The sequence below is a fragment of the Harpegnathos saltator genome, unplaced genomic scaffold (assembly GCF_003227715.2).
Source record: "Harpegnathos saltator strain DR-91 unplaced genomic scaffold, Hsal_v8.6 scaffold498, whole genome shotgun sequence".
Taxonomy (NCBI): domain Eukaryota; kingdom Metazoa; phylum Arthropoda; class Insecta; order Hymenoptera; family Formicidae; genus Harpegnathos; species Harpegnathos saltator.
This window is the reverse complement of record NW_020230313.1, coordinates 738611-809552: the sequence shown is the minus strand read 5'-3', so window position 1 is coordinate 809552 and position 70942 is coordinate 738611. Positions and strand designations below refer to the sequence as shown.

At 34.3% G+C, this 70942-nt stretch overlaps 7 protein-coding genes, 1 long non-coding RNA gene and 5 other non-coding genes across 17 annotated transcripts in view; 9 read left to right on the top strand and 4 right to left on the bottom strand.

The window, feature by feature from the left end:
- The window catches only part of LOC112589392 (uncharacterized), a 3052-nt gene extending 603 nt beyond the window's left edge, over positions 1-2449 (bottom strand). Inside the window, exons 1-2 of the long non-coding RNA XR_003113518.1 lie at positions 2130-2449; positions 1595-1814 (exon numbers count right to left, since the gene is read on the bottom strand). This is a non-coding gene — a long non-coding RNA (uncharacterized LOC112589392). The remainder of the gene's footprint in view (positions 1-1594; positions 1815-2129) is intronic.
- TRNAW-CCA (transfer RNA tryptophan (anticodon CCA)) lies at positions 768-839 on the top strand. The gene has a single exon. It is a non-coding gene; the product is annotated as a tRNA-Trp (tRNA).
- A 2710-nt stretch (positions 2450-5159) lies between the features above and the next one.
- On the top strand, positions 5160-5231 carry TRNAW-CCA (transfer RNA tryptophan (anticodon CCA)). The gene has a single exon. It is a non-coding gene; the product is annotated as a tRNA-Trp (tRNA).
- Positions 5232-5529: 298 nt separating this feature from the next.
- TRNAS-AGA (transfer RNA serine (anticodon AGA)) lies at positions 5530-5611 on the top strand. Its single transcript has one exon. It is a non-coding gene; the product is annotated as a tRNA-Ser (tRNA).
- Positions 5612-5846: 235 nt separating this feature from the next.
- On the top strand, positions 5847-5918 carry TRNAD-GUC (transfer RNA aspartic acid (anticodon GUC)). Its single transcript has one exon. It is a non-coding gene; the product is annotated as a tRNA-Asp (tRNA).
- Positions 5919-6368: 450 nt separating this feature from the next.
- Positions 6369-6442, top strand: TRNAT-AGU (transfer RNA threonine (anticodon AGU)). The gene has a single exon. It is a non-coding gene; the product is annotated as a tRNA-Thr (tRNA).
- Positions 6443-6736: 294 nt separating this feature from the next.
- On the bottom strand, positions 6737-8539 carry LOC105181809 (cAMP-dependent protein kinase catalytic subunit). Its single transcript, XM_011138816.3, has 4 exons — positions 8375-8539; positions 7750-8014; positions 7202-7470; positions 6737-7020 (listed from the first exon to the last, which is right to left on the bottom strand). The coding sequence occupies exons 1-4, from the start codon at positions 8378-8380 to the stop codon at positions 6877-6879; spliced, it is 684 nt and encodes a 227-aa protein (XP_011137118.1). The 5' UTR covers positions 8381-8539; the 3' UTR covers positions 6737-6876.
- emei (transmembrane protein 161-like emei) lies at positions 8114-12553 on the bottom strand. Its single transcript, XM_025302520.1, has 12 exons — positions 12407-12553; positions 12210-12295; positions 11835-11938; positions 11484-11739; positions 11241-11320; positions 10921-11136; positions 10668-10784; positions 10449-10589; positions 10166-10340; positions 9933-10029; positions 9682-9848; positions 8114-9576 (listed from the first exon to the last, which is right to left on the bottom strand). Exons 2-12 carry the CDS (start codon positions 12210-12212, stop codon positions 9457-9459), a joined length of 1476 nt encoding a protein of 491 aa, XP_025158305.1. The 5' UTR covers positions 12213-12295; positions 12407-12553; the 3' UTR covers positions 8114-9456.
- Positions 12554-15001: 2448 nt separating this feature from the next.
- On the top strand, positions 15002-16599 carry LOC105181808 (astakine). Its single transcript, XM_011138815.3, has 3 exons — positions 15002-15116; positions 16099-16229; positions 16304-16599. The coding sequence occupies exons 2-3, from the start codon at positions 16118-16120 to the stop codon at positions 16498-16500; spliced, it is 309 nt and encodes a 102-aa protein (XP_011137117.1). The 5' UTR covers positions 15002-15116; positions 16099-16117; the 3' UTR covers positions 16501-16599.
- An 843-nt stretch (positions 16600-17442) lies between these two features.
- LOC105181807 (WD repeat-containing protein 34) lies at positions 17443-21053 on the top strand. The gene is made up of 9 exons (XM_011138811.3): positions 17443-17657; positions 17722-17806; positions 17939-18154; positions 18221-18455; positions 18542-18743; positions 18821-19020; positions 19178-19320; positions 19935-20137; positions 20703-21053. The coding sequence occupies exons 1-9, from the start codon at positions 17599-17601 to the stop codon at positions 20770-20772; spliced, it is 1413 nt and encodes a 470-aa protein (XP_011137113.1). The 5' UTR covers positions 17443-17598; the 3' UTR covers positions 20773-21053.
- A 12304-nt stretch (positions 21054-33357) lies between these two features.
- Positions 33358-39912, bottom strand: LOC105181805 (proline-rich nuclear receptor coactivator 2). Its single transcript, XM_011138809.3, has 2 exons — positions 38862-39912; positions 33358-37194 (listed from the first exon to the last, which is right to left on the bottom strand). Exon 2 carries the CDS (start codon positions 37124-37126, stop codon positions 36710-36712), a length of 417 nt encoding a protein of 138 aa, XP_011137111.1. The 5' UTR covers positions 37127-37194; positions 38862-39912; the 3' UTR covers positions 33358-36709.
- A 2892-nt stretch (positions 39913-42804) lies between these two features.
- On the top strand, positions 42805-48572 carry LOC105181804 (uncharacterized). Of its 2 annotated transcripts, none has more exons than XM_019840751.2 (9): positions 42805-42875; positions 43184-44989; positions 45066-45279; positions 45564-46192; positions 46272-46502; positions 46639-47015; positions 47155-47406; positions 47480-47666; positions 47857-48042. In XM_019840751.2, the coding sequence occupies exons 2-9, from the start codon at positions 43223-43225 to the stop codon at positions 47890-47892; spliced, it is 3693 nt and encodes a 1230-aa protein (XP_019696310.1). In that variant the 5' UTR covers positions 42805-42875; positions 43184-43222; the 3' UTR covers positions 47893-48042. The 2 variants fall into 2 exon arrangements, with proteins under 2 accessions (XP_019696310.1, XP_011137110.1); XM_011138808.3 differs by lacking the exon at positions 42805-42875 and adding an exon at positions 42895-43121 and having other exon boundaries at positions 47857-48572.
- Positions 48573-49791: 1219 nt separating this feature from the next.
- On the top strand, positions 49792-70668 carry LOC105181803 (ATP-binding cassette sub-family G member 4). 4 transcript variants are annotated; one of them, XM_025302487.1, is made up of 11 exons: positions 49792-50181; positions 50290-50525; positions 58791-59051; positions 62357-62474; positions 63171-63366; positions 63638-63785; positions 64791-65030; positions 65437-65553; positions 67641-67904; positions 69624-69880; positions 70330-70668. In XM_025302487.1, the coding sequence occupies exons 3-11, from the start codon at positions 58829-58831 to the stop codon at positions 70666-70668; spliced, it is 1902 nt and encodes a 633-aa protein (XP_025158272.1). In that variant the 5' UTR covers positions 49792-50181; positions 50290-50525; positions 58791-58828. The 4 variants fall into 4 exon arrangements, with proteins under 4 accessions (XP_025158272.1, XP_025158273.1, XP_025158274.1 ...); XM_025302488.1 differs by having other exon boundaries at positions 49793-50181; positions 50290-50521; positions 58897-59051; XM_025302489.1 differs by lacking the exon at positions 58791-59051 and having other exon boundaries at positions 49795-50181.
- Positions 70669-70942: the final 274 nt, after the last annotated feature.

Genomic DNA, 70942 nt, shown 5'->3' with positions numbered 1-70942 from the left:
GGATCGTTATTGAACGCTTATGAAACGGCGAAGGGGAGAACGAAACGACCGCTATAATAATAATCATAACATCGGAAAAAGGAGAACGGAAGTGTGCTCCGGAGCGACGTGGTATCCTGATACAAGTTTCATTCAAAAGATGCTACCACGGACCACGCCCAAGCTCGACGCGCAGCTCGCACGAGAGAAATCGGCAAGTTATCGCGATGTATCGCAAATGGGCCGGTCAAGTTATCATTTACGTTATCATTTACTTCCTGAATATATGTAAATTCTTTTACCGTTACATCGTATTCTGCAATTAGCAACGTAATTAGCGTCATACACACGCGTGCGCGTTTAATATCACACGGTACATGAAAACGAATCGCTGAAACGAGAAACAAAACGGCGTTAAAAGCGACGAGTATCGTCTGCATCCACATTTCTTAGTCCTTTTTATTCGCATTCTCGTGGCGTCTTTATCAGCATTTCTATGTCGCTATATACCGGATAAATTATAACGACATGTGACTTTTTGCGTAACGACTCGTCTGGCCGTATCTGTACAGACACATTGATTAACTCGATAAATCCCCGAAGAAGTGTTACATTTTCGCGTTGCATTATGCGTTTTAAAACACGACGAGATATGCAGCGAATGCGTCGAATTTAGCGACTCTCCTCGTGCGATAATTAAATTCAGATCGCTATCAGATGTCGCATGAGATCACATTGTCTTCCGGATGGAAGGTTTAAGTATCGATTTAACAGCGTCGATATAACACGACTCCGTGGCGCAACGGTAGCGCGTCTGACTCCAGATCAGAAGGTTGCGTGTTCAAATCACGTCGGGGTCACAGGCTGTAACTTTTGCCACGCGAGATAACTCACGAGATGCATCCGTTCCTCCTCACGTGACGAATTAAAAAGCTTTTTTTTTTCTAAATCGTCAAATATATCGCGAACGCAAACATTCGAGAGTCAACGAAAGTCGAGTCTGCTTAACGATAATTAGTCCGCTCCTCATCGCTGGTTCTCCTCTCTTTCCCACCGAGTCCCAGCTATTCGCGTTTGTTTTTTTTTCCCGAAAGCGCACCTAATTCAGCGATGAAGATCCGACCTAATACCGCAAGCGGGACAAATTCGGCCGCCCGAGTCCTCGGTTATTCAAGAATCCGAGACTGTGCGTAGCTCCAGTTGCAAATTTATCGCGTCCGGTCTCGGCCGGTCGGAATCAGGTCGAGGCATTCGCAGACGCAACGCGTCGCTTCCTAAACGGCCGACTCGCCGCGGGAACGACGGGCGATCTCGACCTTCGAGCGAAATGAATTGCGCATTATTCCGCACGTGTTCGCACGCACACGAGCGAGCAGTGGCGAGTAAGCGAGGCGAAGCCGACGCACATGTCGGCGGCTGCGTCCCTTCGCAATAAGGCACGGTGCGTGCTCACATCCCGCACACAGTCCGTGCTTTACCAGGGCAGCATGAACGGCGTGTCTCTCTCCTCTCTCGTACAGTTGAGCGTCATTCGCGCGGGTTGTCTCATTTAGCCCCTCCTCGTACTAGGCGAACACGCGACGCGAGGAGCTCGCCGTCCGGGCTCTTGTATTACCTAGGGCACGTACTTTCGTCCGAAGCGGTTTCCGCTCAACAGGATTGCATGGTCGCGCTGGCGAGATAACAACGATGTCGCCGGCTTGTCAATGCCGACGTGGCGGAAACGTGAACGCGCGGATGTGAATGGAAATGGATCCGCGCGTGACAACAGCCGGCCTCTCAACGCGATCTCTTGACGCCTCGCCCTCGCTCCTCCGAGGTCCTGAGATTCCCGACTGGAACGAGTACATTGCTAATTAACGCGGCAGCGTCACGCTTGACAGACGATGCGAGGATAACGTGTGGGAGAGAAATTGACTTTAGCGTATTTCCGACAAAAAACATTCCCCCCACGCTGTCTTAACACGCTGGAATCTGACGAACTCTTGCTTAAAGTTTAAAGGTTATATAATTCAGGCAGCCGCGGGAAATGCTTTTAGCCCGAAAATTAAGTCACGGTTTTGGGCTTATTATTAGGACGACAAGCTAAAGGTTCACTGAATAATTGAGAGACCTGATCGGTGAAACTGATTGATTTTCTTATTGCTTACGTTCATCCGCGTTTCCAGCCTTACGACACCTTGAGACGCGGCCGTTTGAAGGTTACACGAGGATTCGATCGGAGTATTTTTTCCGCATGATGCGGCGTATGATATTCTATTGCGCAGTCTCCTTAAAACCAGATAAAAAATGAGCTCATAGCCTCGCCTCTGTCCACGTGCATATGTATGCAGATCTCGACGAGCGCGTTCCTCGTCGGACACGAGCCAGGCGACCCTGAGAAGCGGCGTCGCTTTTCTTACGCAACTCGCGTCGATAACCACGACGCATGTTCCTCCGAACATGCGCGATGTCGAAATAGCAAGGCGCTCCCGTCGAAGCGATCGTGCTCGCCGAAGGAGAGTTCACGAAGGACGTGGGGCGCCGAGAAGGAAATGCGCGTCGTGCGCATTCCCTTCTTACCAACCAACCAGCCAACCAACCTACGTCCCCCGCTCGTTCTCGTCACCGCTAATTTACACGCGGCCATGCGGTAATCTGCAGTCAACGGGCAGAATGGACATAATCAACAATTTAACCGACTGGAGAGCAGGAGCGCAGCATCGTGCAGTTGGCGAGCGGCCGCGAGGTGGCGGCGGCGGTCGCGCTTGCGCGATACCTCCCACCGTCGGCTGTTCGCCGTGGATCGGAAAGACACAATTTTGAGGAAGAGCCGCGCGGGCCCTAAGCACCGTCGCCACTCGCCATAGCCCATTGGTCCACGGCGATCTCTTTCCACTGCTTATTGGTTCATTAACTCCGGCGTGGACGGAAATTTCGGCAGGGCTACAGGCCCGCGGAACGGCGCGCGGTCTCGCCCGGGTCGTGTCCGTGCGCTCGGGAATTCCCGCGCACCACGGGTCGCCGTCGCGCCCAACGACCGTGCTCCGGACACGCTCCGGACGACGGGAGCCCGCCGTCGCGCGAGGACAGTGACACCGTTTTTCCCCAAAACCGGCATTAATAATACCGTAATCTCTCAAGTGTGCGCGCGCGCGCTTCGCTCTGCCGCCGCCATCGCTGTCGCCGCCATCGATAAGGCGACGTGCCGACGTCGACTTCGACCGTGCGAGTTTCTGTGTATCGTTCGATGTTCGAGTTTAATCGAACGACGTCGCGTGCACGCATCGCGCACCGCGCAATGCGACATATGGATCGAACGTTACTGCGTTTTCCCCTAAAATTTTAGACATCGGAGTGGGGCTCCGCGAGGGAACGATGCGTGTACGAAGGCGTATATGAATGTGTGTGTGTGTGTGTCGCGTGCGTATATATGTGTGATTGGTATACAGGGTGACTCGCAGGACGCTTGAGCGAGAGTCAACATCTCACCGACACGTGTCCTGTGCGATAACGGAGAATGGAATTATGATTTACGAACGATGAATAATAAACTATATCGATATGTTCATTATATCATACACGTATATTCACGCATATGTAAATTTGAGGGAATTGTCAAAGGAATTGTGCGTTCGTGAGGCATCGAAATTTTAACTTCGTCTTCCTAGTCGTACGCACAAATATTCGACTGTGTGTGTTCTCTTCTGTTGTATAAAATCCTGTATCTTTCTCTAAGTAAACCATTTTACAGAAAAGTGTATAATATTGTGCAAAACTCTGTCATGTTGTGATACTTTTATACATAGATATTAGAAAACAGAAAAAGAAAGGACAGAGAGAGAGAGAGAGAGAGAGAGAGAGAGAGAGAGAGAGAGAGAGAGAGAGAGAGAGAGAGAGAGAGAGAGAGAGAGAGAGAGAGAGAGAGAGATTGCGCTTTGCATTCCTGTGCATCCGAGACATTCCCAATAACGCGAATTCAATTACATACAACCTTGTCTATCGTCTTTCCTACGAATATAATGTCCTCGCCTAATTCCACGACACACCCTGTACATGCTCATGCGTGCGCGCGCGTAGTGGCTTGTGTTGACACTAGCGCTTCTATCGGTGGCGTCACGAAATTACAGGCGGCCGCATGCGTTCCTGTTGAAAAAATTCCTCACGGGCGAAAGTCAAGGTATGACGGAATATCGCAATAACCGCGGCCGCAGCCGGAGCCGGCGGCTTGCTCGTATCGCATGCTCCCCTGGTGCTAGGAGGGGCTCGGTGAGACAACCCGCGCGAAACTTTGTTCAACGTAGGGAGAGCGATCGCCTCCCGTAAGCTCCTGCCGCCTCGTGTTATCCGGATATGATGGTGCTCGCATGCGGGATGTGAGCACGCACCACGTGCTCGTCACCGAGCACATTGGGGTGACGGCCGACGGACGATCGGCGATCGACGGCCACCACCGCCGCCGCCACCGCCACCGCCACCGCCACCGCCTCCACCACCAGACCGCTGCCGACGATTCGTGGTTGTATTCATCAGCGCAATCCCGAGAACTCGACTCTCCTATATCTAGTCAGAGACTGCAGTCGACCGCGATGCCGCGGAGTCAAGTGTGTTGGCCATGAACATAAAAACATGAGCGTTGAAACTTGAGTAATAAGCAAGTCGGCCAATCGCGACTGAGCAACGCGTTTTCGAGCATTCTCCACTGTGATTGGTCGACATGAGTTTGATTTTCATTTTAACTAATTCGAGCGATTAAAAACTGACTGATAAAACAGGATGTATACGTTACATGGAAATGCGAGAATATTGCACGTTATGCGTAAAGCAATGTAAATTATTTGGTAAAAATAAAATCTTTACTATAAGCAAATTTAAATAAACGTAATGGGTTAAAGAACTATAAAAAAGTATTCGATAACGTATTATAATTATTTATGTAAATAATTATTAATGTAAATTATTAACGTAAAAATTAACGAGTATTAATTGACACGAAGAAAATATATTTGATAACCTATATCGAAAAATCCTTTGCTTCATTTAAGAGAACTTCATTTAACAATTTTAATATAATAGTATTTTATTTTGTTTATTACTCTGTATCTCCTTATAATTTATTGTGTAGATTTTCGTAAAAAGTATACTTGTTCACACACAGAGCCATTGTAAGTATTCTGCACGCAAAAGCGAATTAGCAAGAAGACTCCGTGGCGCAACGGTAGCGCGTCTGACTCCAGATCAGAAGGTTGCGTGTTCAAATCACGTCGGGGTCAATCCATCATTTTTGCTGCTTTTTTTCATTATTTTTGGACAAGCATAACTGCCATTTTTATTGCTTTCTCAACGGCAGTGTTCAATAACGCGGATAATACTTCCTTAAACCCTTATAAATAAAAAATAATATCAACTGGTGTTAAATAAACTTCCAACCTAGAGACAAAATAGTCGACGTTAGACTAATAATTACATCTAACGTCTTTTATACAGTTGTAATTAAAATATTGTTTTAATAAAATATATCGTAGGCTTATTATACTTGTTCTTGATATTAATAGCAAAATACTTCAAGCAGCAGTCGTGGCCGAGTGGTTAAGGCGTCTGACTAGAAATCAGATTCCCTCTGGGAGCGTAGGTTCGAGTCCTACCGGCTGCGTGACTGGGTGGTTATTTTTTGTCGTTTAATAGATTGTTATTATCTTTTATAATATAAAAATATCTCCTAGTTGGTCATGTTGCACGTGAAAGGAAAGTGTCTGTTTTGCTGATTGTTTAAATTCTCGATCATAATTAACGTATAAAATCTAAAAATTATTTATTATAATTTTTATGAATATACCGATTATGAATATAGATATAATACCGTCATTTTGAGGGACCGCTATAACTTCTCCTCGATAGTATAGTGGTTAGTATCCCCGCCTGTCACGCGGGAGACCGGGGTTCGATTCCCCGTCGGGGAGTTCTTATTTTTCTTTTTCTTAGTTCTTATTATTGTTAACATGCATTTAGAATTAAATTTTTGCTTTATATATTAGTATAATGTATAATTCTACTTATGTTATATTTGTGTTATTTTTTAAAAATATATAACATTCATAATTAATATGTATTTATATAGAAAAAAAATGTAAGACCAAGATATAATTTCATATTTCCATTTTTGTATCAATATCATTAGTATTGTAAAAAATATATAATGAAAAGATAAAAGTTTCAACTATATTATAATTGTGATGTTATATATGTACTATTTTTGAATCACATAATTAATAATGGTCAATTTAGTTACGTTAGTACAAATCATTAATATTACTAATATGACATAAATATAATACAATATAAAAATTAATGATTTTAATATTAATATATGAAACTACTGATCAAACTAATAATTAGGAGGAAAGCACAAGGGCGCCGTGGCTTAGTTGGTTAAAGCGCCTGTCTAGTAAACAGGAGATCGGGGGTTCGAATCCCCCCGGGGCCTGGTTTTTTTTTACATCACAAGTTAAAAATTTAAATATTTTTTTACAAATTATCATTTAACTAGTTAATATATGATAGTCAAAACTATCAGAGATTTACAAGCACGATAAGCTAAGTAAACATTTTATAATTTTAGAGACAAATTTAGAAGTTAAATAGATATGTGATAAAATGCTGATATATTATTTCTATCGATACAAAATAAAAAACCAAAAACCGTTAAATATCATGCTCAGTTAATATACGAAGAATTCAGACATATGTATGATTATAATATTTATTTATATTTTTCTCATAATAAATAAGTGTGTGTCTATGTAAAATGTATTTGCATATTACATATGTTTTATATAAAAACATGTGTAAGTAAAAATTATTCCTGCTACGCAGCAAGAATTATATACACTGTAATAATGTTCATGATGATATTTAGGATTAAAAATTGAATTTATATCCATTCCCAGAAACTTTCACATGCGCTACTGATGGTGCAGATGAGTAAGCAACACCCAGTAAATTCTGCGACGGTCGTTCAGGTTGTTGCTCTTGCTGCTGCAGCTGATTATCCAGTTCTGGCACCTATATATAATTACTATTAACAAAAATCATACTTAAAATGCGGTCATACAAAGATTATTCCTTCTTTCTTAATGTAAAATACTCTATTAATGTTATCATTAATGTTGTATATTATATAATATAGTCACTTGGACTTTTATCTTCATACTCTCCTGTCGAGCATAACACTAAAGAAACTCACCTGTTGTGAGCTTATTGTTTGCAACTGCTCTTGTTGAGCTTGTGCTTGCGCTTGCCTGAGCGCAAGCAGTTGCGTTAATTGCGCCTGATAAGCAGCATTTGGTTGATATCCATATAAGTAAGCTTGCTGTTGCTGTTGTTGCAATTGTTGCGCATATGCAAACGCAGGATCTACAGAGGCTTGATAAGTTAAAGGGCTAGTTGCTGGTGTCGTTGCAAATGCCTGAGCGACTCCGTAGCCATTTGCACTAGAAGCAACTGGATAATATCCTGGAAATTTAAAGTTTCCCTTCAATCATTGCAAATAAAGGTTTTTTCTGTATGAAATAAGTTACTCTGTAAAAAATAAAATTATCCTAAAATCAATTATCATATAAATTACCTAATTAATTACCTGATCATTTATATAAAAACTACACGTCATTTTAATTTGATTCCTTTAACTTGTATAATTTTCAAATTTGTTGCATAAAAAGATTGCAATGAATATACGAAATTATATTACTCTAAAGGTAAAAATTACATAATATTGTTCTCTTAAACACAAACCTAGGCTGGGATTTCTATAAGCAAGAATCTGCGCCAGACTCGGTAGAACCCTTTGCGCTAACTGAGGATTGCCGATGCTGGAGGAGAATGACTGATGAGAACTCGGTCCACTGAATGCAAACGACGTTTGAGTTAAACCTGGCCTGATAAAACTGAAAGAGGTGTGTGGCTCCGAATTGCCTAACACATTTGTTGGCTTTATGGTTTGAACTGGTGCTTCTGCCGCAACGAGAGAGCACAACATACTGAAGAAAATTACGTATTTCTGCAAATTATGATATATGCTGTTAATAAAGGTATCTTTAACATAAGGACGATTGTGACACTAGAGTAGTTTCTTCTAGAGTAACAGCGAATTATAATATCCTGCAAACTAATCATTTATGTAATATACATCATAAAATTTTCGTTTAATATCGATTATTCATCAATCCATCGAAAAAAGTTGCGCTTCAACATTACAATTATCCTAATCATATTAATCATAATAATGCTATCAACGTACATTTCGATAAAGAGTTAGATCATTATTGTGAGTAAATATTTAAAAAATATAAGAATTACGGAACTAGAACATTTAGATGTAAGAGTAATACATTATAATCCGTCATACTTGTTCACTCACCAACATTGTAAATCAAAAACTATGAATAATTTTGCAGCGTGATAACAGAAGCACAGTATTATCGCTGGCGAAAATCACAACAGTATTACGGCGCTAGGAAAACTTGTGGGGCGCTATATACTACGGAAGCACTCGCTTCGAAACGTGAGTCGCATTCAATCGACGTCATTTTTGTAGATACTTTCTCTGGTATACCGCAATCGAATAATTCATGCACCGTAATGAGACCAGGTGTAACCGCTTCTTTTCCAAAATATATTTGACAGACAGTATCATAAATTGCATCTCGCATAATAATGCGTTATATTCCTTAAGTTTTCACATATAAATGCAAATAGAGATTACAGGTTTGACTAGAAAAGAAAACTGTCTTTGCCGAGATCAAGATCATTGATAACAGAGAAAGCTACTTTCAAAACACTATACGGAGAGCATTAATTGCGATTGGATGAACGATCATTGAATATTAAGCGTTCAGCCGGTAGCATTAATGATGTCAAGCTTTACTTCTGTTACACGTAGTAATATTATACATAGTATGAGCACAAAATTTTTTTTGTACAAGTTCGCCTTATACCTTCGGTAAACGAATGCATCAATTCGTAAATGTAAAATATTATTTTGAAGACTTGTGCTCTAATCTACGAGTTGCTCAAGAGTACATGCATAATGAATATATCACATACAATACATCAGCTTCAAGTAATAGAAATCCGTACATTAGAGAAAACTATTATAGATACAATTTGATTCTCTTTCACTCCTTCACCATGTATAAAGAATGCATTAAAATGTTATATTTATCATATTTTCCACATGAGAGACATTCTTAAGTTTCAAGATTTAAGTTTCAAGATGTCTTTATTTATAGTACAACTGTGACATAGTTTATATTGCCGTATGAATTACAAAATGTCACATTATTGATAACTGACATTTTAATTGTTTGAGGATAGGCATACGTTAAAATAGATAATTGAAAATACGTATCTCAATGGATAATATCTTTAACAACGGATGACTGATTTGATGGAGGTTTGTGCGATGTGACGTATCTAAATCTATGTTCTTTCAACAGACTCTCACACATTCGAGAAATACGATTGATAAAACATGCCCATAGCAGTAGTGGCAAATAACGCGAAGCAACTCCACCATGTTGCTAATCCTAAAACACCTCTGTAAACGTCTGTTGTAAATATCTATAAAGAAACATATTGTTTTGTACTATAAAGAATTATAAGTAGCATTTATTTAGATCATAACAATCATAACAGATTTTGTGTAAAAATATTGAGACATAGTACCTGCTTTAATGAACTTAACGCAAGTTGAAGTTCTTCAGCAGTTTGTACGACAGTCTTATCAGTATTATCATTGCTACTTGTAGGTGGTACGGATGACTTCGGCAATTCATCTGCTGGACATTCCTCTTCGAGCGTTCCTTTCAAGATACCTTCCCACGTAAATCCGCCTAATATACAAAAAATATAAGTAAATTTAAATATAATATACTATTGCTAATCATTCCTGAATATAACAAGAAATGTTTTCTTACCGAGTGTTTTATACAAAAATGTGAAAAATAAACATATAATTATTGGTACAACGAATTGTAACGCTACTACACAGAGATAGTAATATACAGCTGCAATCTGTAACATACAAAGATAATTGGATTTGTTAAGTATGTAAGTATGTAAGTTATCAAATTTGTGTGAGTAAAAAATAATGTTTAATTATTGTATAATTATATTACTGTAATAATATGAATCTTTATCGTATATAAACCTTTTTCTGCAAATCAACATTGGTTATTCTACCAGCCTCCTTTTTTTGAATTTCTAATCTTTGAATGGCCAGATTTAAATAGGATTGCAGATATATTGGCATGAGTACAATCTTCAATAAAACAGCAACAACAACAGCAAGCAATCTCATACTTTCAAACGTTGCAGCTGTCATTCTGTTACAGAAAAATTTTTAATCCTTTTCTATTTAGGCATATATATAAGAAATTTAATACATAGAAAATCTACAAATTTGATTAATTTAGAAAACAACATCGACTTACAGTGGGCCAGTCATGCCACTAAATATCCGCACAGTTAAGTAATCTCTACTTATTGGTGTAATCCATAAGCTCACTAATAGAAAAGGTGAAGCATAGCTGATATTTGCTACCAATAATAACAACTTGCTATCTTTGTAATATCTGCAATAATTTTCTTATGTAGTAAATAACTCTTCAGTGTTCAACATTAATCAATTAAACAAATTAAGTCGATTATACTTCAGTGTATCCCAATGCATTTTTGATACTCTCAATCCTGGAAAAGTAAACAAAGATCCAAGTAGGCCACACCATATAGCGAGGAAAAATTTTACAACAATTTTGGAAGCTGGCCCCCTACAAGTAAAACAAAGAAATAATTGTATTTTACATAATTGTTATAGTACAACAATATATAACTACCAAAGTATAACTAAAGTATGCAACAAATCTAACAAAAATTATTAATTAATGTCAAACATGACTAACTTACGTTGATGAAAGTCCTTGATTATCTAAAAACAAAGAAGCGCTATGATTGAAACTTGTATATGCTTTCTCCAGGCCAATTTCCAACTTATTTTCATCAACTATCAGAACCATCATAGCAATAAGAAGATAGGCAAATCCAGTAACAATACATGTAGACCTTTCACCTACACTTTCTTCACCTTTGAAATATTGTATCCAGAGGGAAAGCAGTACTTTACTAAAAATTATGTAAAGAAAATAGAGCATTGCTGTGACAAAACATTTAATTACTCCTCAGAGGCTAAGAAGCCAAGAAAGAGATCTTCATAGTCCAAAGGATACAATGCGAAACCCAAAACCAATGAACACCATAGTATACTGAGATTGATCTCATCTTTGATTGGATAAAAATAATTGTATACCTGTTAAATAAGAAAAAAAAAGTTCAAATAATGTTGCTAAACACAATCAGCTGTAGATACTATATTGGTCAAGAAATTGTATTTAAAAAAAAAAAAAATATGTTTAGTTATAAATATAGATTCACTGATTGGATAAGACAATCTTAGATTTAAAAATACTAACCTCTGTCAGTATGTAAACAATAGTAGCATATATAGAAAAATCCAATAGCCATTGATATTCTGTATAATATTTTAAGTGTACTATATCATACTTTGTCACTTTTGCACTTTCAAGTTTGATGTCTAGATTTCTAGGGACGTGAAATACATCTCCCACTTTACCATTCTCGTTGTGCTTTCCTTTCTTTGGTTTCTCTTTTGGTATACCAGCTAAAGCTCTAAGTTGTTGATCTGTCGGATACAGATATCGTGTCAATCTGTATAGATAAAAAAACAAAATCATAAAAATCTATTATCCTACTTATTATTCTTTCCTTTTGTTTGTTTCTTATATACTTGTAAATATACATACCCAGTGGAACATAAGATCCATCTCGCAAAGGAAAAATGTGGACTTAATTTTTGAATAGTACTGACCATTATAAGAGTAATGACTAATTGTGCTCCAAGAAGAGCCTGAAAAATATCAAACATAACATAAACATAATAAGAGAAATATATTTTAACAAATATATTCACTTCTTAATATATTTCCACATAAACATTGCTCTTATGGATATATACTTTATTTTCTTATTAAATAAATATAGCAAAAGATATGTTTAAAAAGTATATTCTGAAATGTATCTCAAATGTATATCAGAAATGTAATTTACGCATAAACATTACAGATATTGCAGACGAACATTATCTCTACAGACATAAATAACTCTCTCGTTAAATTTACCATAATTCATGTGTTTTGATGATTTAAATTCTCACAAAAAAGACTGCTCCATTGAAGAGAAGACGTTTCTAAAATCTCGATCAATTCTGGAAAACACAATGGTGAAACATGTCCGATTAATTGTGAATAATGTTTGCTCTACCATTTCAAAGAGCATATACAGAGAAAGTTGAGCTGGTTTTATAAATAGTTATAACCTGGCGACCACATAATATGCGAACAAATGCTTAGATTCGCGCTTCGCACTGGATACCAGTAGGGTTGGGCGATATCACTTCGATTATCTTGACATCGATTATAGGTACTTCATTGGAAAGTCAGAGCTACACTCGCATACATGAACAATTTTTGATTAATCAATTATATTTCGATACAATCCCATTACTACTTCAGTTTACGCTAATTAAATTAATTAATTTCTTTAATAATTAATTTTTACGCAGGTCGATTAATTTTTCCAAAACTTGAAAATATGGTTTGAGTTTTGGCTAAAATTAACCTTTTTAGCAGGAACTCCAACCACAAGTTCTCAACAAAAGTCTCAACAAAATTTAGTCGAGACTCGAACCACAAGTTAGTTAGCATAACTTTTTAGCAGAAACTCCAACCACAAGTTCTAGCCTCAACAAGATTCAGCCGAGACTCGAACCACGTTATTATTTTTTAGCAGTTACATTTTTCAAGGAGATATTGCATTTTTAAGTACAAAATTTGTTTATTTTTCAATTCTTTTAATTAATTAAATTTATAATTTATATAATTATTTATTTATAATAATTATTATTTAAACTTATTATTTACCGCATTTTCTAATATCAGGAAATTTGATTAAAACATGTAGTAATTGGAAGGTTAAGATAGATTTATCAGCAACATGCAAGTCGCATGACGAATACGAAATAAAAAATGCACAGGTTTGTTTCATTTTATAATCAAAATTAATAAAATTCTATAATTATAAATTCAGTGATAAAAACTTTTAGTTTGATATATAGATTTCAACTTCAAAGATTAAAGTTGAAAGATCAATCTGTTTTGGATGATATATAATTAAACAATGATATCCATGATATAATATTTAATTGACAATATTACGACTAGTCAAACTGATATAAATATATAGGTTTAAAATTATCATGTACAAATACGGTTTATAATTTATGACTTTGATTATCCTATACTTAACTACGTATTATCACATAATTACATAATATCTTAAATTGAAGCGCGCGTAAGCGTTTTGCAATGTGAAATGCATATGTACCTCACGGCTCTTCCTCGTATAATTATCACTACCCGCAGGTGTAGACAATATTACTACAGAGCCCATATTAGTCCTATGATAAGACTCTGAGTTGTATAATAAAAAAGAGAAAGTGAAAAACTGTTTGAATATCCCATAATGTTAATTACAATGCGATAAGCATACTCTCGTTGCAACAAATTAAATAAAAATATAAATAAAAAAAAAAATAAAAAATAGCACAACTCATAAATATAGGAACAATACAACACTTCTTGCTTTTTCTCTCTTTCTAGATATTAAATAAAAATTGCAAATTTATATTTCTCAAGTATTATTGTTTATTACTATCAAAACTAAAAATAAAAAAACTGTAGAAACGTTAACATTTATATAACATTCTTATTGTAATCATAAATAAAGTTTCTTAAAATTCTTTCCTTTTGAAGGCGATTTTTAGGAAAATTTGCTATTGTATATTTAATTGTACAATTTAGTTTCTTATCTACATTTATTTATTATGTATAACTATTGCGTTTTCTTTAAAGAAGGTAATAATAGGAACAATACAACGATGACTACGACAAGTGCGTAAAAGACTAAATGAAACTTCCCAGAAACACATTTTCAAGTCATTGGCAAACAATACTATTAGCATCCTGGAAATTCCAAATCCTCGATTATGTAATGGCGATAAACGCCGATATATGATCTCCCATTAATTTTAAACAGGTTTCAAATTACATAACTAATTGTTCTTTTTTAGGAACGTCCATATTAATAATGATGTATATAGAAGCTGTTGAGAAAATTATTTATTATCTTAATCGACGATCAGGTTACCAAAGGTTACATTCAATAGACACGTCACTCGTAGCCATGGCATGATTTTAGAAGCTTCAAAGAGATATTGTGAGCAACATCCGCAGTCAGTAAAATAAATTTATTTATTTATAAATTATTATAAATAATAATTACATTATCATTTACGTTATTATAATGTTATATTAATAGAAATTTTAATGAAATAATATCCTACTTAAAAATTGTTGAAAATTAAAATTTTCTGATGTAAGAATTGTTGAAATTAGCAGCATGATTTGGAAGAATTAAAAATTACCTATAATCTGAGTATATGCGGCAAAAATACATAGAAATTTGTTTCGTCCGCATAGACACATTGATTAAATATAGATTTCATAACGTGTGTGATAAACATGCTTATCAACTTGTTAAAAGATTGACTATACAATTTTAAATTGACATTTTTATCTGAGAATAGATTAATTTTATTACTATTAGACATCCGTTTATAATTATCTTTTGTCATTTTTCCTGTAGGAGCATTTTTCTTTTTTTCTAACAATCTAGGAAGTAACCGATACGTATTATATTATCGATAAGAACATGATTTAACCGCATTTATGACCGATTCTTCATATCGCCGCAGATTACAATGTTTATTTATTTACCAGCAAATTGTGCAAGACGTAAAAATACCGAATAATACTCTATTCATAACGAGAGTAAAGATTTATGCGCGGAGATACGTCCTTAAGTATGCGAGCGTGATTGGACGAACTGGCGGTATAAAACGATGCGTCTAACAGTTGGTGCGATCATATACCGAGTAGTGTGCGACAAGTGTGGACTGCAAATAACAGGTTCGTAACACGTTCTCATCTGTTTTCGCGCGAGAATACTCGTGGGCGGTATTCTTTTTTATCGGCGATGATGCAAGCAATGCGATCGAAAATTCACGAACGCGTGCGTAGCGAGAATTCATGACTACTTTGTAAAATCTTGAGAAAAAGCTCTACAGCAAAAATATGTTTTTATAACAAGCTTATCTATTATTACAAGCATATTTATTATTTAAATTAAACAAATAATTGTTCAATCCGCCTCTGCATATATTTGTCACATAATTCAATTAATTGTCCTTCATTTATTATAAAAATTATTAATCTTTAGGGAAAAGTTGTGATTCGTCTCTGTCATTCGAACCAAAATTGTTAAATTGGCTTTATGTCTGATTATTGCTGAATTATAAATAATATTAACTCGTAAGATTTTTGCTTATCATGTTGTAACGCTCGTCTTTTAAATTATGTTTGATATATATTTATATAATTATGTATATTTAATTAAACATTAATGATTATATTGTATGAAAATGATACATACAATATAGAATTTCATGGTCATTTGAATGCGATGAGTAAGATCTAAATGAAAGCTCAGTCAATATATAGCACAGTTTGACCTATATATTGCATACAATTACATTTCTAAGGAGTAATTTCCAAAATGATATCAATGATAACATATTCTACAAAATAATTGCCAAAAGTTGTAAGTTTGTTAGAATGTGAAAAATTCGTATATCTTTGTTTTTCATGCAGACTTGTATTGTTTTCTTGAATATTGATGTTTGTAGTAAAGTAACTATATTAAAATGTATAGAAAAAATATATATATGTATTAATAATAATTAATTATATTATCATTATTCGATTTATCATATTGTTATATTCAAGTCTCGGCACAAACTATACAATTTTTGGCGAACTTTGAATTCTCTCGATTTAATTAGAAAATTTCTTCCACTATATATACAGCTATTTAATTTCTTTCATTTTCCAGAGCTCATCGTACAATAACTATGTCGTCGATTTTGAGCATACTCTTAATCATAACTGTAGGATTAGTGTTTTCTTCCAATGGACAATGTACAAATAACGCGGACTGTTTATCAGATGAATGCTGTTTGCTAGGTTTGTTTCTCCCTTTTTTTCAAAATTAACTACATTACAATTGTATGTTAAATATTATTTGTACATTTCTATAGGACCTATGAGATACTCGACGCCAACTTGTATACCGTATCAAAAAAAGGGCGACCAATGTCGAGTAAATGCCGAATTCGTTACTACCAACTTAACGTACCCAAATAATTCGCATCTGGAAGTTAAGAATGTAAGTTACATCTTATGTCCTTGCGTCAAGGAAACATCCTGCAATAAAGAAACGGGCATCTGCGATTAGAAGTGCACCTTTTCATCACTTGAAGAAATCACTGGGTTGCTCAGGATTTTCTATGCTGAAAAAGAATTTAATAAAAAATAAATAAAATATTAATTGTTATCACTAATACTTTTTATTAAGATTACATTAATATATTATTAGTTATATATTATTATCTTTAAGAACGTTATAACATAATTATAATAGTAATTATAGTTAATACAATCTTTAATTTGAAATAACAGAATATATATATATATATATATGTGTGTATGATTGTATATGATCTTTATTTTAATAAAAAAATATTTATATTAATATTGAAAATACAAAAAGAATATTTTATTTGTACAATAACAATTTTGAAAGAATATAAATTGTCAATTTATGAAGATAAAAGATAAATAATTCTTCAAGATAAATTAAAATTATTCATTTAAATATTGTTCATTAAATTAAAAGTAATATTAATTTTGGAAATATAAGTATAAGGCATAGTATAAAGAATTTACATGTAATTTAATTTTGCATATACTTATATACTATTATTCCGCGTCCATTCTTCCAGAAAAAGGAAAACCAAAAAGAATTTATTCCAAATATTAAAAGGACCTTTGCATAATATTGTCTTGTCGATGTTTATCCGAAAAGTGCTTATAATATTCTTCCTTTCCTTTTTCCATTCAATGCATATCTGTTTTTATGGAAAGTGTTATATTTTTGCGTACAATATTATTTAAAATTGTAAAACAGTTTTACTTGGTATTAAATATAAGATATGTACAATATAGATCGATGTATGTTGTTTTTAAGTGTGTATGTATAATCTATCTTACCTACCGAAGAAAATTCATATTGCAAAGTTACCTTTGCATGTGGGATTATATTGTACGATGTAAAGTATAGATGGCAAAAGCAGTTTTATCAGCTATAATCAGCAATCAGCTATTACAGAAAACAGCGTAAACGTACATCCTTCATAGTTTGTAGTGATTGCTAAAATGTCATATATTGCCATATATTGCCTGTGAAAAGAATTTTTATTTTTGCATTCTTATGAATAAGTATTTAATTAAACTTTGAAATAAAAAAAAAGCATAAGATTAACACTGTGAAAAAATGTTTAGTACTAAGTCTTTTGACGTTGTGAGTTTCAACTCTGAATTGTCTACCACAAAGTAAGTAATTGTAAAATATTAAATATTTGATTATTTTAATGAATAAAAATTCTTTTGCTTTTAGGTCGGAGACAACCGCAAATGTTCAAACCACAGAGATAATTTATGCTGCTGATAGTGCACAAACCACAGAAACAAGGAGCATTGGAGTATGTTATTAAAACTATAGCTCATATATACATATATATATATATTTCCAGAATATATTAGACTCAAGTCTAATATATTAATATATTTAACAAGTCGATGTCTTTTTGTCTTAAATAAATTTATATTTTCAGATTCAAACAATGAATGAACAGAAAACAAATGTGCATGTAGATTATGATAAACTGGCAGATTTCTTAAAACGTGTTACACCAGGAATCCTGGGTGCTCTTGATGAAGCTTATGGTACAAATGCTTTTGATGACTACGATACTAATGTTAAAGAAGTCTGTTCCGTCAATATAGAATTATTACAAAAAATAACTGCTTTAAAAGAATCGGATACTCAGGTATGTGTTTTGCAATTAAGAATTACACAGATATCAAATATATATTGTGTATTAAACATTGTTTAGATGAAAATAAGCGATTTGTCATGGAGTACTGTCGGTGGAACATTGGCAGTTGGTCTCAGCCATATTAATCATGAAGCATGGTGCGACCACTTTTCTACAATTAAGTTTTATAATCTTACAAAAGAGGATAACTTCACAGATATACCTACCAAAACATTAGTGACAAATGGATGTGTCGCAACATTATCTTATCATCCAATAGATCCCTCTATCTTAGCAACTGGTTTGGCTAATTGTAAGTATTCTTAATATCAGAATTAACAGGAATGAATATTCATACCTCATTATACTTTCTATGCAATCTTTATTTTCTTTTCTTAGGGGAAGTGCTGATCTGGAATCTTAGAAGCGACAATTCGATCAAATCTACGCATGTATGCACACACAGCGACTGTGTATCTCAAGTATACTGGAAACCGAGAATGTTGAATGACGTGACACTGCTGTTAAGCTCCAGCAAGGATGGATATATATCGGCTCACAAGTTGACTGCTAATTTCACGACTGTTCAGCTGTATAAACGGTACATAATACGTTAATAGTTAACCAGTTGATTGTTAGTTAATATAATCATTCGAAAAAATCTAAATCTCATTTCAGATTTAAAATAGCCAAAGAACGTAATCCAGTGGAAAATGCTAGACCACGCAGCGCAGGTGGTACGCGTGAACGCGCCGCGGAAGCAGGATTATGCATCATGACTTTTGACTTTTCTTCAAAACACCCTACTATATTTGTCGTCGGAACATTATGCGGTGGAATATACAAGTGTAGCTTGGATAGTGTAACTTCCATCGAAGGTTTGTATTAAGCACAAAATTTTCTCGTAAAACTAAACTCATTAACAATTACTATTAATAATTAAATAAATTTATTAGTGCTTTGAGATTTTTTATCAACCTTTTCTACTGCTTAATGACATTTCTATTATGCTTAAGTTATTTTTATCGATTTCAGGAGGTCCATCGCTGATAGATCCCGTAATCGACGAGTATGAAAGACACGGAGGTGCTGTTACTTGCATTAAATGCTCACCATCACGTAATTTATTTGTTAGCAGTGCTATGGATAAAGAAATTCGTATATACAATCTTGACGAGGTAAATCTTCTTTGCTTCATCATTTTGACTTGCGTTAATATCATTGTTTCAATAAATCCAGCTCCATATCTACAGAAAGAGACATGTTTCATTTTTTTAAAATTATAAATAATCAATAATATTAAATTCAAAAATCGATAAATTGAGCGTATACGTTACAAAATCATTTTAAAATATTTGACTACTAATAAAAATAAAAAATTAAGAAATCGAAATATACTGAAGTACGTTTTAAAAATATTAATTGGTATGTTCATTTACTAGATCTCACATTATTTGCATAATTATATACTGGAATATTCATAATGGATGTATAATGACAACAGATATAGCGTTCACTTACATGAAATGTATATTATTCTTAGCAAAACAGTAATAGTAAATAACTAATAATATCTCAAAGTTCTTATAGATAACGTCAATTATCCAAAGTTAAAAATTAAAATTTAAAATGACATTTTCTGTGAAATATTTTGATAATGGATATGAAAACGGAAAATGATATAAATTGATGATTCATATAAAACAACCTGATATTTGAAAACCATTATACATTAGTTGGTGTTAATTTTATCTCTCTTAGGATTATATAACTTTGTATGTTATATGAATAGCACGTCAGCCAACAAACTATTTCCATCGACAATACGGTCGTAGGTTTAACATGGATGATCGGTAATCAAGACATATTCGCAGCATATGGAGCAGGTGCGTTTATAAAATTCTACAACGTCACGGATGGTAAACCCGTGACGAATGCAAAATTCCAAATGACTGGTAGAGAAGATATCAGTAGCTTACGCATTAATTCCAAGAGGTACGTATACGTGTAAATAACCAATTATGGATGACTCATCGATAATTTATCTCTCTTTTTCTTCCCTCGAGTTTTAGTTATGACAGTCACGTTAAAAATTTACAACTCGCTTAAACGATTCCTTGGCGTGCGCGTCCTCGGCCTAAGGGGAAAACATTATTTTTATCTATATTAAGTATATTTACACTGTGAACAGCTAGAATCGCTAAAATAGAATTGGCAATAACATTGCATCACGAATAACTATGAGATATCTAAAATAAAATTCGAATATCTCGACTGCTTGTGTTGGAACTTATACGCTTAAATTTTATATTTTAATTTGTGACTAATACCTGATAACACATGAATAATAACAAATGAAAATAATAAACTACTATATGTGTGTATTCACTGTGAAGATATTAAAACAATTTAAATGATTATTAAAAATATCAAAAGGCAATTAAGAAATTTGTTGATTAAATATAATTTGCAATTTAATACAATCTATAGTTCTAGCACAAAGAACAAAAAGAATAAAAAATGTATTTAAGAGAGATTAATAAATTATATTTTGTTGTAGAGATATGCTGGCTATTGGAGATGTTCGAGCGAATGTTGAAATATGGAAATTTCCACGTCGCTTGTTTTGAACAAGAGTTCCAATTGACGTAATTATTTTATATGATTTTTGCAGAATGACCTGATGTCATTCTTTATATTTCACGTAACACATGTAACCGTTTTTACTGAAATAAATTATTCGAAATATTGAACTCTGTCACATCGTATGTTTTTTTTTCGGGTAGATAAGTGATGACGACATTTCTTGATAACATATTTCTCATGAATTATAAATTATCTTATAACTGGAAATATTCGTAAATCTCGAGGATCGCTTCTGAAACAACAACTTGTGCAACACATTTTATTTGAAAGAACAGATAAATGTTTATAAAAATTTAATTATGGATTTTTCCATAATTGGAAATTATCCATTTTACATTGTTATTCGTGGAAATAGATTTATATCGCTCCAATATATATAATAAATAAAAATTTAGTATTGTAACATAATTACTTATCTTTTTATTATTATATCATAATATTAGAGCATTACCTTGCAGCTATTAAGTTCGATGAGGAAAACAACAATTTGAAACTTCACTAATAAACTGCATAGCATGATCCACCTTATTATCTTCAAACGATGCTCGCCTGAAAAAAAAATTAATTGGTTAGTAAAAGAAATGTTTTATATTATTATTTAGAAAAAGTAATCTCATAATCAACGTAACTGTTCCAAATGAAATTGCTCCTGTAATTTATTTTTCGTTTTAAATAAAATCATGTGTGATTTTTTTAGTCATTTCGAATATTTTGATATTAAAAAAAAATATATATATATATATAAATATGAAAGATGAATATTTTATCAAATATTTCACATAAGACATTCCATTGTGTGATATATGTGTTAACAAAAATATTTTTATTACCTCTAAAAGTCACACATATCAGAAAGCAGCATCTGAAAAGAAATAATTTAACAAGTAAAGGAAGGAGAAGGATATTTTATTATATTTCAAATATGATAATTTTTATAGGACACAAAATTATGAAACTTATGAAAACAAGATTTATCGCACGCCTGTGCAGGTGTTTCTTTTGCCCTGAAAAGGGCAGATTTTAATTTTGTCCTAAAAAGGACAGTTTTATCACAGCTTCTCCTTGACTCCTGGCAGTGTCCCTTGCCCTTTAAAAGGGCAATGTCATGGTGTACTTCTGGAAATTTGAATATCAAAATGACAGGCGTTTTACATTGCTCAAACCGAGAAGGTGCACCCACGTTCTTGACGCATTTGCGGGCCCCCGGAAGGGCCCTAACAGAAAAAGGGAAAGGATTGTGCGAGAGAATCTAGTTCAAATGGAATGCTATAGGGAATACAGTGGGAGAAAAACAAAAGATAAAGGTGATTCTCTCGTGATACGTCTCTCATATATCCTGAAGATGGCCACAGGCCCTGTGTTAGAATCTGTCAGATTTTCCGTACTGATATAAAATTCTTTGAAAATGAAGGGAAAAATAGGGAACGGGAAATGATATAGGATATAGTTGAAAATTTCCACTCTGCTCCATCTTGGTGTCTCAGTTTTCTTCCGATGCGAACGGAGAAAAGTCGTAAACTCCGTTCTCTCCTCGTCAGAGATCGGTGTTGAAAGATTTCTCTTGCCGATGTGGCAGCACCACTTTTTCAGCGACACTCGTTAGACGAGTTTTACCATACTCGTACACGGGAGCTGGCTCTTCCTCCTGTCTCTATTGCCTGACATCTTTTCGATTGTCCGAAAAGTCTATATCTCCGGTGTCTCCTTGCATATACTTCCTGTTCCTGCTCTTCTTTCCTCTGCTCTCAACAAAAGTATGCGCGTGCACCTCCGGTGCTCGTACTCCATCCCACACGTGACTCGCATAAACTCCTCCAAATATATTGAATTCCGTCCCCATGTGTAGATATATAGAATCGTGGTGCGCTGAAATACTCTGGAAGTAACATGGGAACGGGAAGCTCTAGTAAATCTCACTACGGTCACTCCCAACTGTTTTTCTCTAGCGGTAAAAACTCCGCATCTCATGAAAAACTTTTCGGGTACCCTCGCTTTCACTTGACCGAGGAATAGGAAAATTCTCCGCTCATATCTTCAAAAGAATGACCATCCGGAAACAATTTTCCGGATATTATTGCACGCCATATATCTCATATCTGTTTCTTCTCCTGCTCTTTTTCTTCTTCTTTCTTTCTCTCTCCTCCGTCCAAAGCTCTCTCTCTCTCTCTCTCTCTCTCTCTCTCTCTCTCTCTCTCTCTCTCTCTCTTTCTCTCTTACTATTTCTTCTTGCAGCACTTTTCCCCTGTTTTGTCGACATTCATACACGCTTGCTCTCTTTCTCAACTAGTTTCACCACCACACTTACAATTTTTTTGGCGCCTTTTTTAATTCAAAAAGACATTTTCTGATCCGTTTTTCTTCTGCTGAAATCTTCACACTCGCTTCGACCCCTCGCTCAGACTCGAGATATCGCTCTGTTAACGAGCAGGAGAGCTTTTTTGTACATATATTTCGCTGCTCCGCTCTGTACTCCGAGTCTGTTCGACATCTTGATGATCATTCACACCCAAAATACTTTCGTTCCCTTCTTCTTCTTCTTCTTCTTCTTCTTCTTCTTCTTCCTCCTCCTCCTCCTCCTCTTCCTCATTTTTTTCTTCTTTTCTTCTTTCTTCTTTCTTCCTTCAATACCATCAGCTTTCGCTCATTTTGTGATTTTCGTCATGAGAAACGCACCGGCTTTATAAAAAAGCCGCAGTGCAAAGCAAAGTGCGATACAAACAATTGCGCCTTTAGGTACGACTCTTCCTCCTTCGACAACAGCTCCGAGCATGTTTAAGCGAAAAGCTTCCGGAAAGCCCCTCCAACTTCATCTTACTCATACATTATCCTCCCGAATTGACGGTTTTCCTCGATCTCGTCTTTAATCGTCTCCGATCGTCCGCCTCGATTCCCCTTGGCCTCTCCCCCTCCTCTTCTTTCTGACACGTTTGAGTGTATCTTACTCACAAATGTCGTGAGCGAAATAACGTGAAAGAGGATGACGACGATCCTTCGCACACAGCTTCTCGATAAATCGCAGCAACGAGTGACGTTACACCGTCCGTCTCCCAACCTTTCTCGCCCCGCTCTTTTCTTTTCTGTCTTCACCATCTTCCATGAAGACTCCGCCAGTCATTGCCCTCTCGTCGAACACGCAAACACGAGACGATTGTTTTGCGGCGAAAACAACGGGATGCGCGTTGAAAAGTCACCGCCGCTGGTCATCCATGAGAACGGGTGAAGGATCTATCTCGACTAGATGGCTGAGCCGCTTGTTCCAAGACAACGTCTCTCTGTCGACAGATAATTTCCACTCACTATCGAAGGCAACAATTCTCGTTGGATCGTCGATGGACAGACGATCGATGGATCTCGTTTTTGCGCGTAACGACGAGCAGCCGCCTTTTATCGCCATTCCTTTTCTTCGTGCATCTTTTCTCTCTTCTCCCTCGATTTCTTCCATCCTCGCGGTTCATTCTCGCGTTTGCAGACCTCGCAAGGTTGGGAGCGATTCTCGCAATCCTTTATCGTCGTTTCAAGCCGTTCGGACAGGCCGTCAACACGAAACACACTCGTATTGCCTCCGGAAATCTTCTTTTCTCGCATAGCAAAATATTCTCTCTTCTTTTTCTCTCTCCCTCTCTATTTTCGGGGGTGACCATCCCCCCCTTCCCTCTCCACGCGCGTTCATTTCGCTTATTTACAATTGTTTAGATGTATATTGTTATCTATATTACTATCGTCATCATCGTCGACCGATGCTCCCTCCTCGTGTAAACGGTTAGTCCTTAATTGCAATATAATACATGTCTATGTGTACGCTCCAGTCGGACCTTATGTGTTAGCATTTTGTTTTCTTTTTACGTCGCTACATAATAGATTACGGCTCTATCTCTTACGTAGACTAAAAACCTCGACGGTTATAATTGCATCTCATCGTGACGGCCCGTGACGAAAATCGTCCGGGTGACACGAAGGGGGGAAAAACATCGTCGTCATCAAATCGTGCTCAACATCGTTACCATCATCACAGAGATTGCGACTCGATATCCTTACAACTATTATTATTCCTTCGATCGACTCATCACTCATTCTTGTTTTCTCGGTTACTCACCCTCTTTAGACAACGGAACGAGTAACGTTATCTGTTTCTCGCAATCTCGTACGGACGTACATATCGTATCGATTAGATCGTAAAGAACTTATAATTTCACTTATATAGCTTTCCCTTATATAATACTCCCATATCAATTCAATGCGATCATATTATAATTATACGATCGATTGCACAGATAATATAATACGATTCTTTAAGACGGACATATTCGAATTGTTCTTGCAATTGACTAGGAACGAAAATAACTCAATGAAATATTATCGCGGATACAACATGCACGCACCGTACGTACGAGTCGCTCGTCTTGAAAGCAACCAGTTATTCTAAGAATAACATGTCATGTCGACTTGTACACGCGTCTTATTAAAATGCATGGTCCTTCACGATTACATTCATATCCACTTTCAAGAGAAACGACTCGTGTATATCGACGCACACGTATTACCTCTCTCTCTCTCTCTCTCTCTCTCTCTCTCTCTCTCTCTCTCTCTCTCTCTCTCTCTCTCTCTCTCTCTCTCTCTCTCTCTCTCGCTCGCTCTCTGTCGGTTTCGCAATCATTCTCTCTGTCGCCATAATATACTTTTATCATTGTTCCGTTAAAGCAGACCAGAGTTTCAGGAAACAATGCTCTGTACAGCTACGCTCAGTGTAAAGTGTAAACTTACGTAATGAACGAATACGTGTAATAAACGAGTGTATAAGAAACAGCGGTTGCTCGCTCGAAGACAGAGGAGTAATATTCGTGCGTGTTAGAGAAGTCAAATGTTTTCTTCGACTCGCGATATCCTATGACAGTTTCGATTACGTCGCTAACATTGAAGATTCGTGTTCGCGTCTTTATCATTTTACTTAGAATCAAATGCGCACTTTACTTGTCTGACGGAGATCGTGTTCGTTGGAGACGTAAAATGAATATTGCAATATCGCATTTGATACTAAGTACAAGATGCGAATACGAATTCAACCACTGCGCGTTATATATTTTACAAATTTACAAATATTTTACACATTTCTTCTACAAATTTCCAGAGCATTGATTAATCTTTGGTTTCTCAGATAATCGTAAATTTCACACAAAAAAATATTAATTCTCAATAGAGAAATCAATCTTATTTAATAAAAATAGTACAGTTGGCAATATTTTTTTAACGTCTAAACATTAAATAATTTTCGATAAGTAAAATAAATAAATTATTGAACGACACGGTTATAAATTTGTATGCCAACACTATGTTTAAAAATAAAAGAATTACCGTAGATTGTAATTATCAGAAACGTTGAAAATCTTGATCTGAACACACGTCGTTCGTTATTTTAGATAACACGCTTCTTTTCTCTTCATCAGTAAACTTGCGACGCCATCATTCATGCACAGTATGAGATCTCCTTATCTCTCCATATCATTGATCAACTCTTACGCACGGATATTCTCCTCGCATCGAGAAATAAAGAGGAAAAATAGAACCTTACGCGCTTATTTATATACCGTATGGGAAAGTTGCTTTCACGCGCGTCCAAACGAATGTGATTTGCTGATATCGTCATTCGTAACGACGTCACATTAACATAGTTTCCGTGCGCGCGTGAAAACAATTTTGATCCAAAACGACACGTTCTCCCGGCGACCCAACCGAATATCTCCCATTCTACTTCTTTGTTACGCCATCATCGTTTCAACAAACTTGAATATCTGACGTAAAATCGGTGATGATGGGTCGACAGGACAAAACGTGTTCTCCTTGGAGGAGGAAGCTCTTTTGCTCGCTCGCTCGCTCACGTACTCATGCACACACACGCGCACGCACGCACGCACACACACACACTCTCTCTCTTGCTTTCATAGTTTTTGGCACACACACGCATTCTCACAATCAATCGTACACTCACACATAAGCATTCACCGTCCGGAGACACGCTATTCTACATATATCAAGGTACATGGTCTCGATTCGCTAAAATAGTCAGTACATTTTCTCACCGTAATGAACGGCGAACAAATCTTTCTCTGCTATCTTCGATGTTGTCGGCGGCGCGATTGCCACGGTATGAACGGAGAGACGCGTTCATATTTATCTTCCTCGTGTATGCCTCTCGCGAGAGACCGAGGTCACGCGCAATTGTAAATACAAATCGCATAAACTGTCCCGATCCGTCGTATCGTCGCATTGCACCGCCGCGTTGTCACGTTCGCGGCGGCGGAAGGAGGAATAAAAAATATTGTCGTCGACGGGGAACACACCGTCCGTCGAGGATGTGTGCGAAATGCTTCGCGTCAGGCGCGAATCCAATCGGATCTTCTCCCTCCCGCCACCGTCGGCGAACGCATTTAATGCTCTTAATTCTTAACTGCTTAAATCCTCGAAGTAACTAACGGTTACTGGTTTTTTAGTCGCAAGGAGCGTAACCACGTGGTGCAGTATCATGTCGAAAAATCGCATTGTAACTTCGCAAACACATCATCGTACGTGAAACGTAGGGAAGAATGGTCGTTTGCATTGACGGAGGTGAGTTTTCTCGGTGTTTTTCTAATGTACAATCGTTTGCAATTATTTAAGATCATTTCTTGCAGGCAGCTCGATAGCCTGGAATGGGAGTCAATTATTAAAAACGAGAATACATTAGAAATATTAATTAACAATCAATGTCCCATACCGTCTACGTTAATCGCCATTCTCATGCACTCTTCCCTGCGTACGTAAGTAATAGCTCCCTCGGGGATGATCTTTTGATTCAATACAAACGCGCCACGTGCTTACGCTAACAAATCATATTCGCGAGGTAAAAGTCCCGCGAAACGATTGAGATCGTAGTGCGTGTCCCAAATTTCAATGCAATGTACTTAATTTTAATACGCTAAAATTTATGATAACTTCGATTAAAAAGAAACAAAAAGAAAAGAGGAGAAGATTCAATATCGGACGAGACGACGAGAAATACACGAAAAGAGGCACGGCGAATTTTAGCGTCAAACGTAAAAAGACGAGAATCCATCAAAGGAAGAAAAGAAAAAAAAAACAACATCGTAGGAATGTATTATCGCCGTACAATTAATATCGCGGAAACATATTACGCGCCGCTTTTCGTTCTCGATAACATTTGGACCATGAGATGCTTCGACAACAATTATACTCTTTTCTCCTTTCTTTCTCTCCCCCCTTCCCCCCCCCTCTCTCTCTCTCTCCTTTCCTCTCTCCTTTTTTCCTTCATTACGCTCCGTCCTCTCTCCTCTCTCTCAACTTAATCCTAAATTTAAGGCTTATTTAATTAATCGACATAGTGTTTCGTGTGGCTGTGTTTTGTCTTGTGTCCCTGTATGATTAGTGCTCAGTATGATAAAACGAGAGCGTATTTGCGAGTTTGCATATTGATGGAGAAATATTTCAGATCTCTCGCGGAAATCTTGCGTATCGCACAATTTTCCTCCCCACTGATGAAAAACTTCAGGTGGAAAATTGACGGCGAGTCCGCGAGAACTCGATAATTGTTCGAACACATGAGTCCCTCTCTTCGGCGATGAGCTTCAATATCTTTGCTTACGCACTTCAATCAACCTGCGTCGCGCGACAACGATTCGCAAAGCTTTAAATCTCTTTCCTTTTTTGCCGATTTGGAATTTCTATAGAAATTGCATAGAAAACCAACGAAAGTAACGAGAGAAAAAAAAAATAGAAAAAAGAAAATAGATAAAGAAATAGAAATAATAATCAATGTAAATATATGCTGCTGCTGTACGATTGATCTATTCGCTTTCGTAAAATAGTTTTGAAATTATTGCTAACAGTGGCGAAACAAGTGGCAAGAGTTAAGCAGTTTATCAACTCAATTGCTCGATTTATCTGCTGTCATGAGAATCAAAAACTAGTATAATTATACGCTGAGTTCAATTTTCTAAGTTATTGGGACGCAAAAAAATTTTTTTAAGTGTCACGTTTACTATTCGCGAACATAAAAATTATTTACTGCATGCTTTACATGTATGAATTTCAACTCGTCGGAATTCTATTAGCAATGATTCCTGATTGTATGGAAAAGTATCAGCGCAAACAGTATCATGTCGATGTTAATTGTTACCCCTGTGTCTCCAAAATTTTTCATAAAAAGCGTATTAGCTAAATGTAGATAAAAAAATTGTTAAAAGAAATCTTGAATCTTTCTTACGCGAAAGCATTACTTGCTAAAATATATATACATACACACACACACACACATGTGCCTTTAATCTCTGTACATTCACGAACGTTCGCCAAGAATTAGTTCGTTTACTTCGAGAATACAATTAGAACAAAATTTAGAAGAATCGCGAAGAACCCTAGATATAAAAGTAAAACAATCGAAGTTTCCGATATCAATACTTTGTGTTCATTAAAATTCAAGGAGACTTTTTCCATGTTCAAATTTTGTATCTTCTATTGAAGAGTTTACAGAAAGTTCCGTAAAATTTTAAACAAGTTTCTCCTCGCTACGTGATCGAAAGATTAACAACATTAAGCTAAGAATTAATGAAATGCTCTTTTCGTAAGTATTATTCATATATGATAGAATACGAACGAGAAATACCAAGAAATGAATTTACTGTGCAATAAAACGAAATTAAAATTTTTACTACTTCTTCCGCGCCCGATTTAAGAATCCTTTACTTAAGTTTACAATCACTGTAAGCAATCTTGAATATCGTCTTTTATATTTGTCGGAAAGTATTATTAAGGATCGATTTGGAGAATCGCTTAAAAACATTGCCGAATTTGTCAACGCATTTATCATAATTCAACTGCTTTTAGCAAAACTTCTTCGCATAAAATTTCACTCTTAACTTTGAAGTTGTACGTTTACTTTTAATAGAACAATTTTACAATTGTCCTGTGCTAACGTTATCCATTAAATGTCCAAATTTCAAAATTAAAAGTTCAATGGCACGTTGTTAAAATAATTGAGTAGCAGTAATTTAGAATATGTGAATACATATATCCAGAAATAAAAGATTGAATCTTTTTTGTGTCATCGTAAATTTTGCTATATAACTTGTAGAATGTCGCAATTCTATTCAAATCTGTTTTACGAAAGCAATATATATCGGCGAATATTGCTGCGTTATCTGCGTGATAGGAGAAACAAACATTTTACGGAATTATTGAAAGCGTCGACACGACATCCGGTCCACCCGATCGACCTTGTCGATTCCCTTCGTGTCTTAACAACGCAAACATCCGTGAACTCGTCGCACAGTTACCTTGAAAACTCTATCGTCGTTTCTTTGTTCATAAACCCACGAAATCTCTCCCTTGCCTCCCACAGCTTATTTTGCGACGAACCATTTTGTACGTTACAGTATCACAATGAGTGTTGACCGATAATATGGGTCGTCCCGGATTCTCGTCCCGCATCCATCGGTCTTCTCTCGAATGAGAAGATCGCATGACCTCGCCATTATTCCTTATCGGGCATTCCACGGGGATTTATAACACTCGGGTCTTCACCCCTTATCTCCTTCCCTCGCTCCCCTTTGTTACGAACAAATGAAGTAAAAGTAACGTACTATGTTAGCCGGTTACATGCCGAAACCCTTAAAGTATCCTTTTAAAATACACACACACACACACACACACACACACTCTTATTGAATGAATGTGGCGATGGTGACGGTCACTAAATCGCGCAATCGATTCGTCGTGTAGATTCTACCTCGCGTTTCTTCCCTCGGGACGACCCAATCGCGCGTCGGCACGTTAATTAACAACTATGATTATTATCAGCTACGTTTTTATCTTAAACTCTTATGTTTCTTGTTTTGTATAATTCTTATATTTACTCTTACATGCGTCATAAGATGACGCGAATTGTCAGAGCTGCGACACACAGACGCGACGAATGTAAGTCGAGATCAGAATCAGTGACACGATTGAATTTCAGCGATCATTTTTCTACACGAAACATCTAGATTTAACGATATACACATTCAGATTAGAAGAATTCAAGGTTTCTGATTCTTTTATGGAAGCTTTTCCTCGGGATTCAACCCTTCGCGATCGTATAGTTCGGGCTATGTCGAACGATACGTCTTGTGCCGAAATACGATGTGACCGTAAAAAGTTATAGCTAACATATTTGATGCAATATTCTCTTTATTTTTTTTTATTTTTTCTTCTTAATCGACTTAAATGTCTTTGTGACTCAAGATACCTTACATATCTCTGTAGAAACTTGGTCGCGATATTTCAGTTTCGTCACTTAATGACACGACAGAATAATAGCCTATGTGTCGTAGCTCTCAGAGTCGCGAGACGGACGCGTTCGAATATAATTATCCTCCGCCTCCCTCCATCCTTTTTTTTGTTCTTTTCTACCAGGAAAGACTTATACCCTCTCGACCTTCGCGTTCAATCCTCTCTTCGTCCCTCCCTTCCTTCCTTCCTTCCTTCCTTAACTCTCGAGCTCTCTTGTATCTTACGGATAGTACTATCGAACCGTTAAATTCAATCGTCTCATTAATATTAAAGCGTGAAAAAACCAGATATCACGCTCCCTCTCATAAAGGAAAAAGAGAGCGGGAGAAAGAAAAAGAAAAAACACGAATGCTTCTCCCTCCCTCCCTCTCTGCCGTCTGTTTGTCTCGTTCGTTTGTCTGACGTGCGATGTGTCTCTCTTAATCCGATTTTCCTTCCTAAAGTTATCATTCTCATATTTGTCGTACTTGAATTTACTCCGTGTGTGTTCTACGTTTATTATATATAATATTTAATATAATATATGTATATGCATACGTGCGCGCTTGTGGTGTGTGTGTGCATGTATATATACATACATAAACATGTATATGTATATATGTTTATATATATACATATATGTATATATAAAATATACATTCACACATACATGCATATATATTTCATCAAATTATCAATTAAAAATTCCATATATGTGGGGTACATTCTAGATCCTGCAGAGTTTTATCATCACAGCTAATATCGTAACGATTTTTCTCATGTGTGAGACCATTATGTTCATTACTCGAGGCGCTCTTCCCTCCCTTCTACTCTTCGTCTCTCCCTGTCTGTTCGTTTGTCGTATATTTTTACTTGTTTGTGCTGATCTGCACCGTAAAAATCGACAAGGAGAAAATCGAGCCTGGCGTCCACGTAATTTTGAAAACGTCAATTACACGCGCGTGGCTGATTTTATGGCAACGCTCTCGTGCGGGTAACAAGACATAAATATTGTTACTGTCAGAACAATGTGACGCGACGTTATATAAATCGTGCAGAGACGTTTATAGCCGATTACAATCTTGCCGATTATTTATACCGTAATTTATCTCAAAATCGCGATACTGATCGGTACGTAATAATTTACACATACTGGCTGCTTACTGGCTTATTCTCTTTCTACCGGACGGCAGTGTTCAATTCGTTTCCTCCTCATCCGAAGATTTTATGCGGGACTTTAAGATTGTCGATTTAACCGATCTTGAAAATCCACAAATTGAAAACCTTCATTTCATTTAACGGGTATCTTTACTCAGCTATCACAACTAGTTCAACCTTTACGGTATACTGGCTCAAAGACTCTCGATAGCAGTCAAATATTTTTGAGACGTTAACATCTCCGAAAATGATCGAGCTAAGTTTCGCCGGATTTTGCAAATGGTACGATGACAATTGTTCGTGAGTAGCACATAGATCCGTGAAAAAACTAACTAAAACAAAAAAAAATAAATTTCTCGGATGATATCACGGATTTACGAATATTAGGCGTTTAAAATAATACAATTCGATAGTTTATCGTAGAAAAGCAAAACGTAGGAATTTTAAGAGGCATTTGCAAATATTAATCTATAGACACTTTCCTTGTAATACATGGTATAGTACAAAGAGCTACTATGTCTAAAATCGAATCAAAATATAAATAGATGCGTGCAATGGAATACGTATCAAAATCGAAAATTGTTACGTATCAAGCAAGCTTTTGATATCTGGCAATTTTAATAAAATGGCAAATCAAATTTGTTTCACAAAGTAATATGCGCAGTATACTTGGATATTATTTTTCCAAATACTTTGTATCTTTTCATTTCAGTTACAAAATTATCTTCTTAAAATGTCACGTTCAAGTAGAACTGTCAATTAGAGCTAACTCGAACATTTCTAAAAATGATTTTAGAACGAAATTATTGTGTTTTAGTGTTAAGTAATAAATATCTAAATATATGCATATTTTATCACGAAACATAAAACAAGAATCGAAAGGTAAAAATACATATAATGCAAAAATATTGCATTTTATTTTACCTATTTTCTTTTTTAGCTCCTTGTACTGTTATATGATCACATATTTATACGATAAATTTCTGTTTTAGATTCTCGTTAAATATAGATGTTTTACATCCCACGTAAAAAAAAAAAAAAAAATTTTTTTTCAACACAAACTTAATATATTAAACAATCAAGATCGAGAAAAAAAAACAAGAATAAAGAAGCACATTGATATAATTATATAATAATTATAGCGTAGTTGCACGCAAATATAAGTTGTTTGAGTATTGTCGTTAGCGGAACAACTCAATTTCGGACGTGAAAGTGCGTACTGACTGTATAAAAATAACCTCTGGACTAACGATTCGTAATACCTGCGTACGTAAATGAAATTGTGAAGGCAAAAAGAAAACAAGTCCGAAACTTTCTCTTCGCGTATCCCGGCATATCGATTTTCTCTCAAACCGTCGCACGACGACCAAACACCAAGAAGGAAAGAAAAGCCACGTGCACGAGTTTACATTCGATAGAATACCCATTGTCCGCTCATAGAAACGTACTTGTTTTTCTTTAAATTTCTAACGTCACAAATCAAATCAAACGATCATTATTCATCGTGTTATCGTAAGAGTTGTCTATAGATATTGTTTACAAATAAACAGATTTTACATAACTATAGATACAGAACAAGAAATTGAAATCTATTGAAAAATCGAAATCGCTCATTTTGGTATTATCTTGCTATCATCATACTTTTTGTTTCGTTCACTCGTATCTACTTTCTCTAGTCAATATTCGCATCTGTTTCGCAAACTCATCCCACTTAAGACCAATTGCTTACCGCAAAAAGAATCGACGTAAAGAGGAAAAGGAGCGCATTGTTTAGGGGGAAAAAAAAAAAAGAAAAAAATGCAAGTTACTCGGAAACCTAAAAAAAAAATATAGGACCAATACTAGCTAAAATATATTACGTCCAATAATTTTGCTCAGTTCGCGGATTGAAATGCACTCGTCTGCGGCAAAGAAAAAAGAGAAACAAAGAAAACATGTACTTCAAAAATTATCTCGTATAATGCTGATTGCTGTTGAATTTTACCTGCAATATCAAATTGATTGTATTCCTCACGCTATTATATATCATAAGGCCTTATCTCACTACTATTGTTATTAATACTATCCTTAATTGTTACTGTCATTGTTATATCGGATAAACAGATTAAATTCGTTTGTTGTCCAATATAGACACAAAAGATGGTGTGAATTTGATATGACAATTGTGACCGTAAATTGTGGACAACAAAAACCTCGGTACATTGTCCCGGATAAAGGACCGGCTTCTCAAGGACGGGTTGATTCGACATCGGTTAACATTAACCGAGCTCATTAAATCCTCCGCCTCAGTCTATGTCGAAACTACGACCACGATTCAAACAAGGATAAGCAACATTTGCCCAGAGTTAGTTAAGCAAGGCCAATGAATAATCGCGATGCTAATGTTCTCTCCGCGAAATTTTTGTCCTCAATGAATTTGCGGATCGTACACTGACCGTGCATTTAGCATTAGATACGACTGTCTGGTTTTAAGATTTAAACATGTTTAGATAAGTATCACATATATCATGCCATTTCGACAATCAGACAGCGTATTCAATGCTAAGATGAGTCATCAGATCGGAATATATATGTTTCTAAATAAAGTATCTCAATACGTTCATACGTAAATTTCTTACACGTAACTAATAGAAGAATTACCATAATGACTTCTAATTAGCATACGGTTCATAATCTGTTATGTGAATAAGAGAGAAAAAAGAGAGAAACATACTCAGTTGTCTCTCATTTGCAATGGATAAACTTGACGAGACTCTTTTTTTGTCTTTCTAACTCTCTCCTCTTCCATTTTTCTCTTTCCTTCTTGCTATCTTGCAAAATTTTTCCAATTACAATAAAAGTAAACCTTAAATTTATGTTACGCGCAATTAGTCACTGGTTTCCTTGAAACATGCCAAGAGTCAAGCACCAATACGATCAAAATGTGGACTCGCTGCAGTTTTGCGATCATTATCGTATCCGAAGCATTCACATATACACACACAACCGAAACATTCATTTGATTCTTATCTTTCATTCAGATTCCTCCCATTATATCCCGATCTTCCTTCCTCTCCACTACGTCAGTGTCGTGCTCGATTAACTCTTGCTCTCCTAATACACGCCCAAGAAATTCAATGCCTCATATCTTACGCGGCTACCTCACTTGCAGTACAACAGACTAGCAAGAAAATAAAAATATCTGCAATAAAAAAAAATGCGAAAGAAAAATAAACGGAAACTAAAAAGAGCTATCTGAAGTAAATCTCCCGCACGAAGCCGTGTCTCATACAATTCCGAAATGATTAGCCAACTAGAAAAAGCTCGTTACCAAGAATAACAAAATCCGTGAAAGAAAACTGTTAATGAGATGAGGCCAATGAGATAACGAGCATTAGTCTGCCAGCTACTAAACGATCAATGTTATCTGACATTTTCGTGTTATGGAGCAAGTATCGGTTGTGATGTTTCTCGACGTTGCTGTTCGAGATCGGAGTACGATAAGACAAAATGTACATGCAAGAATACTGCAGTTTTGAGAATGTGTGGTGCAATATACGCGAGTATCCAAAATTGAAGTGAAAGATATCGCGTGAAAAATTGAACGCTTTCGTCGTAAGTGGCGATATTGAAGCGCATCGTTTCCGAAACCGCAATGCAACTTCGCTTGTTTGTGCTTGTCGTCTCGTCAGACTGAGGATTGTAACTCCTGTTTGAATTTCGTATTGTGTTAACATGTGAATAGTACACATACATATATATATATATATATATATACACATATGTATATATCTTTCCATATATATTTATATATGTATATGTACGTATGTGTACGTGTCTTTCTGTATGTCTTCTGTAAGTTTAGCGCGGTATATGATAATCTAAAATACAATATGTTTATACGTTTTGTCACAGACGGCGCGTGATGGAGTCCCAGAACGCAATATATATGTACGTATGTGTATATATAAATATTTATATATACACACATGTATGTATATATATGTATATATGTATATGTATCTCGTGGACAACGCGCATCGATCGCGGTCATCGGAACGCCGAGCACCGCGTTTTCGCGATATATAGTCTATCATTAGTCTGTATGCTGCGTATCTTAGCGTAAAGAACAGACTGCGGCATTCACTCGGTGAATACTTTGTATTCGCGCGCGCGCGATAAAATCGAAAGCCCGTGTGTAGCACGACCCGCACGCGGGGATGCAGCGTGTCACCGTTATCACCATCATCATTCGCATCGTTTATCGTTACTGTCGTCATCATCATCATCATCATCATCATCGTCGTCGTCGTCCCTGTATGCCTTGCGATTACGAGTTTCGAGACAGATTAGCCCTGTCGTCGTCATCGTCGTCCTCTTTGGCTGAGGATCGACCACGATATTCTCTCTGTATCATACCTGACTCTTTACAAGTTGCTGCTGGCAGCCAACTCTCGAATGGCGGGCGTGCTGTTGGGTGCTTGGATATCAGGCCTGGACCTGCAACACCATTGTCAGGTGCCTCGAGATATCCTGGACCGACTGGTGACAGCCGTTCATCAGTCTCGTGACCCAGTGGCTCGGCGGTTTTGGGAGGCTGGCGGGCGACGGTGGTTCTGAAAATTTGGCACCCGCGTAGAAGCTGTTGTTGGTCGGGCTGCCACGTGGACTGCACTCGCCGCGTAGCGGCGAGTTCCTCGTGCTCTTGGACGGGGAGTGCTGCGGGCTGCAGCTCAATCGGCCGCCACTGTTGGTCCTGGCGCGACGGCCACCGCTGTGGAAGAACGGCGACGACTTGTTCGAGCGATGATAACGGTGACAATGGCGTTGGTGCCGGTCGGCCCCGACATTCGGCGAGGCCTGCTGTTCAACTTTGTTGTTCAACTTGGGCGTGGAGTTCGTCATGGCTCGGATATCCACCTCCCTCTCGTGCCGATTCGCTATGTCGTCACTCACCCTCACGTCCAACCCAACTGTAACACAAGGTACAAGTTTAAATCCGCATTTTTCAGTTCTTTGTTTGTCTCCTTCATTCTCAGTACATCGTACTGTGTAGTACTAATACTTCTAATATTGCCTATAAAGTCATTTATAGTATTCCATTATGCATTGAAAAAGAAGCGTAGGATTCCTTTTGTAAGTCATATTTAATATATGTAAAAAAGCAAACAGATTTCATTAGTTGTGCAATTTTATTATCACACAACCAACAAAGTTAGTCTATCCTTTTTTGTTACGTTCTCTGAGCTATTTTGAACTAATTTTCTCTTGCTCTTTTCTCCATAAAGTCTTGATTGTGTAATTGTTCTTTTCTAAATTTCAAAAGTACATATAAATTCTTTGAAAAAGAGTAAGCCAAGTGTTTAATGTAACTGTTAAATATAATTGTGCTCCTATTAATAATAGTTTATGATTATATTTTATAGAACAACTTTTTAAACAGGATTGTCGTAAACATTATTTTTCTTGCTAAGAACAATAATAAAAATGCGGAACCTAATCGCGGATAATTCGTCGAAGATCTTTTAAAAGTTCTTTTTCAACATTACTCAGAAATTTCGCAGAAATCGTGAATTACGAAGATGCACGTAGTCTACCCGACTACCATACAAGACGTGTTTCACGGGACTGACCTACAGCGTGAAATTATTTCGCGCGACTGCGTGTTTACATAACAAAGATAAACGAGACGCGCAATGACCCTGCGCCGAGCACGATTCTCCGATAGGTCGCGCATTTTTCCCGTATAAATATTGACTACCGTATTATCGCAAGAAAATAAAGTATGATGTTCAGAAAAGCGAAAAAAAAAAATGAGAACATATGCGGTCTTTGTCACAACATGACAAATATTATTTATATCATAATTAACACATATAAAGTATTTTTATGTACATGTACATTTACATTTATATATAATCTTTTATATATAATCTTATATATAATCTGTATCTTTTTAAGATCTTTATACAGATGTAACACAAATATTTGTAAAACCAGGCAGATGTCTCAATATATCAAATTTTAAATCTTAGGAATTATTTCAATAATATGGATAGAAATATACATATTTTATATTCTATATAAGCTACTTTTGTCTTTTTTCCTTTATAAATTTGCACCCATCATACTTAACACACATATATATATCTCACGCTTAAAACTTAAAATTGGACATATTGATTTATGAATCTATGGACGATACATTATCATAAATTGTTCCATTTTATCTATCGTTCCATTGTATTCACCATACTATGCGAAAGAGCATATTGCTTGAACTTGTTTATTTCCATCACTGTCGCATAATATTGTAAAAACCTGGCACGATAGAACTAAACAGAGATAAATACACAGCGACAGAACTAAAAACAGTGGAATTTGCCGGAAGCAAGATAAAAAGAACATAAACAGATATTCCTTTTTATCACAATGAAACACAACTTGAGATTAAGTTCTCGCCTTTATCTTCACACTTTCGCATCACAGTTCTTTAATATCTTATCGTTTTGTCTCTCCGCATTGCGAGACTTTGTTTACTTCGATACTCAGCACTTACTCCGCACAAGATATCGCGCTTCAAGAGCGAGCTATCTGCTGATCAACCGAAGCAGAGAACAAAGCCAATAACTCTTCTTACCGTTAACGTCTGCGGGCTGCCTCTCGGGAGACGATATCCCGCGTTCCCGTATGCGGCGTCCGTGCTCAGCAATTTTTCAAACTGCGCAATAATCACGGTATCCAGGGCAGAGCGATGGCGGTAGTGTTGGTAGTCGTGGTGGTAGTGGTGGTGGTGGTGGTGGTGGTGGTGATGATGATGGTGGTGGGGACGATAACGACGACGACGACGATGCGAAGGAATTAGCACGATACGGCTCCCCGGGAACCTGTTAGCGCGATGCTACCTTGTTTCAAGCTCCTCTTCCCTCGCAGTCCTCCCAGTGCGCATTCCTCGCAAATTCGACCACATCCGGTGACTGTTGGCCACCGTGTCTCCTCCTTCCTCTTTGTTCGTGTTCCTTCTCCTTCGCCTCTTCTTCTCCCTCGTCTTCACCGACTTCCTCACCGTTTGCCACCGTTGCTTTTTCCTTACTCTCGCGTGACCTACTCTCTCGAACGAGGAACACACGCTCCGCTCGCTGCTCGACACGGTGACAATGCTGCTGCTGCTGTTCCTGTTACTCCTCACTAACCGTCCCCACTTGCGCGAAGGCACGCAAGATGGCGAACGCGATATACGACTTGTTTGTTTTCGCAGCGAGCACTTCCACCACGCTCGAGCGTGATCCACCACGCGTGATTTCTCACGGCAGATTTCGATACATGCACCTTCGTGGTCGAGCACTTTTCACTTTTCGACCACCACCACCGACTGCAAGATCGAAGACTCCGTCTCGTTGCGCGAAATCGTGCACGTTCGTGTACGACGCGTGAACGTGTTACTCGTACACGCTATTGCTCTACCTTTATTTGCCGCTCGTCTCTTCTTCGATGTGCGTTTGTCACATCGTTTCTTCCAGTCGATCTATCTCGTAATTTTACTCTTTTATTGAATCTCTCGTAGAATTTTACACCGCGCACATACGTAACAGTCGCTTTACCACATCTTCATTCACGCTCCTTCCTCTGATCTACCTCACTGACTTCAAGTATTCAATTTTTGCTTTTTATATTCCTCACCCCTCACTCGTATCGAGACGAACATGCGCAATAAACGACTATCGCCTAATGGGAGATTCATACTGCATCCGATAGGTCTATTTTGTAAAGCCAGCGGCACACGGTGCTTGTTTCGTGCTGGATTGCTTCCTGCGTTCTGATTGGTGCATTTCCATCCATCTTCGGAAATTCACCAATCAGAACGCAGTATTTTCATCCGACTAGCAATTTAACACAAAAACAAGCACCGTGTGCCGCTGGCTTAATAGGTGTAAAGCCAACAGCACACGGTACTTGTTTTCGTGCTGGATTGCTTGCTGGATGAAAATACTGCGTTCTGATTGGTGCATTTCCATCCATCTTCGGAAATGTACCAATCAAAACGCAGTATTTTCATCCAGCAAGCAATCCAGTACAAAAACAAGCACCGTGTGCCGCTGGCTTAACATAGAGGTGGTAACTGTGGTTGTAGCACGGACCGTTCGTCTGATAAACCGTCTGAAAATGGATGTAGCACGGACTTCCATCACATTTTACCACCGAGACCTAAAAGTGAATGTAACATCGTAGTTCTCCTCTCAAAATAAATGCAGATGGCGTCCTTTCCCAGTGCGGAAAGTCGGTGTTGCAGAAAATGCTGTGTGGCCGCTCGCAGGTTTCTCTCTACTCCGAAAATTAAAGCCAGCGGCACACGGTGCTTGTTTTCGTGCTGGATTGCTTGCTGGATGAAAATATTGCGTTGTGATTGGTACATTTCCGAAGATGGATGGAAATGCACCAATCAGAACGCAGTATTTTCATCCAGCAAGCAATCCAGCACGGAAACAAGCATCGTGTGCCGCTGGCTTTAAATCAATATATCATCGACTGTGCTTTCACCCGCACTTCGTACACTTTGTGCAGATATATAGTGCCACTACGGAAAGAAATGAATCACCGCATGATTTATTAATTTATACTTGGTAACGCATCATTTTCGCATCGATCAATCTAGATATATCGGTTTCAAATTCTTCATAACGCGTAGGCGCACGTTGTTGCAATTTGTGAGGATCTTAGTTATTTTGGACCTAGATTGAAACCTTATCAATCATATTTCATTAATTAATATTTCCTGCAATATAACCTGTCATTTCCGAACCTGTCACTTTTCAATATTTCGTGGCTTCTAATTCCGAAACGCGTAATCGCAGCTCAATGCGGTTTACGAGGATCATAGTTATTTTGGATCTAGATTAACAACTCAAAAAATTTCAAAGTCATACTTTTACCATACAAAAACAATATACTACATTAAAACATCGAAACGGTCAAATATAACTCGGTATTTCTACTGATTAACCGGAAAAAAGTGTACACATGCTTTATGTAATATAATATTAAAAATAGTACATATATTTATGATAAAATCCTTTTTGCAATATACTGAATAGAAATGAATTATTTTTAACGGCAATTACAGCTAATTTCTAAAATTAGCTGAACTAGTGTAAATATTAATAATGTATAATTAATTTTCAACAGAAGTAAAACTTAATTTCTATCACATTATGTATATAATCTGTAAAACTTAATTTATATCAAAATTAAATTACATAATTTATTTTTATATTTCTTGTGTGCTAATAATAAATTATGTCTTAAATTAACATAAGTTATTTTTCCGTAACATAACATTATTCTTTTATGAAGAAGACGTACATGTTGGCCAAGAGTGGATTGTTCAAATTATTGCTCTCTTTCACTCTTTCTCTCGCCCGCGCGAAAATATCGTCGGCGAGTCAACGCATATCTTGAAGCTAGCGGTATAGCTATAGCTATTCTTATAGGAAAGAAAGAGATCGCGCAGATAGCGCTTTCCTTCTCTATTATCCGAAGCTTGCCGAACGTCGAGACACGGACACGGCTCAACGCGTGCATACGTTCCCTCTCCACGTGCGCGGGTTTGGTGGCAATGCAGCGAATCTGGCAGCTCTGAATCGCATTTCGACGCGGTTAGCTCGGATCATCCTTATTTTGAACTTAGGTTAAAGGCCATCACACACAAACGAACTTAAGTAAGACGTAAGCAGTAAGCAAATTGACCAATCACAATCGAAACTTAAAGATGCCATTTTAAAACTTACGAGAATAATTGATTGTGATTGGTCAGTTTCTTTGCTGCTTACGTCTTACTGCTTACGTTCATTTGTGTGTGATGGCCTTAATATCTTATCTCAAATAATTTTGCAGCTTATACCCAGTGACTCGTCATTTTCGCATCGGTCGATCTCGACCTACGGGCTTCAATTTCTCGATAATGCGCACATAATAGGCGCACGTCGTTGCAATTTATGAGAATCTTACACCTGTATTCATAGCCAGGCCTTATATTTAAGGCTCCCTTAAGTTTATCTTCAGATGGTCTGTAGCCAATAAAATAATCCGTGCAGCATCTAAAGATGGATACAAGGAGGTCTCAAATATAGGGCCTGACTATGAATACGGGTATTAAGGCTCGTCTACATTAGCTGTAAGACTAAGGCTGTAAGGTTGCAAGACATGAAATGAAATATTTTCATTCGCTGACAGCTTACGTTACAGCCTTACAGCCTTACTTTTACAGCTATTGTAGATGAGCCTTTAGGCTATGTTCCAGTATTCAATGCCAGCACTAAAAATCTATAATATACGTGACACAAGCTATGTATTTTAGTACTGGCAGTGAATTTTGGAATATAGCCATAATCGGGTCTTATATTTAAGACCGTCTTAAGTACTGAAAATATATACTTTATGTTACATATATTATAGATTTTTAGTACTGGCAGTGAACATCGGAACGCAGCCTATAAATACCGGCCTACAAAGGCTGCTTTCCAATATTCACTGCCAGTACTGAAAATCTATAATATACGTGACACAAACTATGTATTTTCAGTACTGACAGTGAATTTTGGAACACAGCCGTAGTTTCGAATGGAACTTGACGGTTTGTGACAATTTATGATCTATTGTGAGTAAATAAAGAAATATGGCCGATTGATATGTGTTTCTGTTCTTATAACCGACAAAGATATTAAAAGATAATAAAAGATATATGAAGATATTAAAGATAATAAGATATTAAAAGAAAATTTTTATCCACATTTATACAGCCCAACAAGATTAATATAAATTATATTTCCTATTTTAAGTAAAATTATTTTGTTTTTTCATCTTATAAATTTTGCTTTAATAACAATACTTTTGTACTTGTTAGGTAAGTTTACATTTATTCAATTCTTGACATGTTTGTTTTATCACTTTATGATTTTTTTGTAGAGATTTTCTTGTAGAGAGAGCAAGCAGAGGAACAGCATAATGACACATGAGAAAATTCGTGAAGATGCTCAAGAAATAAGAAGACGTTTATCAGAGCTAGGAGAAAATTTGGATGAAGATGCAATATGTGACTTGTTGCAAAGTTTTGATCCTCATTACAAACTAGAGCATATCATTAATTTGATTACAGAAAACTGGAGTTCTGATTGTCAAAACAATGAAGCAGAAACTTCCACGATAAATTTAACATCTATCATAAAAGAATCTAAAGTACAACATGACAATGATAAAATTTTTAAATTTGAAAGTGTACAGGAAGAATATAATGAGATATCAGATGCTTCATCAGATTATGATGATAGAGATGTTTATTATGCTTCTACTAATTTGGATGATATTTCAGTAATAGATACTGTAACACGATCAATACCATCTCCTCTAAAACCATGTGATAACGTGTCATCATCAAATTATAATGGTGAAGCCACAAATTTTTCTGAAGTTACTGGAGATCTTGAAAATCTCAGAAGATGTCCTGAAGAATTTTTAGAGGAAAACAATAATGATCCTAATAATAACTTAGGTTCTGTTCTAATATTTCCAGAGTTTGAAAATAATTCTCCAGATATTGATCATGAGAGAAAAGATTCAAATGTAGAATCTTTTGTAGAATTCTTCGAAAAACCTGAGAGTCCAAAACCAGGTTGCAGTAAAGATTCTCACGATACATTTCTATCACCTAAACTTTCTAGATTGCACACTGAAGCTGAACAAATAAATGTTCTTTTACCTAAATTGAGTCACCATATAATTTATAAAACATTGTGGCATAATTATAATGCAAAAAATCGTATTGAGCTTACATTATGGGACTTATTACCAGAGAGGAGACCAAAACCCCAAGTTCCATCTAAACGGAAACTTTTGGATGATACGTATTCAATGGAATGTAAAAAAAATATTGCGGATATATCTAAGGATGATCTGAAAGTTGTAGATAACCGTTTAGAAAAACTGCAATCTGTAAGTAAGAAAGATTCACATATAGAGGAACATACAATAGATGAAATAATGATTGAAGATGATACAATTACCGATACCAGTCATCAAGATACAGTTTCTACAGCAAAAATAAAATTGAGCAAAATGAATAAATCTAATAACGATATTGATATATGTAACGTGTCTGATAAAGAGAAATCTATATCATCAAAGGTTGATACAGAAAACAAAGAATTACAATTGGCTAAGGACGCCCCAATACTGTACGAAACAGTAGAAGGTGAAATAGAGGAGATCAACCATTCTAAAAGTATATTACGACCATCAAAATTAACATACATTCCTAATAATAAGTATACAACATTTAAATCATCCTCATTACAAACTGCTATCTTATCGCCGCCAAAATTCAAAATTCCAAAAGATCGTAAACAAACGACTACGCGATTTGTAATGGTGCCGATTCAGAATCCTAAGAAATCAACTGAGTTGAGACAAAACACTGAAGGACATGCGCCCTTGGATACATCAGCAGACAGGAGAAACATTCAAGCATCTGATGTGAATATAACTCAGTTAGATTCATCCATTGACCTCAAAGAAGATGATGCAACCACTTCACAAGATAAAACGGTGCCAAATATAAAGACGGAAAGCGCTAAATTATCAAAAAATAATACATCGCATGATTTGCAATCAAACAATACAGAGAATATACCTACTTTAAACATCGTTAAAGACGTTAATAGCAAAAGTAAAGTAAAAAATTTGAGACAAGAAGGAATCGATGTCAATACAACTCAGGTTTAGAGACGATTAACAGATATGAATAAACTTATAAGACAGTTGAATCTAACACTAAACTAATATTTAATTTCAGGTCATGGCTTCAACCAATGAAGAAGTAAATGCAACCAAGAGATTAGAAGTATTAAATTCCTTACAACCATGTAATACCAAACAAAGTCAAGCATCAGACATGTTGAATCAGACGATAGCATGGCACACAGTTAATCATTCTTTAGCGCCATATAATCATACTATGGTGTATGAAAAGGCATCGACATCTACTGAAATTGTGGACAAAGTAGAAGGTAAGTCCATTATATTACAAATATAAATATTGTTACTGATGTCTTAAATAATGGAGATAATATATTATAAATACAGTATATATAAATACAATATTATAAATATGTTATAAATATTACTGCCACTGATTTATGATATATTATAAATATTACTACTATTGATTATAAATATTATTAATATCTTAAATTAAAAAAGAAAGTCCAAATTGTACATATATGTATGTGCAGGCTTGCATACATGTGTACATGCATCATTATATATGGTAATATCAATATTTTATGTATAGAAACAGGATATGCAATGAAGAAGAAACAAGGAAATACAGAGCACAATATAAGTGATAAAAAAATAACATTAGGCGAAAATGCTCGTAAAATATACTACAAATTAATACCAATGTTCCCATGTGTAAATACTCAATATATTAAACAGCTATGTCAGGAATATATTAAAGATGATCTACTGGTAATAGACGAGATAAATTTATTGCAAATCTTAGTTGAGCATTTGCTCAATAATAGCCTAATATTAGAAAAGCATCCAAATGTTAAAAAACCTGAACCAGCACCAGATACTTTTGATGTAAATGAGCAGTATGCTAATTTATTGGAAATATTTCCGGCAGCAGATCCTATTTTCTTAAGGCAAACAGCTGAAAAGATATACAATAATCCAGATATGATAAAACAATTTGTTCAATCACAACTTGAAAAGCCAGATTATCCAACTCGAGAGCAATATTTAGCTAAAAAGAAAATCACAGAACAACAAAAACAATACACTACAGGCTTTCAAGTATCACAATTTTTAGAGATATTTCCAGATCCATTTTCACACTTTGAGAATGATAAGAGAGAATGTAAATTTGACATACATGCAGTAGACTTCTTAAAACATCATTTTAATAAAATCAGGGTAATTATTTGATTGATATGATATATACATGTTATTATATACATAATTTTGTATGTTAAAAATGGTATTTGTTTCACAGGTAAATACTTTGCTGAATATATATTCTCAGTGTAAACATAATTTAAGTCTAACTGCAAAAGTCTTGGAAAGACTAAATCCTGATATGAAAACTAAACGAGTCTATGCATTGGTGCAAACAGAAAATATACCACTTCTTCAAGAATGTGCTTTTATATTACATAAAACAGAACTACAAGCATATTTTAACGAATTAAAAGAAAAAGAAGAGAAAGAATTTAATGAACTTAAGGTATACAAAGTAAAAACAAGATATCTGTAGATTATGTTTTATAAATAGAGATCTTTTAGTAGTCAGATAATAAGTAGTAATTAGCATATTAATTAGTTTGAACAAGATTCTTATTTTTATTTTATTATTCTTTCAGGCAAAAAATGAACTTTTTGAGTGCCAGTGTTGTTACGATAATGAATGCATGCCATCAAAATGTTCCACCTGTGAGGATGGTCATATATTTTGTAATTCATGTGTTGCAAAGTGTACAGATGTGAAATTAGCAGAGGGTGAAACACATATTTATTGTTTGATAGATTGTGGTAGTGAATTTCATCTTTCTGTACTTCAACATGTACTGCTTCCAACTAAATTCAGTATTCTTCTTCAAAAACGACAAGAAGCAGAGGTAATGGCTGCTGGATTGGAAGGTTTAGTGTCATGTCCATTTTGTCATTTTGCATCTATACCACCACAAGAAGATAAAGTATTTAAATGTTTCAATCCTGATTGTATGAAAGAATCATGTCGGTAAGTGTAATTGTATTATTGTTTTATTATAAACACACATTTAGACAACACAAAATTAAAAGATTAACAAAAATACAAATTAGAAGACAAGTTATATGAGTTTCTACAGTTATATGATAATAGATTGTTTTATTATTAGATTGTGTAAAGAAATTAATCACTTACCTCTGAAATGTAACGAAGTAAAATCGGATGCTGCACGTTTATACTTGGAAGAAAAAATGACTGAAGCCTTGATACGGAAATGTCCCAATTGTTCACGAACCTTCTTCAAAGAAGAAGGGTGTAACAAGATGACTTGTCTGTGTGGTACTCAAATGTGTTACATTTGTGACAAAAAAATATCTAGTTATGGACATTTCAAAGGTCAGGGATCAATGGCACCTGATCTGTAAGTCTTATATAAATGATATTTAATTTTTATTGTTTTTCTATTTTTATTCATTTTGCGATTTTTAATATAGCTGTCCACTATGGAGCGACGATCGTCGTATGAATGCTGAAGCTGTAATTCATGTTTGCAAAGAAACTATGAAACAGATTAAGGAAAAGAATCCTGAAATTAAAATAAATACCGATGTTCTTTTACCAAAGTTACCGCCGAAAACCAGAGGCCCTCACGATGACATCGCTCATGCAAATATACTACCGGTATGTATATAGTCTACATGTTCTAATAAATACATATATAAAAAGTATACATTTAAATACGTACATACATATGTGTATATTTTTTATACATCATTAACCATATTTCAATGTTTTCTAATTCATATTTTAAAGGAACATTTTACTCGAATTCTTTATACAGATATTTAAAAACAAATTACTTATTTTACAGGCACATGCAAACAGAGTTGCAAGACACATTCCATGACAACGTTATGATAATATTAATTATTTCCTTTCTTTCTCTCTCTTTTCCCCTTTGTTATGTTTTTAATATATCATATCTAAGTTTATTCTTTAGATTATATTCTCATATTATAAAATAGCATTTCTCCTGCAGCATACAATTTACTTCGAGTTCGTTTTACACTTCATAAATTCAATATATCTCCATTTCTTCTTTCTCATATAAAAAGAATCTCATATAAAAAAAAGATTCTCATATAAAAAGATTCAATAAAAATAGTATTTAAGAAAGCATTTTATAGGCCAAAGGCTCTTGCTAGTCTGATGCAATTGTATGCATAAAAACAAATACTGGTAAAGTGCAGAGCCAGGAAATGTGATTTATGAAATTTATGTATATTTATTTTCTAAGTATAAAATATTAATAATAGAATAAGCAAATGTTATTTTAATGTTCACGATTTAACTCTCTATTGCTGAAATTATTTGTTCCAATTTCCAAAAACATTTCATATATATAACAAATAATAAAAGTTATTTGCATAGTCTACATCTTTTCCGGGATAGTATTACATTAAATGCAAGAAATAATGCATACTTTGATCAGGAAATGATCTTGTATTTTGTATAAAATTATCTTGAAAAAGATAAGATAGTAAATATCTTTACTTTATCTATCATATAAATATAATAATAATATGATATTTTTACAAATATATATATAAAAAGTCATTTCTCAATGTTCCTTGAAGTTATGGTGACAAATAAACATAGATTATTAATAAAATAAAATCATAATTTAAACATTGTAGCAATAGAGGGTTAGCACATTCTGTTGCGATATACAAATTATGCAATTATTTTTTTACGAGTTATATATAATATCCGATAAAATATATGTTCCTATTTTAGACAAAAACAATTTGTATTTTGTAACAACCTTTCATCAACTATGTTAGATTATATGTTTACATATATGAAGTTACAGCAAGCTAATGTTATAGCAGCTCTTAATTGTACAGTGAAATGTATTGTCTCTAGCTATTGCCTGTTACTTCCTAAACTTTCATTTTTTCTGTCTAAAATAAAGCAAAAAGTTAAGTTTATATACAGAAAGCATAAAAGTATTGGAAATAAGGATTTATCCTATTTGATAACATAATACTCCAAACTTTATAACACACGAATATACTTGCATACATGTTATGTGTGTGTGTGTGTGTCTGTAAACGCGGATGTATATATTTCTATATATGTTTAAATATTTTATATATGTAAAATATTTCAAATACTATATCAAATAATATATTTCTAATATTGCTGTGTAAGTTCCAATTATGCAGTAAAAATGTTTCCAAGTATTTCTGAAAAGTTTTAAATTGGATAAAATAGTACTAATATTTTGTATAGTGAAATGATTATATTTTTATATAAAATCATGTATAATTAACTTGATTTGTGGTAAAGAAATGATAATTACATCTATTATATTTTAAATTCTAAAATTTTAGAGTTTTTACAGCACTATGTATAGCATTAGATGCACCAAGAATTTAAAACAAAGTGTATATACTTCATTTATTTATTCATTCTAGCATATAAGATACTATACAGAATACATAAAACCATCATTTCTTTATCATAAATAAAAATAATTTACGTATGTTTACTGTGTATATTTACGTATGTGCTATTTATATCTACAAATTTATTAACAAAACGATAATTGACTAATAATATCAGTGCAAATGGTATTCGATATCTTTTTGAAATATAATTTTGTTTATCGAAAAAAATAAATAGCCCATATTATAGCTTATAATAATATCTGATAAAAAAAACTATTAATCTTCAGATTCGAACGTTAAGCTTAGTTGAGTGTTTTATATTTAAAAATGTTTTATATGCAGTGAAGGTATATGTACGAGCGTATGTATATAATCAGTTCAGTTCAGTTCAATATTGGCTCCGGGCGAATAAGGTTTCCCCATACGCCATTCCGTAGCGTATGTATATAACTTCAGACTTCAATGAATGATACGATCTCATCCTCATCGATTGTATTATCGAATAGTCTGAAGTAGAAACAACAATTCCAGACGGTTCGGAAAAAAGGATCGAATCGATTCGAGTGTTTGGCTATATCAACGATATATCGTTTAATGCAGGGTCGTGTAAATTCAGATATAGATTCTAATCAGTTATTGGCAGCGATTTAAATTTTCGATTTAAATCTCTCGAGCATCCGAACTGTATGAAGTTAGCTACACTATCGTATGTAGTGTATGTATCGTAGAAAAATGGCTGAAAGGTGAGCAGTTGTGTATACGAACTTCTCGGAAAGATTACATGCATTAGTTTACATATTTATTTTGTATATTTTTACATATTTATGTTGTAACTCTTGTTAACAATATAGAAAGAAGTAAAGAGATATTTGAAGATAATGTACACTGGGAGACTGGCTTGCCAGAGCGAGCCACAATGCGGCTCACGGCTCACAACCTACATGCTATAATGCGACGCTCGTGAAAGCGTGTTGGCAGTCGTCGGTGAGCTTTCAGCCGTGACGGTCGCATACTGTGGTCGGGACGACAAACTGCAGCTTGGAATCACTCGCCTGTACAACGGATCGATCTACACCGCAGTTAGTAAGTACGTAATACAGGTATCTATTTTCTGTCTACTATGCGAATTGCGGTCGTATCGATTGTGCTCGTATAGACAGCAGCGGTCAATTTGTATGTTCGGTGTACAGAAAGTTGATGCGTTGATCGGTGCTCTCTTTCGTGAATGTCAAGCGAAAGGAATATTTCCAGATAGAATGGCAAATCACGGTGATGTTAAAATGATGAGGAAAATTCATTTTTTCATCATGATTCGGTTATCTTCTCGTCATCGTGATTTTCTGTTCTACTTGAACTCTGTTTGAAAGATCGATCATTTTCGTGTTACGTGCACTTTTAGTATATTTGCGCTCCGGCATCCGGTGTGTTTTCGTTAACATTTCGATTAATTTGCTCGCGTATATGTGGTGATTATATTCGATGGATATATTTCGCATTTAAATCATTTGTAGGCCGGAAATGAATCGACCATAATGGAGATTGTTCCATTGTGTCTCGATCTAGGAATGTATGATTGCGTTCTGGTCACGTTCTCTTTTGCTACAATGAAGAAGGAATGAAATGAAAATCGAATGTTTTGTCGCAACAGAATATTCCACATAGTTTTGTTATTTCACTGAGCATTAATCCAATGTTAGCATAACCTAGCGCAATTTTCCTAGTGCAATTGCAGTGATATGGCGGTTATTTTTCTGTGACATTGAATCAATTAATGTACTGTAATGTTGAATCATAAGTAATAGTGATCTATTATTACCGTACTGAAAGCAATAGAGTTTCCGCACATGTGTAACGGTATCATACAATCAGTTCTTCAAATATTACATATATTTCTTTCTAGTTTAATATATCTTAATCTTTAATAAAAAAATTCATATTTTTTCTTACATTTAATTCTTAAACTATTGAAATGTTTAATTATTAATTAAACGTAATTCTCCAATTATTCAGAATAATATGATTATCGAGGGTTAACCGACAAGATCAAATTACAATCATATATATATATATAGTCTCGGTATTTTACCCAAATGATAAAATAATTTTGATTACTTCGATGTATTGTGTGACTTGTATATTTGACGTCATATTGTTTTGTAAATTATATTCACTCGTCAACGAATCAATGTACATTTACTATTCACATATTACTATTCACTATTTAATTCGTGTTTTATAAAGTAGTATAAGCGTGAATTCTGATATTATTTGATGCGGATTTACAAAGAGACTTCGACTATTTTTTTTCCGTAAAATAAAAATGCTAAATTATATTATTAACTATGCTAATACGAAACGATATATTAATATTATGTTAATATGTTAAACATTATGGATGTATTTAAGTGCATCATCATCTAACAGCCATCAAGATTGCTTAATCATTTATCGTGCTCGTATGCGATAGTTAATGATGATAAATTTTTTCATTACTAGTTTTTCATTAATAATTTTTCATCGTATATTTTCCGTCAGATGTTTCAATATGTTGATTATATACGTACAATGATTATATACATCACTATAATTCAGACCGATAAACTTCTCGTCTAAAGAAAGAGCACACATGCTTACGTTTCATTTTGTTAGCGTTTTGTGAAAGTAGGACAGTTCTCGCGTGTGTACACGCTTATTTGCACCTACGCCTGTCTTTCTTTCTTTACACAACTCTCTTTTTTTCAAATTGACATAATTTTATCAATTATACATTAGCCTACTACCGAGTTTTTTCATATATAACGCTACCTCATATAGTCATTTCATATATAATATTTTACATACAATGGTATAATGTTTCACAAAATAAGAATTCGATCTTTAATTTCTATCATTTTAAATTTCTATCATTTTAAATTTCATTTACCAATAATTACTAATTGTCAATGTGATATAATGACGTAGAATAAAGTCTTTGTATTGTCTCTGCTTGTATTTAAAAGTTAACCTCCACAGCTATCGCGGAACGATAAGAGCAAACAAAACTCGCCATTCCACCCGTTGAACCGACTAATTTTCATTGTGAGTCATGCTTGTCTCATAGTTATTTCGTGTCCTTACGGCTATATATACGGCTTTTTATATGTTTTTCTCTTAATCTTGTTGATATATAATTTTTTCATATAATATTTAGATAACCTGAATATTTAGCAAGTCAGTTATTACATAAAAAAATATTGACATATTTAAAATATTTTTCCAAAGTTTTTTTAGTATATCAATTTTGCATTTCGTAGAACTCTGGTAAAGCTATCAGTTAAATACATGTAATTATAAAATTAAATTAATAAATGTTGAAATCTCTCATATTCAATATCTAGAAAAGGATTTAATATATTTCCTACTTATATATTTGTTGCTGTGCACGAATTTTGCTGATTTTGAATATTCAATATTAATATTTGCGACATGATTGGATAGTTATGCCTTCAAAATATTTATATATTATCACTTAATTCGTTGAAATTTTATTTATTAATTTTTAATCTTTAATCAACTATTTTATTGATCCAAAATTAACTTGCCATTAGATAAGATATTAAATATTAGGATTTATTACGGTTTTATATTTCCAACAAATTCTGTGGACAGGAAACAAATTATGAAAAAAAGAAGAGACAATAATAAATTTGCGATCAATATGGCTAAATCTTTTATATTGTCTCAGATCAAATTCTAAATTGATTAAACACATTAAATTATTAGTTTGTGCATCCAATTTGTGCATTTTATTTAATTGATTTGATTTTATTTAATTCAATACACCAGAAAATGATATAAATCATAGAAAAAATTAGAAATAATAAATTGTAAAACTATATGAGAAAGATTGAAACGCATCTTATATATCTTGTATGCATCTTATCAATTTATTGAATATTATAAAGCGACAAGTAAGACGAAATCGGAGACAAAGTAATGGGAGAGAAGTGTGCCAATAAAACTGATATTCATATCATATTAAGTAGAATAATTTTGTGTGTTTGCTTCCTTAGTCTTTATGCTAATCGATAGGAAGCTCTACAAAGAACGTCTCTCTTCTAATTTACTTTACTCTAATTTTAATCAAACATTTTCTTGTATATAAAATGTTATCGCACGATATTTTTTAATAGTACGTAAATAAGGATGATCGGATTGTTTGGGTATATATTAATATAATAAACGTAACAAAAATAATGGAATATATCAATTCGTGAACAATTTATAAATTCTAATAGACTCGCATTTAGTAAATATAGATAAAAAAGAAAAATGCTATAAATATGAGATCATATAGGTTTTATGCAGTTGACAAATCATTCTCGTAGTTTGGAATATTGACATAAATGTAGATAGCTTGCAAAATAAGATTATTTGTCGATAAGACTATATTTTTTTTTATTGGAGTAATACCAGATTCAATCGGATGAATACCAGAGTCATGAGAGCGTGATGCGAAATTGCGTTTAAAAGTCCGAGATTAAAATTGCGAAGTACAAATGTTATCTGAATCTGTCATTCGCTGAATAAAACTTGCCCCGATTATATAGGGTGTCCCATTTTAATCCGGCCGGCTGAATAAAATTCGAGGATGATATTTTCCAGAAAAAAATGTCAGACAAATGTTGCTCAGTTCTAAGGGGGACATTCGATGCCATCAACAATTTTGACCTCGGGTGAAGGGTTCAAGGTCATTCAAGGTCAACTTTTTTTTCTTAAATGGGAACCTCTATTTTTCACATCGGCAATCGATTCTACGTAAAAAAAAAATGAAACTTTTGTCTGAAGCATTTTTTTTTTATAACGCAAACTAATTTCACTTATTCAGCCTCCAAAATTGAAATTTTCAAACTTTCTGAATTTTTTACTCGAGAATGGTGAGGTTTGGGGGGAAATTGCAAAAGACAAAAAGTTCTTGGAATGCTGCAAGGAATTCACTCGAATTTTCGCATAGTTGATCGTGCACTTTTTTCCGCCAATGTTCTACCTGTCAGGAGGTACCTCGAAAAAAGTGCACGATCAACTATGCGAAAATTCGAGTGAATTCCTTGCAGCATTCCAAGAACTTTTTGTCTTCTGCAATTTCCCCCCAAACCCCACCATTCTCGAGTAAAAAATTCAGAAAGTTTGAAAATTTCAATTTTGGAGGCTGAATAAGTGAAATTAGTTTGCGTTATAAAAAAAATGCTTCAGACAAAAGTTTCATTTTTTTTTTTACGTAGAATCGATTGCCGATGTGAAAAATAGAGGTTCCTATTTAAGAAAAAAAAGTTGACCTTGAATGACCTTGAACCCTTCACCCGAGGTCAAAATTGTTGATGGCATCGAATGTCCCCCTTAGAACTGAGTAACATTTGTCTGACATTTTTTTCTGGAAAATATCCTCGAATTTTATTCAGCCAGCCGGATTAAAATGGGACACCCTGTATATAACTACTGATCATAAACATTGAATAAAACATATTCGAATTTCTACTTCGAATATTTCTAATATATCGAGATGTTTTTTACTTAGAATATTCTAATACTTTTGCTCGTTGCAAATATCGTGGTATACGGGATTCTTCAGTGACAATGTATGAATACATGATTTTATTGTGTGCAATTGCCGACGGCTGTTACATACGTTCGTATATAGAAATCGGAACTTTTAGAACAGATACGGCTTGTCTGCGTACTTTTCCACGATAATGATAGAAGGCTAGATATACGATATAATTCTTATACGTTATTTTGGAACATAATAACTATGAAACGAAACTAAAAGTCGTCAAATTATGCAGACAAACAAAAGTATAAATGAATGGAAGAGAGGGAGATTTCGCATAAATTTGGCTTTGCATATATTTAACTCGAAAACATGTTTCATGAGAATTACAGGTTATTCAAATACTTCAAACTCTATGTATTTTAAATAATCCCGTCCATCACAATGATATACGAACGTGTGATTTGCTTCCGATTTAGAAATAATTGGCACTCAAAAAGAGCTATAAAACCTACCAGTTTATACTACCAGTTTCGAATTTATTATATTATTCTTTACTCAACTTATTTTTTTCTTTTTTATTATTCTTATATAAATTAATATCTTGGAATGACTATAATTGGAATTCGCATTGGGGGATCTTTATTATCCAGTGTTATCCTTGATGCATATTCAACGAAAACACGTTACTCTCCGAATATCGCATCAGCTTAAGCTAACGATCTGTATTAACTTTTAGTTCATTCATGTTAATTTTCGACATTTATATTTCAAGCCGAAAACGCTATTAACTTTCTCATTTCGGAATCGCATAAGTCCGAAATTTAAATCGCAGCATATCTCATCTCATGTACACGTTTAAATCGCAGAACTTAAATTAAGATGGACTTTCAACCAAGCCGCGCGCGTTCTCATAGTTTAATGTTAAATTAAACATGATATATCGTCCTGTTTCTGTAGCCTTGTAACTGATAACACTGTCGTTACATCGTTTTTGCGCAAGATTATATTTTTCGTTCGTGAAGTCAGAGTGATAGTTACAATAACTGAATCACAATTTTATTTATTTCCGATACCGCTTTTTTTATTTTATTATCGAACATATGAACATTAAATAGAACAGTTGTCCGTCGAATTTATCATTACGTATTTTTATTTCATTACAATTATTTTGCAAATATGCGATGTTCTCCGCAAAATCAAGCGTTACCCGCAAGATAAGATATTTTTATGCTCGCCATTTTTTTGGTAAAAAAGTGATCAGTTTGAAAATTTTATTCGCATGTCGCTGCCAGTATGTACATATGTATGTTGCTTTTACGTGTATTAGCAATACGCGGTATGAATATCAGTCTGATAAATTGCTAATAACCTTTGCACTTTCCTGTAAGACTTTTACAACATCCGATCGAAAAAAACTAATGTGCATATTACTTCTTTTTTTTTATATATTTTATATTTCTTGTTGATATGTAATTTCGAATGGACATAATGTTTATAATGGATATAATTATACTTAACAATTTAAGGTAAATTCTTACGATAGACTAGTTCTTACGATTGTTCTCTGTTTCTCGTGAATACAAAATAATACATTATGATAATTCGAAGGCTCATAATATTTACACGTGCTTTATGTGCAAATATAGTAAAATATTGTGATGTTTTTAAATGAGATATAGATTGTTTGAAATACAAGCGTCATGTCGAATGTATTTGTAATTTTCTATTGTGCATCAATATATTCGCATTATGGAAAAGTTAGAGATGTTTTACATATATGTGTTCGCTTTTGTTATATGTTAATTAAGAATACACGTGTCCGAACATTCTCGATTAACAAATTAATTAACCGTTGGTTTCATCAGCGGTATATAAATGAATAAATTAATGAGACGTATAAATTTTGTGATATAATAAAAGAAAAATGATACAGTAGGCTATTTTGTTTTCATAGCTATTTAAAGCCAATAGCTTGGTTGTGATTCAGAAAAAGAAAGACAAGATTTGAAAATGTCCCGTTAGTTATCAATTGTCAGAGATAATTGCAGACATGTTATATAAAATGATGAAGACAAATAATGATATTTTCTTTCTTTCGGGCATCCGTAGCACCCTTGTAAAATTTTTCGCATGCTCATCAATTGAACGTAGTCCATTTACTAAAATTAAATTTACTAAAATTAAAAATATTACATATAATTTGTTCTTTTTATATATTGGGTGAGTGCAAAAGTTCGTGCGGAGTTTGTGAGTAAAAGTCACACAGTGATTAGGCAAACAAAAATCTTTATTCAATCAATGATATATTCTCCATCGTTTTCTATAATCTTTTCCCAACGTTCTGGCAGCATACGGATGCCTCGATCATAAAAACTGCGCAGTTTAGATTCGAAGAACGAAGAGACGCCGTTTTTTAAGGCTTCCAAAGAGTCAAAGTTTTTTCCATTTAAATAATTTTGCAATGACTGGAACAAGTGATAGTCAGATGGTGCGATATCAGGAGAATACGGTGGATGCGTTAAGACATCCCATTTCAGGCTCTTCAGTTTGCGCAGCGTCTTTTTCGAAACGTGTGGTCTGGCGTTGTCGTGATGAAAGACGACTCCCTTGCGATTTGACAAAATCGGACGTTTCTCTTTTATTTCTCGATTCAGATTGGTTAATTGGCGACAGTACTTGTCCGAATCAATCGTTTCGCCAGCGGGGAGAAGCTCGAAATAGATTATGCCCTTGCAATCCCACCAAACAGAGAGCATCACCTTCATCGGGTGCAAACTGGCCTTTGGCATTGCGTCACCATGCTCACCTGATTGTTTCCATGTCCGTTTGCGCTGAACATTGTTGTAGAGGACCCATTTCTCATCGCCCGTCACTAGTCGATCCAAAAACGACTCGTTATTGAGCCGCCCGAGTAAAGAAACGGCTGCAGAAATTCGCTTGATTTTGTTCTTCTCGGTCAGCAAATGGGGCACCCATATATCGAGCTTCAAATCGAATCCCATCTTTTTTAAACGCCGAAAAGCGGTTGATCGGTCAACGTTTAGTGCTGTAGCAACTTCTTCTATTGAAATTCGCGGATTATTGAGCACTAAAGTACGCAAAACATCGTCATCAATGTCAGAAGGTCGACCAGAGCGTGGCTCGTCTTCAAGGTTAAATTCTCCGCGCCGAAATTTAGCAAACCATTTTTCCACAGTTCGTTTAGCTGGTGCTTCATCCTGATAAACATCCTGAATGTTTTTTACGGCTGCGGCAACGTTTATTCCCTTCCGAAACTCGTAAAGCATAACATGCCGTAAATGCACCTTATCGATACTCATTTTTAAAGTGATATTTCTCGAAGCAGTTTGTATGAAAACAAATGATTTTTTTTTTAATAACAGCTGAAGACGTCACCTTTCCAACGTTATATAATATGTAGATGGAAGTATTAATGACAACACTTTACGACGCTTATAACTCCATCTATTGAAACTCCGCACGAACTTTTGCACTCACCCAATACATTACTACATAAATATAAAAACTGGGTGTAAAAATATTTTCTCTTGATTTCAGTTATGTGTTATAATTGAAAAATTATAATAATTTTCGAAACATTTTCCTTTTTATTTCTATCCTCTCCTTTTTATTTCCTATTTATTTTTTTTTATTTCAGACTGACGCAGTGTTAAGTCATGCAAAAGCGATTGTTGAACAACGAACAAACATAAGAAATATTATATAATTGAATGATACAATACCACAAAAACATGCACTCATGAATTTAAACGTACTTTTGTCGAATAATATCTAAGATCGTTGTGACCGTTTTTGCGTCAGTTCGCTTGCCAACAAGCATTTGCATCGCATTTTTATTCATGATGGCCACTCCGTCGCACTGCTCGCCGTCACGATCATCTTTGAACTGTTGCCAATTCGATCGTAGCAGTCAAGATGACGTAAGAAATCCGGCAATGATGAGCAACAATAATTATTTCCTACAAGAGAAACACTCCTTTCCGAAGAGACCAGAAGTCAACTTGTCTTTCAGTGACGTACGTTATCACATTAAGGAATGGAACCTATGCAAGTTCACAGTCTGTGAGTACCAATAAACAACAATATTTGTTTGTGTATGTTTTTATTAGTTTTAATATCTCATAATAGATGATACAGACGTACCAGCAAGACATTATATCAAAAATCATTCATCATTCATTCATTAGAAATCATATCGTGCATATAATTTGCATTTTTTGTATTTTAGAAAAATCTCTTTTTGAAAAATATCTTTATATATTTTGAAACATTAAATACGTCGTATATAGGACATATGTTATAAATATTTTATATACGTATGATATATCTTATGTACATTATCATGCAAATGAATGCTAAATAAATGAGAGCAAATGCAGTCACAATAGAAAAATCAATGTTTATGAATAATAATTATACGTAAGTGAAAGTAGATTGTCATTTCTAGGTGCTCATAGTTCACTCAACGATAACGAGAAATTTTCATTGGCTAAAACATGACAAAAATTACTGTGAGAGCAGAAACGTGTTGAATAAATTAACATTTTTAACCGGTTAAGATTTTGCCAGAACATATTGCAGAAATTATTGCAGAACATGTTGCAGAAGAATTGTTATATGCATATGCACATATCATCAGTTATTTAAGCGAGACGATTATTTTAATAATAGGGTTTAATAATAAGCCGTATTAATAATAGTGTTTAATAATAACCGTGTATTATAGGATTAGTGTGACGTACTTTCAGAGAAAGTATTTGAAACACGGTCCTACCGCAGAGACGAAGAAAGTTTTAAACGGAGAAAGTATCGCGCTATATTTTAAAAACATAACATATAAAAGTTATATTATTTAGAAATATTATGGATAAGGAAATCATCTTAATAATACTAGTGCTTAAATCAATGAAATGAATTAAACAACATAATAATTAGGTCATTCTTAGAAACTGGTATAATCTAGTATTTAAATAATAGTAAAAACATCCATTAGAAATCGATTAAACATGAAGTGCATTACTTTAGTAACGATTAGACTAACCTTTAAAGTGTAAAGAAATAATTAAAGAAATAATTGCTTTCCGCTTAAGAACCATTTTATTACACACGTTTCATACATATGTTAACAATCGTAATAATCATATTTTATTCTACAGACAAATCTTTACATTTGCATAATGTAACGGCTTGGGTGATTTTATTTATTTATAAATACATTCAGTAATTATTAAAATCCAGTTTTTCTGTCCATTTATCTACATTTTACCATGACATTTCAATTTTTTCAATATTGTACGTATAAATGGGCAATAAATGATAATGGTACTTAATCACGTCATTATAATATGCCGTGATATTTCAATTTATTTTACCTTGATACAAGCGTATAATAATTTTTTTTTGTGTCATTTAGATGAATTACTATGTCGAGTGTATAACTCGAGATTACGTGTTAAAACCACATCCGCTATGAGGCTATGTTGTACTAATCATAATGCAAGAAAGGAACATGTGCGTCATTGATAATAATATTCAGACGAAAGATGTGTGCCTTCACTTGGACAGTGGAATCAATTGCATAACAATTCATCTTGCCCCTTTTCTCTTTTGAATAAAGTTTTTATAGATGTGTCATTATGCCTGTGCACTAATTTACATTCCATGAAGGGAGAATGAAGTAAATTTAGTTTCAGCTCATGTGTATTGAAGCATAAGTTTCAATAAATATGAGTAAATATGAAACACTTGTTTTTTTCTTTTTTTTTTTTCAAATACGAATCTATACAGTGAATTCACCTCTTAGAAATATATGAGCATTTGCGACTTGAATTAATAATACGTAACATTTATTAATCATACGTGATGCGTTTGCCAGCAAATATACCTCAAGCTGGTAAGCATGCGCTGAATAATAATATGAACAATCTTATATTTCTGCGAAGTACAATTCTGCGAAGGGAATTTATTTCTTGAAAGCAAAACGCACGAACTAATTAGAGAGGAAAATGCAAATCCGATAACTTTTTTCCAAATTTCTTCAAATATAATATGTAATACATTGCAAAATCAAATTTGCCCATACAATTAAAGTGGACAGGCGAATTAAGAATGACACTTGCTTTTGCCGTCTCTGTAGTAGAGTATTAGCACTATTATGATACTAAGTTTCCGCAGAAATTGCTTTCGCCATTTGTATTTGTTTCGTTGAGCATCTCATTTGCTGCGTTTCTGTGTAAAATCAAATGTACATTTGATACATATATCAATACATGCTGCACTAAACACATGTGGAAGCTGGGTAAACGAATGCTGTTCATTATCATGTGTCATTAATGTTTATAATTGGACATCATACACCCATCGTAATTACATAAGTATTATATAAAACGTGATTGAGAAGTGTAGCATAATTCAATATCTTTTCTAATAACTTATCTTGAAGTAACAGCAATGCGACAATACAATGAGTACTTTGGATAGTGTTGTAGTTGCTCTCATATATTTCGCAACATACGCGGCATGTACGTCGCAGGGAAATAATAAGCCTTGCTTATTATCGGTAATAATTTATCATAAAAGCGGTTCAAGGTCTGGATGAACATATGCAAAGTTGAAAGGAATAATCGGGTTGCTCTAGAAATGCTATCTGAAGTAGTTCCTGTTATTCGTGCACATTGCTCTCGGTATTATTAAAAAGTAACAGAAAAAATCGTTTCAGATCATTTAAACTTGATATCAGCCTTTAAACTTGACACCAAACTCTTGCTCTATTTAATGTCGCAAGTAACGGTTATCAGAAAATGCTATTGCTTACAAAATTCAAGACGAATAATATCGTCTCGGTTTCTGTCTGCATTGCTGATAATTATATAATAATTGAATTAAGATATAAAAATAATTAAGATTAATGTCGCGATATATTGGGTAAGTGCAAAAGTTTACATGAATTTGTTAAAGATGTGACGACTAATCCAGTTATATATATAGATGTACAACATACTAAAAATAATAGAAAACAATGGCGATTACTTAGTAGAATGTTATAAATCATTTTTAATAAAATTACTTCGTCCATTTTTGTGTCACAAAGTTCATCAAAATTTTGTATTTATGCAATATAAATATATATTTTTTATATAATATACCAAACTGCATTGGTTATATATAATAATAATTGAATCTTAATCTCGTAAAATTATTATATAATATGCACGTATTTTTTTATCTTTGTCAACTCGCACATATTTCACGTAAATCGGACTATAAAGTTGAATAATGTTGCTTCAAATGTTAAGCAAGCTAACAATGTAACATCAGGTGAAATATCCATATCACAATGACAATTGCGAATAATGTTTTTGTTACAGACGAGAAAGAAATTTTGCATGGTGTTAGCGGCGAGTTTAAAGCCGGAGAATTATCGGCTATAATGGGGCCTTCTGGAGCCGGGAAATCGACATTACTGAATGTTCTTGCCGGTTTCACGTGAGTAATAATTAAAAGATATGATTTAATTTTGTAAAGTGCGTGCAATAATGATATCTGTAATGATATTTGATAAATGATTCGACTTTAAATATCATTAAGAATTAATTTTAGATAAGATACTTAGTGTTGGATTTCTAATGTACTACTTCTACTTACAATTTGTTGTATGAGATTAAAATCTTATCTTTTTTGTGTGTGTGTGTACTGTGAATTTAAATTGAATCTGAATATAAAGCATATAATTTATAAATAGCGCGATATTGCGCGTCTTCTCATTTGTTACGTACAAACGGAAACTTTAAAATTAATTTTTTATCGTTACTTTTTTGCATCTATTGAATATTAAAAATGTGCTGCAAATACTGATAAACATACATAAAAGATATATATAGAAAGAAAAGATATAGAAAACGTCAACAAACTAGTCACATCTGGATGATATATTTCTTTTATAATAATAAATAATATAATTTATGTCATTAATATATCAAACTTTAATGTCGGTGTTTTATATTTTTAGAGACAGATCCATTGAATGTATCCATTCATACAAGACATAAATTTCTTCTCTTGTTTGTTACTTAATTTATATGATATCTCTTAAGTTCTTTTTGATACTTTCTGTACGATGAGTATATTAAATTATAATTATTATATTTATTCGTTTAAAAATATCAACATCAAATGTTACAGAGTAAGCGGTGCAAGCGGAGAAATTCTAGTTAACGGCGAAACTCGATTACCTTATAGCGAACGATGGAAAAGAAGTTCGTGTTATATACAACAAAACAGCGTTCTCAGAGCGAAAATCACCGTGGGAGAGGCTATGACTGTAGCAGCTCATTTAAAACTTGGTTGTTCAATAAGCTCCGCTTATAAGCATTCACAGGTTTATTACAATCGACTATCTACAACAACGAGATTGATTATATAAAAAGTTGGATATTTTTTTTTCATTTTTCATTGAAGTAAAAGTCATTTTGAAAAATCTGTTTAAGAACAAAATTTGATCGATTTTATTTAAATATAAAAAATCCATTTTGCTTTATAATTATATTATTGATATCTAACGACGTCTCGTTCACTTTTTGTTTTATAATTATTTTCTGATTTCATTCTCCAATTTATTTTACTCATGTTTTTTATTTTTGTTTAATAAGGTTTTAAAACTATTGGAAATGTTAGGACTGACGTATTGTTACGACACATTATGCGGAAAATTGTCAGGAGGTCAAAAGAAACGACTCGACATGGCTTTGGAACTCCTAACCAATCCTTCAGTATTATTTCTCGATGAGCCGACAACTGGTAAGTAATGTAAATACTAACATTTATCATGTCTGTAACTAAAATTTTATCACAAATGATGTCTACAAATTCTTTAATTTTTCCTTATTCTCCCTAATAAATGAAAATAATTAATATAAAAGGAAATCATATTATACAAAAAGTATAACAACATATTAAAAATAATCAGACACAATAACTATACAAACAATATCGTAAAGTATGTAGAATAAAACTAAAGATAGTTTTCTTACTCCGAGGAATCGGTTGGACCTATTTAGAACTTGATTGAATTAATTATTAGAACGGTACATTAGAACGGTTAATTTGTATAATTAACTATAATTAACTAGAAGCGTCTCATTATAGTACACGTCCAAATTCACGTCTGTTCCTTTGCATGCGCATTCACCCGAAGAGATATTTTTTAATACTTATTAATAATAGTTATCGATAATCGGTCATTTATGATGACAATCTAATACTCTGTAATAAATGGGTTGTGTTTTTTGCATTGGATTATACGGCAGAAAAAGTCGCGTGACTGTGTTCTGTTCTGTGTTGTGTTGTAATATTCTGTCCTGTAATGAGCAACAGTGAAGTCGCAAGATCTCGCAATCACATGTCGCAATCTACGATATGTATTTCCATTTACTTCATTCCATTTTCAGTCTCGACTATGTTTGCTTAATACTTCGGACACATGCAAATCTATTATGGACATTTGCATTGCAAAAAGTGTTGCGACTAATTTTCATATTGATATAATATCGATTTAACGATCTCCCCAGCACATAATATCGATTCAACAATTTCCCCAGAAATAATGTAAAAGAAAGTAAAGTTCAAAGTATTCAAGGAAAAAACGTTTGAAAGATATCAATGTCGTTCTTTGTAGTTTCATCATACATCCCACGCGAAAGAAAATTTATTCATATTGAACAATTTTAAGGTAGAAGAATCATTTTATTTGAAAATTATATACATGAGAGATCGTTGTTGCCTTAATAGATACGGCTTTTTCAGGTTTAGATTCCTCCTCGTGCAGCCAATGCGTTGCACTCATGAAACGATTGGCTGAAGTAGAAAGACGTACGATAATTTGTACGATTCATCAACCAAGTGCTTTGGTCCTCGAGATGTTTGATGCTTTATACGTAGTGGCTAATGGTTATTGTATATATAAAGGTACAATCAGTTCTTTGTTGCCGCATTTGGCCTCCATCGGTGCCAATTGCCCACCTTATCATAATCCAGCAGATTTCCGTAAGTAAAATAATTTAAACATAAACTACCATTAGATAACAGATAGCACAGAGTACTATCTATTCGCCCGTATTGTTATTGATGTTAACCTGCAAATGCATAAGAAGTTTAAACAAATTATATTCATTTTCTGTAAAGATCATTTTTCAAAGATGAAATTGTACACGGAATATCTTTTAAATTGCTAGAATGCAAAATATTCATTAACCCGCCAGAGAGATAGTTCTTTTGAATAAATTAAATTTAAAATATAATTTATTTTTTATTGCCACGACTCTATTTAAATGTATTTAGTAGTTACAAGTTTTACGATTTTATAAAATACATCATCGTTACATAAAAACATCAAATTTTAGAATTTGTAAGTTAATTCTTAAATGAAAGTTAATCCTTATATTTGTTTCAGTTCTCGAAGTGGCAATTGGAGAATACGGCATTACTCTCGACAAGCTGATAGATGCAGCACAGACGATCCAGGATAATCAGAAATCAACTGTTTTTACTACAGCGCTGCCTAAAAGAAGTAAGCTCTTTTACTTTTTTTTTTTAGATATTTTATTTTCATCTCAAATTTCTCATAAAATTCTAAGTTGTCCACGAAAATTATATGTTCGAGTACACACAATATCTTGAATAATAAAGATGCTCGACAAATCTACAGGTCAACAATGCTTACATAGACTGCGTTCCGATATTCACTGCCAGCATTGAAAATCTATAGTATACGTGACACAAACTGTGTATTTTCAGTACTGGCAGTGAATTTCGGAACGCAGCCATATTCGTGTATATTGGTCTGTTCTTTTTAGCTGCACTACTGAACTGGTGCAATAAGTTAAAGTGAGAAAAAATATAGTTGTCTCATTCTAACTTATTGCACTGGTTCCGCAGTGTAGCTGAAAAGAACAGACCATATGTCTAAAGCCAGCGGCACACGGTGCTTGTTTTCGTGCTGGATTGCTTGCTGGATGAAAATATTGCATTGTGATTGGTACATTTCCGAAGATGGATGGAAATGCACCAATTAGAACGCAGTATTTTCATCCAGCAAGCAATCCAGCACGAAACAAGCACCATGTGCCGCTGGCTTAATTTATACAGGTTGCGTGAAAAGTTCGCGGAGCGGCATCTATAAATAAACGGTAGAATTATAAATTGTAGTCATATAGAATATATGAATTATATAGAATCACTCTTCACATGAACCTAGGTTAGGTTTCATTTCCATCTGTCAATTCTTTCTGTGTTTACAACCCAATTGAAGTTGACGTGTCAGTATATTTGTTTGCAATGGAAAATTTGAAACAGCGTGCAGTGATTGAGTTCTTTGTTAAAAAAGGTTTAAAGGCAATGTAAATTCATTCCGAGATGGTAAATGTGTTAAGGGAATCTACTTCAAAAACAATGGTTTATAAATGGGCACTTGAGTTTCAACGTGGTCGTACAAGCATTAAAGATGATCCACGCAGTGGACGTCCAAAAAGCGCATCAACATCAGAAATCATTGAGCAAATACATGTTATTGTTTCTGAAGATCCAAGTGTGACTACGCGTGAAATTGTTCATATGCCATAGGCATTTCAGATGAACGGGTACGACATATTTTGCATAAAGAATTACAAATGAAAAAGGTGTTTGGAAAAGTGGTGCCGCTAACGTTAACAATTCAACAAAAACTCGCTCGAAAGCAAATTTCTCAGCGTTATTTGGATCGTTTTAAGAAGAATAAAACCGATTTTGTGCGTCGTTTTATAACTATGGATGAGACTTTTGTTAATTGACTATCTGGAAAAAGGTAAAGCAATTAACTCTGAATATTATTGTAACCTTTTGGATCAATTGGACGCAAAAATTCGTGAGAAAAGACCTGGTTTGCAGCACAAACAGATCATTTTTCACCAAAATAACGCACCTGCTCACACAAGTGTTTTGTCAATGTCTAAATTCAATGAATTGAAGTACAAATTGCTTGGTCATCCACCGTATTCGCCAGATTTGGCACCCAGCGAACTCTATCTGTTCCGAAATCTGAAACAATTCCTCTGTGGAAAGCATTTTTTGTCAAATGAAGAAGCTGCCGTAGAGGCATATTTCACAGATCTTCCAGAAACACACTTCCGTGATGGAATAAAATTATTGGAGAGCCATTGGGCCAAGTGTATTGAAGTTAATGGAGACTATATTGAATAAAATCATTTTTAGAATTTGGTATTCTTTATTTCAGTTTCGCTCCGCGAACTTTTCACGCAACCTGTATAAGTATCATAAATATACAACAGAGTTCCAAAATATTTTATATAGTGATTTATATGTGTATGTGTGAATATTTTTGATTATAATAAAATTTATATTGATTTGTTATTCATATTAATATATAAAAATCAATTTTTTTTTAACATAGAATGAACAGAAAAGTTGTTTTTTGAAAAATTTATTTTAGCAAATTTCTAAAGTGATCTTAGTTCGTTAATGTGCAAATCTTAAACAATTTTCTCATCTCCGTAGTTTTTATTTTATTTTCGCGGGGAAAGTAATATATTACATTTCGTCGAAAGATCTACTTCTCCAAAAAAATGGAATTGACGCTTATCTTTATACGTATAATTTCAGCAAAAAATGTAAAAGACTCGCCATCACCTGCCGGATATCTAACGCAATGTTATCTTTTATACAAAAGGCAATTGTTATGCTTGAAAAGAGATTATGCATTGTTGTTGGCGCGATTGCTCTGTCATCTATTAATCGGCGTAATCTTCGGTTATCTATACATGGGAAGTGGTTATCGAGCTAATGGTGTCCTAGCAAATTATGTTTATCTATATGGGTCATTGCTACTTCTCGTCTATACCGGAAAAATGGCGGTTACCCTTGCTTGTAAGTATCTAAGTGAATCAAATTGTTTAAATAAATATTCGATTATGCGCAGTTTATTATCAATATTCGAAGGACAACTTGCCGTTACATCTAGAAGTATATAATTGTTTCCTATTCCTATATATAGTTGTTTCCTATCTATGAATAATTTATAATTGTGCAATACTACAAATATTACAAATACTTAATTTTATTATTATCATTTCACGGATTTATTATTAAGAAAAGAGACGATAAATCTTAAAAAGATTATTACGTAAAACTTAAGAGAATATTACAACGTGTCATACATATAATAGATATGTTTACAATAATAGATCATTTCCATAATTGTCATGATAATGTGTTTTTTTATCTCTTCTCATAATTGAATTTTTTCTAAAATGTTTTCATCTGACTGCAATAGCATGCTAATAACGTGCAATTATTAATATCAAGGCCACTAAGATTGAAATGTGAATCGCAATAACATAATAATGTGCAATTATATGTAATTGCAATAATATAAATATTATATAAATATGTATCAGAAGTATTGAATAATTTTTCCTACTGCATATAATTATGTTTGTGTGTGTGTTTGCATGTGTCTGTGTATTTAATTCATACAATCAAATGTTTCCTAGATAGCCAAACGCAAAAATAGATTTTATGTAGTGTCTGTTACAGACTCATCAGCTTACTAGCAAAAATATAATAGAATCTGACCAGAGTATGACGACAGACTGATGACAGAAACCGAGCAAGATCCGTCGTTCCATTGTATTTGAATGAAGTATATTCTAGATCCTGCTTGCTTTCTGCCGTCAATCTACTGTCAGATTTCACCGGTTTGCTTCATCTCGCAATTTCATATAATTTGTCATAATAAAATCGAATTTTGCTATGATCTCACTATTTATTTAGCTTATATATTTTGATTTACTTGCCAATTTGATTAACCATATGGAGTGTCTGTCATTGCAGCTATCTAAAAAATATCGTCGCCAATTTCGCTGTCTTTTGAAATGACGTTGGTCAATAGTAATTACCTGCGATCGTTGCTTCATATATAATGGCTCACACGTTGCAATATTTCGTGCTTGGTCATTATGTTGAAATATAGGTCAAGGAAACGTGTGCCGAGATATCTTTTTTATAGTGCGATTAAATTTTCTAGAGTGTTTAGAATGTCTAGAGTCTAGAGTACTAGAGTGTCTAGAGAGTGACAAAGCATGACTATTGTCTTAGCACATATTAGTAACATATTTATACACGGATATCGAAATAAGCATTAATATATGATTTCGATTAAATGATGAAATGACCTATAACGTTACTTAATATTTGATAAATTCTATAACTCTACAACGATAAATATTAAAAGATTATTTACGTATTTATTTAGATAGATAGATTTATTCAGACTTTTTACGTTTTTGTATTTATAATACATTCAAATATCGTAATCAGTCTATCAAATAAAAAATTAAAAAATTAGTTTATGCTTACTTGATAGTAGTACATCTTTAAATACATATATAAGTAATATTTATATAACAATTTATTATATTACAAGCAAGCGTATGTATGTATTTGCTGTGTGTAGGTATTTGCATAGATATAAAATAAAATGTTCATACAATAGTATATGTTACTACGTTAATAGCATTTATCACATATAAACCCAAAGGGAAGTTGCGATTTTTGTTATATATATTGAGATTCTATTTGTTTCAGTTCCATTGGAGATGCAAATTCTCACAAGGGAGCACTTTAACCATTGGTACCGGCTAGCACCATATTATATCAGTATATTACTTATCGAAATACCTTTCCAAGCGGCATGCGCGGCAACATACTTGACTGTGAGTTACTGGTTGACTGGTCAACCCGTGGAGACACAACGCATAATTTCATTCATGGTAATCAGCATAGCTGCTAGTTTAACAGCACAAGCATGGGGTTTCTTCATTGGTGCTACTACACCTGTTAAGGTAAATTTGGCATTTTATATGTATGGATATTTTCCTCCTTGAAATTAGTCGTATAACTTTGGGATCTAGAATTCTACATGTTGATACACGTTGATAAATTTACAAATTAACAAAAGTGTTTGCAGCAACGTGTGTAAATAATAGATCGCAAGTCTATGCGGTCGGTAATCTGATGGATTCACAAATATACTATATAATTAGACATTTATAAGTTTGCGTATAGTTATATACGAATTTGTACTTTTACAAGTTTATTAATTTATTAATTCTAAAAAAACTAATTTTAATTTATATATCTAAATGTTTGGTTTTAAAAATTATATATATGTATGAGATATAAGTGTATAATTTACTGAAAAATGGAGATTAATAGTTTTTAGATTAATTACATTGAAATATAAATTTAAAAATGTTGAATTTTGTATTCTTGAATTTGTATTCTTTTACAGATCGCAGTATTTATTGGTCCTATACTTGCGGTATTGTTCTCTGTCTTTGGCTTCTGCATTCGTTATATGGATACTCCACTTTTCTTCCGCTGGATGTTCTACATATCATATTTTCGAGCAAGTTTTCAGAGCCTAGTGTACACTATGTATGGATTCGATAGAACAGAATTGAAATGCGACGACTTATACTGTCACTTCAAGAAACCCGTTAAGTTTCTTATAGAGATGGACATAAATGAAGTAAACGTAGTGAATAATTTAGTACTGATTCTTGGCATAGGAGTATTGATGCATCTTTTAACCGCCAGTGCATTATGGTGCAAACTCAATAGAAGGTGAACCAAATTCTTCTGTCTTGTTGACACAGTATTTTAACGTTCTATGGAGTTTTTCCGAGGAATAATATTGTCAAAATTTTTTCCACGTTTGTACGAAATGTGGAAATATAAGGAAATCTCATTAAAAACGTTCGATTAGAAATTTACAGTGAAAATAAAAACGCAAATGGAACGCAAATGGAAAGGTCAAGAGAATCAACATTATCATATACTGCTTAAGTTCCTATTTCAGCCCTTTCTCATCTCATTCTCATTTTGCTAATTGTAATGTATCT

What these genes read in the sequence shown, in the direction of transcription:
- LOC105181808 (XM_011138815.3), top strand. Translation starts at nt 16,118, where the DNA reads ATGTCGTCGATTTTGAGCATACTCTTAATCATAACTGTAGGATTAGTG. An exon ending in AGATGAATGCTGTTTGCTAG is followed by an intron (nt 16,230 to 16,303) that starts GTTTGTTTCTCC and finishes ACATTTCTATAG; the next exon opens with GACCTATGAGATACTCGACG.
- emei (XM_025302520.1), bottom strand. An exon ending in ATTTTTGTATAAAACACTCG is followed by an intron (nt 9,849 to 9,932) that starts GTAAGAAAACAT and finishes TTTGTATATTAG; the next exon opens with GCGGATTTACGTGGGAAGGT. An exon ending in CGTTAAGTTCATTAAAGCAG is followed by an intron (nt 9,577 to 9,681) that starts GTACTATGTCTC and finishes GTTTCTTTATAG; the next exon opens with ATATTTACAACAGACGTTTA.
- LOC105181809 (XM_011138816.3), bottom strand. An exon ending in TTATAGAAATCCCAGCCTAG is followed by an intron (nt 7,471 to 7,749) that starts GTTTGTGTTTAA and finishes TTAAATTTCCAG; the next exon opens with GATATTATCCAGTTGCTTCT. An exon ending in AAACAATAAGCTCACAACAG is followed by an intron (nt 7,021 to 7,201) that starts GTGAGTTTCTTT and finishes AATTATATATAG; the next exon opens with GTGCCAGAACTGGATAATCA.
- LOC105181803 (XM_025302487.1), top strand. Translation starts at nt 58,829, where the DNA reads ATGATGGCCACTCCGTCGCACTGCTCGCCGTCACGATCATCTTTGAAC. An exon ending in CCTATGCAAGTTCACAGTCT is followed by an intron (nt 59,052 to 62,356) that starts GTGAGTACCAAT and finishes TTTTTGTTACAG; the next exon opens with ACGAGAAAGAAATTTTGCAT. An exon ending in TCTCGATGAGCCGACAACTG is followed by an intron (nt 63,786 to 64,790) that starts GTAAGTAATGTA and finishes CGGCTTTTTCAG; the next exon opens with GTTTAGATTCCTCCTCGTGC.
- LOC105181805 (XM_011138809.3), bottom strand. Translation starts at nt 37,126, where the DNA reads ATGACGAACTCCACGCCCAAGTTGAACAACAAAGTTGAACAGCAGGCC.
- LOC105181807 (XM_011138811.3), top strand. Translation starts at nt 17,599, where the DNA reads ATGTTTAGTACTAAGTCTTTTGACGTTGTGAGTTTCAACTCTGAATTG. An exon ending in AGCAACTGGTTTGGCTAATT is followed by an intron (nt 18,456 to 18,541) that starts GTAAGTATTCTT and finishes TTCTTTTCTTAG; the next exon opens with GGGAAGTGCTGATCTGGAAT. An exon ending in TAGTGTAACTTCCATCGAAG is followed by an intron (nt 19,021 to 19,177) that starts GTTTGTATTAAG and finishes TATCGATTTCAG; the next exon opens with GAGGTCCATCGCTGATAGAT.
- LOC105181804 (XM_011138808.3), top strand. Translation starts at nt 43,223, where the DNA reads ATGACACATGAGAAAATTCGTGAAGATGCTCAAGAAATAAGAAGACGT. An exon ending in TCGATGTCAATACAACTCAG is followed by an intron (nt 44,990 to 45,065) that starts GTTTAGAGACGA and finishes ATTTAATTTCAG; the next exon opens with GTCATGGCTTCAACCAATGA. An exon ending in TGTATGAAAGAATCATGTCG is followed by an intron (nt 47,016 to 47,154) that starts GTAAGTGTAATT and finishes TTTTATTATTAG; the next exon opens with ATTGTGTAAAGAAATTAATC.